Below are 72,089 nucleotides of genomic sequence, written 5' to 3' on the forward strand. Positions count from 1 at the left end.
GGACATCGTCCCTCGCCACCACAGACATTGTCTGACTTCATCGCCACCACAGACATTGTCTGACTCCATCGCCACCACAGACATTGTTGATTCATCTCTCCCTGTGGCCCTCAGAGGCAACTGTTGTTGTGATTTTGGGCCTTACAAAAATAAATTGATTTGATTTGATTTGATCAGAACAAATATCGTTAGGTTATTTGTTTTTCGAGGTGATTGTCTCTGCTCTATTTGTTTTCTGCTTGTGTTTGTGACTTCAATAAGGTGACAAACACAGCTTTAAATCCACGTGAAATCAAAACAGCTACAAATACTGAATAAGGAATTAAAGCAAAAATACAGTTATTGTACGGAGGCCCCTGGAGTCCTCTTCTCCAACTTGATCAAGATGCCCTTCTCTGGACGTAGGATGAGTTCTCCGACTGGGTGCAGGTCCTCGCGTTCCTGACACGCCTCCACGGTGAAGCGCCGCAAGACGGACGCCAATACGACCTTCTCCTCCATCATGGCAAAACGCTGGCCTGGAAGCAATCAAATAAAAAGTGTCTCATCAAGACGTAAGAAGGTCGAGCGTCAGAATTACCAATGCAGTTGCGTAGTCCGGCAGAGAAGGGGACGTAGGCGTAGGTAGGTCGACCGGCGGTGTTCTCGGGCAGGAAACGCTCAGGTCTGAACTCCTCAGGCTCAGGGAAGTACCTCGGGTCGCGATGTAGAGCGTATGTCACGATGATTGCAGTCGAGCCTTTGACCACCTTGAAGCCCCCTGTGAATACGATCATTGGATTTCAACGCTCCATTTATTGTGCAGTGAACAGTGTAGAAGGGACAATGTGCCCCCCGGTGGTGCTCACTGATGGTGGTGTCCTGGCAGATGTTCCGTGCAAAGAATGGGACTGAAGGGTAGAGCCGCAGCCCTTCTTTGATCACACACTCAAGGTAGCGCAGCTTCTTCAGGTCCTCTGTGTTGATGGGCCTCTCTGATGTCCCTGAACACACCACACAAATACCCATGAAGGCAATACTTTGTTGTACTGCAGTATCGTAAGGATTGTACTTTTAATATGTTTGTCCAAAGAAATCAAACTTAAAAAAAGGTAAAAGAATGAATGAAAGTCTCAGAAGTACAGTTATTTAAGTACTAAAGTGCATAGAGCCTCCTCAGCAGTGTTTCAGCTGCTCTGTGTTTTAACGGTGGCATTAGTATTCCGTGTAACCGTTCGATCTATTCACTAAATCCAATCCTGATACTCTAAATGCCTAAATCAAGGACAGATGCCAATACCAGCATCGGATTGGGACGTTCCTTATGGAAACCTGCTCTACATCCACAACACACTGAATTGATTTCTATTTGTTCTGGACCTTTCTGCCGTGGTCTGCCACATGTTTAAACAAAGCAGGGTCTTAAATTGTGCTGGTGGAGAAATAAGCCATGTGTATGAGTGGCCACGCTGCTCTTACCAAACACCTGGTCCAGCTCCTGGTGCACTCTGCGCTGCACCTCGGGGTGCGAGCCCACCAGGTGTAGAGCCCAGTTCATGGCAGCAGCCGTGGTGTCATGACCCTGAGGAAAGAGGTGAAGATTAGAGCTGTGTTCCAGAGCGGTAATGTTACATATTAGACGAATAATTGAGTTGTGATTGTTTATAGCACTCTGTAGCCACTCCCACCTCAAACATGAAGGTGTCCACCTCCTCCTGGATGTCCTGGTGGCTCATGCTGTTGCCCTCATCATCTGTGGTCTTGAGGAGCATGTCCAGGAAGGCCCTCCTCTTCTTTTTGTCTGACTCACTGTCTGAGTCAATGTGGCAAATGTTCTCAGCTCTCTCATGTATTACCTTGTGACCAGTGGTGGAAGTTACATGTTAGTTTGTAGAGTGTCTAAGTATTCAAATCACTATTTGTTATTCTGTTATGATGTTAGATTTAGTCAAGATTCAGTTTTAGTTTAGGTTGTTTTGTCTCACACTTTCCACACCTCTGACATTTATAATAAAGAAACACCACAATAATTTGCTAATATCACAAATATGATATGTATCAGTGGGTTTAAGGTTTTGGTTTACTTAGCATAATGGATCATTATGGGATAGTGATCTTCCAAATGATAAATATTATTTACACATGTATAAATTGACATTCATGACATATTCATGAATATTTTGTATATTTTGACATGGCTATATTTACTCAAATGCGATCATACCATTTTAATCTCTTATTTCTCTCTATTGATGTGAGCGTGTGCTTGTGACATCTCACTTTGTATGTAAATGAATGCAGAACCTTGAGCATCTTGTCATGCTCTTTCCCGTCTCCTATAGAATAGTACAAAAAGTCCGGCCAGAACCACGGCATCCTCTGTCTCCGGCTGATGATATCACTCATTCTGAGGAAGAAAGGAGTGATAACTTATACAAATATTAATACTATTATGTCTAACATTTATTCTGTCAAACTATGTACATACTTGTATACACACTTGACATACTCAGACTCAGAATTGCTCTGGGCATAGATTTTCTTTCCCATGGCCGTTTCTATGACATCAAACATGTTTTTGTGTTTAGATAAATTGCAGTACAAAAACAAAGCTAATACAGCACCATGCTTTGTACACAATGAACAGTATATGTGGCAGAAGTGTGTCGCTGACCACAGATGATGTCCAGGGCGCACAGGGTGACGTGGGCGAAGCAGTTAAACACTCCCTTGCCCGCCTTCTCCTGCAGCTTCTCCACCAGTATCTCAGCCTGCTCGTTCATCACCTCCAGGAAGTCGGTCAGGATGTGGAAGTGGAAGGTGGGGGTCAGCATCTTCCTCCGCTGCCGCCACTTTGTACCAGTGCTGTGGGGATGGAAGCAAATACTGTTGAACCGTCATCAAAATCTGTCAAGGGAGGTCTTCAATGACTGAGGCACTGACCAAATGCTATCCTATAGTGCCCTCCTCTGACAAGACTAGATATTACACATGATAATGCGTGAACAAATAATATGTTTATTATCCCAATGTGTATGTCAATAAATATTGTGTAGAAGTGTGGAACCTGTTGATATTTGTTAATCACACCTAAAGTAAGTGGTTACAAAGTACTTTTACTAGAGTAGTATTTTAGTAGTGAAGTGTTATTAAGAAGGAACATACATAAAGTAAACTCTTCCCTTCCTTGTTAGGCCCCAGCGCCACAAGCTGGCGAGAGGCTTATTAGTCCCGTAAGGCCGTGCGAAGCACGTCTGCGATTTCGTGTGCTAATTAGTAGTAGGAAAATGGAATATTATTGTTGTAAATGGGCGAAGCCCGTGCAAAAGTGCCCACTAAACAAGCGCTTTACATTGGGATGATGACCGCGGCCGTCGTCATCCCCCATATAAACGAATACGTTCACGAATACGTTCCCCATATCTTGCATGTTCCGTGCATATAAACATGTAATGCAAAAATTGAACATTATTACTGTATAGAGGGCCAAAAACAAAAAGTGGGCGGAGCCCACACAAAATTAACGAAAGAATCCGTCAGTGACCCACACCTTCTTCCACAACTGTAGCGCTTTCCAAAAATGTATAGTTTATGATATTTGAAAAATGGGAAACATTGTTTTCGCATCGGAATATTATTCTTTCTTTCTTTCTTTCTTCTTCTTCTAGGGGCCAACCCCCCTATTTTTCACTCAGTTAATATTGCCGAAAAGTCCAAAAAATTTGCACACCTCTAAAAATCGTGCCTCTCTACATTCTGGCAATCTCCCTTTTCTAAAATTAAAAAATGGCGCGTCAGCGCCCCCAAATGTACCAAAAATGCATTGGGAGATAGGAAATGACCCCAAAAAAATCGGATCGTAGAATCATGAAATTTGGCGCAGAGATAGATGGTGACAAGAGAAGTAAAAAATATTATTACGGCAACGCCGTCCGCCCAACCAAATGTCGGCCATATTGGTTCAAAAAGTTTTCCAAATGTCGTACTTTTACGAACTCCCTGGAGTTGGCCCAGGGAGTTGGAAGCTGAACTTTGGTGAAAATGGTGCTGAGGAGTGGGACATCAAAAGTTATTCAAATTACATTGATTCCTGTCACGGTCTCTGTGCGGTGAAGCCCCAAACTGCAGCTGGAATTTGAGAAATTTCCCAAATTTTTAAATTTGCTGCCGTTTGCGCAGATAAAGTCAGAATTGCGTCAAATTAGAATCAGTTGTTAAACTCTTTGCCCTAAACCTACTTGAAGTTAAATCAGCGACAGCGCCCCCTACAGAGTGAAACACAATTTTATGTGGAGGGTAAAATGTTTAGTTTTGTGAAATTTGACACAAAATAAAATTTTGGCATCCCGATCAAAAAAGTCAATGAGACTCATGTCATAATTGTTACGGCTTTGCTAGCAATGACAGAAACCTCCCATGTTATTCCAATGGGGAAATCGCCAGATCTCTGAAATTTGAACATGCTGACACTTTATACTTTTACGAACTCCTCCAAATTTGTATTGTAAGAGTCATATTTTGCCAAGAATTTAAAATGAAATTGCTTTTTGAATAGGGACCACAAAATTTAGTTCTCCAAAATTGTATCAAATTTTGCCCAAAATTCTATTTTGGCATGCCAGTAAAAAAGCCCAAAACACCCATGTCATAAATTTTGTTTCGGCGTAGCATAGCAATGATAAAAACCTCCCATGTTATCCAATGAGGAAATCGCCAGATCTCTGAAATGTGAATATTCTGACATTTTATACTTTTACGAACTTCTCCAAGGGCGTTAGCCCAATTAGCCTAACATTTCGTGAGACTCATCTTCAGGAGTGGGCCATCAAAGTTATCAACATTTTAATTCTAAGAGGCATGGACTTTGTGCGGCGGAGCTGCAAACTTTTCCCTTTATATGTAAAGCAAAGGGGAGAAGATGCGACAGCGTCACGGATTCAGCAGTGGGTGTAATAAAAGGAAAATTGGGGCGCGTTAGCGCCCCCTCCTCTTGCGGCGGCGGCGTGGCGAGGGCCGATCATTGCCGCTTGCGGCTATATCTAAAATTATGTTTGCAATTATTTATTCAAGTAAAAATAACATAAATCAAGTTAGTCTTCTTTTGAAGTAGCAGTCCTTTTTTTGAGTGTGGATATTTTGTTTAATCATATTATATTTTGTATATGTTGTGTTTCTGGCTTAATCCAGAGCTTGTACCTTGTGAGCAGACCAGTGCCAAGCCACGGGTGCAAGAATCTATACGAGTCGGCCTTGTCAATGTTGACGCTGTTGTTCAAAATGGACTGTGGGTCATGAGGGGGAAATGTGGTTACATAACATGACAGAGAAACAGAGAACTCGTGCAATAGACATTATGTAAAAGTCATAAAATGGAGTGGTTGCTGCTCTACGTTGTGCAGAGAATGAGAAACGGGGAGTGTAACCAAGGGTTGGAGTTCAACTGAGTTTGGAATGTCAATGAGTAAACAAGGTGAATAGAGTTCATGTGCTGGTGGTTACAATAAACACCCTGAATGGTAACATATATATATATATATATATATATATATATATATATATATATGCTATGTTCATTTATATGTAAAGCTATGTATATTTATTTATTTATTTATTCATACAATGACAATATGTAGTTGTATATAATTATTGCTATTTAACAACATGACTAAATGAACAACAATATATGGTGGTTTTGTGATGATGATGGTAATAATATCATATTTTTACTCTGTTTGAATGCACACACACACACACACACGCACACGCACACACACACACACACACACACGCACACACACACACTCGCACTCGCACCACACGCACACTCACGCACACACACACACACACACACACACACACACACACAGTGTTGGGAAAGTTCACTTTCTAAATGAACTAGTTCAGTTCATAGTTGAACTAAGTTCACAGCTCCAAAAATGAACTAGTTCAGTTTTTTTTTCAATATTATGCAATAATTGTTCTAAATTATTTCCACAGCCCAAATACAACCACAGGCAGCAATTATTGTATTAGTTTAATGCTAAAACTATGTGTCAGATTTCATCTTCATATCCAATTTTGAATCCTTACCCAGGATTTACATTCACATTGAAGGGACAGACTTCCCCCAGTTGTTGCTGTCCATTCAGCCCACACTAGCAGCAGTAGTAGTAGTAGTAGTACTAGCAGCAGTTACAGCTTTCAGTCCCACAGTATATTCTCAAAAACATGAGGGAAAACTTCCTGGGAAAGGTTTGCACAGAAATGTTAGATTGTTCCCATCCTCACGATCTTATCATAAAACTCACGTACCTGCTCGTAGGGCGACTCTTGCTGCTCTGTTGCTGTCGCGTCCGTGCTGCTTTTTGTTTTGATGCGCAGCACTTGAAATCTCTATCTGTTTGTTTCATATTCATGAGCAATTACTGTTGTACTCACACGCAATAGTGTCACATTCATGTGCATATAACTGATGTAAATAGAGTGTTTATTTTACCGTTATTATTATTAGTATTATTTTGGCTTACGCTAGCTGTTTTTATTTTATCTTTATTTATTTTCCCCTCCATTCCTTATTGAGAAATGAGAGGTTCTGTCTATAGGAGTTTTCTTTCTAAGAGTTCTTCTATTAAGAGTGTTTTTTAAACTTCCTATAAGTTATATGTCCTTTTCCTCTGTATCTACCTGCGTTGCAACAATGAAATTTCCCCATGTGTGGACAATAAAGGAATATCTTATCTTATCTTACTCACGGCAGCTAAGGCTGCATTTCTTTTTTTTACCGTTAAAAAAGGCAAACAAATCAAAGACATTGCAACATAAAGTAGACAGACTTACATTACTGCACATAACCATGATTTCACACTGGTACGATATCTAAATACTACTGTTAAAATGTATGAATATAGTGTTTTTCTCAAGTGGATACTGTTCAATCATTTCATGTGTTTTAGAATCATTTCCCCACTTGTGACGTTTATTCTGCACTCCTACCTCAACGTTTTCCTGATGGTACAAGATGACAAATGGGACAGGGCCGATCCAGAGTTTTAACAGTGGTAATTCATAGAACTCCTTTGTGAGCTCGGCAATCTGGTTAAAAAACTCTGCAAACAATATGTCATGATAATGAGCAGCAATGAGGAGAGAAGTAATAATGAGTATTTGTACTAATGATTCACATAAACATAAATGTCCTCTCCTGAGCTATTACATGTATTATATTACATGAAACTGCGGAGACCAGTCGTCTTACCCGGAGATCGTCACGTTATCCCGGCGGACATCCTAAGATTTTTATAAGAGATCTTCTACTGAGAGTGTTTTTCAAACTTCCCATAAGTTATTTGTACTTTTCTTCTGTATCTATCTCTGTATCTACCTGCGTTGCATCAATGGAATTTCCCCATGTGGGACAATAAAGGATTATCTTATTAAACATTGTCTTACCTCGTGGATTGGTTTTCAGCTGGTGTGCGTTTCCAATGATGGGAAATGCTGACCCAGGCTCCGGAATTGGCTTCATAGCAATATACTTGGACACATAGTCGCCGAGCAGTTTGTATGTGAGATGAGTTAGAGCCAGGATGAAAGTACTCACCAATATCATTGGAAGCATGTAACTGTCTACAAGAAATGCCATCTCTGTAGTGTAGACACTCAGGGAAAGATCTGAAGTGGCAGTTCTTGTAGACAGAGTTTTATACACTATACAGACTGTTCGTACTAGAAAGACACACACAGTGTTGGGGTCATCAGAAGACTTTGTTTTGATCAGGCCGAGACTAAGTCAACATTAATCTGGCATTAGGTCTTATTTTGCTCTGACTTGGCTGATGTAACTCAGATCAAATATGTTTCTGTGTATTTTCTACTTAATTAGAAAATTAGACTGTATTTCCCCAATTCTTGTTCCTCAGTGAAATAAATTGTTTTTTAAAGGCGAAAATTGGACATACATTAAAAAAAAAAGATCTATGATTGAAACCCCTCCTTGTGTGGAGCTGGGACACTGGGGTAAGAGAAGAATCTGAATCAGAGATTTATTGCCATTGTCAAAGAACATAATTCACAAACGTTGGCATTTGCTTTGTTGAAAAAAAAAATAACAATGATAAAACAACATATATAAAATCAAAAGGGCACGTATTACAGAAACAATTAAAGCTGCTATGGGATGGAAAAAAAAGAATGAAAAAGGCTTATAATGTACACAAATTTTACAGTAAAATGTACAAATGTAGTGCAGAAAGTGGAGAAGCTGTTCCTCAGTGTCAGTCCAGAGTTTACATACATGAGTAAAAACTGACGGCTGTTTAAAAGCCGTCTAAAATAGTTATTTTTGCACTTTGATGCCCACTATGATGTCCACTTTGTCTGCCAAAAACATGACTGCACGTGCCTTCTGATCTTTATCATTGATTCTGAGAGTGAGCATCTTCTCTGACATGACTAAACACTTCAGATCATGTTTTCATCCATCAACTATTGAATCACAGAAAATGATGAGAGAATGGTCGTTTTCAGGGTCCATTTGCACCCTATTTGTGTAGTTGACGAGGTTATTTGTTAACTTGGGTTCGGGAGCAGGACCACGTCTTCAACCTCTTACTTCTCCAGCAACCACACCTCCACTCTTTAACCACGCCTCTAATTACCCAGAAGCCCTATTTATAAGGCCTATTCACAGCATCTCTTGTTGACTGCTCTCTCAACCCCGCCCTCCCACCCCATGTCTCTATCATCTCCACCTTACCACATCACCATCTACAGAGGGGGGGGGGGTTCTGATTGGCTGGGCTGATTACCCGAGACAGAGCCCCCATCCTGAGTCTCTACCCAGCCAACTCTCGTGCTCCATCGACGCTCCATCGTCGCTCCATCATCTATCCATCATCACTATTATCAATTAAATTATTATTGTGGGGTGGTCCTTGCTAGTGAATATGTATTACATTTAAAGCAGATTGGTCCATCCGTCTCAACTGGCATTGTTTAGTTTTTTACAGGACAGTTGTTGCATTTCAAACCCCACATAAACTCCAGTCACGTCATTCTTTTCCAAACATAAATTGTGGCATAATCTGCAATTGTTCAATCTCATACATCTGCACAGTTTTATTGACATGAACAACCCCATCTTAATATTTTACAATTGGCATTCATCTGCTGAAAATATGAAAATGACTGAAGTGACAAAGACTGGTTTATTTACAGTTTGTATGAATTCAAGATATACACAATATTGGACAAAGAACAACGGTAAAATACAGCTATTTGGCAGAGGCCCGTGGAGCCCTTTTCTCTAGTTTGATCCAGATGCCCTTCTCCGGACGTAGGATGAGTTCTCCGACCGGCATCAGGTCCTCACGTTCCTGACACGCCTCCACAGTGAAGTTCCGCAATATGGAAGCCAACACCACCTTCTCCTCCACCATGGCAAAACGTTGACCTGAAAGAAGACCAAACAAACTGAAAACTGAAGTAGCTGCTTTGAAAGACACAGTCCCTCATATGCAACAAAAATCTAAGTTACAAGAGAAAGGCAATCAATCAATAAACAGAGTAAAAATACCTAAAAACATGGCTCTTTTAGGGACATATTAACATGAGGTTGGGCTGTTTCTGTGCGATATCATAAGCAGACTGCGTTTCATTGAGTCAGTCTTACCGATGCAGTTGCGTGGTCCAGCAGAGAAGGGTATATAGGCATACGTAGGTCTTCCCGCTGAGTTTTCTGGGAGGAAACGTTCTGGTCTGAACTCCTCAGGCTCTGGGAAGCAGCGCGGGTCTCGATGCAGCACATATAGAAAGACTATGATGTTGGAACCTTTGGGAATTGTATAGCCTTCTGCAAAAGAAAGACAGAAATTGGTTTAGAAGATTGTCAAGAAAAAAAAGGATCATTTTCAAATACATTAGCTGGTCTCTGTAGGGGAATGACACAATGGTCCTCAGACCTTTGTGTTTAACTCTGTTTGATCTGCAGTTTTGCCATCAGGCGCAAACCGAGAAAAACATCTGGTCAAGGATAAAACGTTTTATTGCCACTTTGTTATCGCACCATGGCGCCACAGCGGAGCCATAGAGAGATCTGGCTTGCGAAAGATAAAAAGATCCGAAGAAGGCAAAAAGGACCTACGATGGACAATGTGTTACAAATCTGCTACAATTGGTAAAGTACTGAAGGACTGTGAACTACTACAGTTTTCTAACTTTGTCTTATAATTAACTGCTAAAATTGTATTAACGTGTAATGAATTGTTAACACTAGGTTGTGCATGATTCGTATTTTACCTTTTGGAATGTGCATGCTCCACCAGGGAGTGATATCACCTTCTTTACTAATGTTATAGACCTGATTGCAAACCAGTCTGGAAGAATCTTAAACCGTTGCGGCGATTGGAATCTTTGTGTTCAACCTACTTTAGATGTATCAAATTCAAGGGGCACTGGAGGAGCAATATGGGACTGATTGACTTTTGGAGGGAGATGAACCCCAGCGAACACCAACCCATTTTTCCAATCCACATACAATCTACTCCACGATACGACTATTTTTTTTTTATCTTCAATAAAGACGGATCTAAAATCACTGAGTCAGATATAGGCACAATAGTCTTAAGTGACCATGGTCCTATCAAGGGGAATAATATCTAAATTATACCAATGCATGGCTAATTTGAACAGCCACTCTACTAAATGGGAAAGATAAGGTAATCTTACTTTAACAGATGAAGAGTGGAGGAACCCAAATTCACATGTTTGGAGGGAATTTTGCTGGAAAACTGTGTCACGTTTTCACATAAGAACATGTCAAAGTGCCCATTATTCACAAGGAAATGCAAACTGTTTGAGAAACTGTGGCAGCCAGGAGGCAAACCACTGTCACGTGTTCTAGGACAGGCTTGTTGCTCAAAAATATTGGACGGAAATTAACTGTCGATGTCTTTGGTTCATATAAAGGTTTTGGGGCGGATGTAGAAGAGATGAATGAGTTAGTCGGTATCTACAATTTTGGTTTTAGTACTTACTGATGGTGGTGTCCCGGCAAATGGTGCGGGCAAAGAATGGGACAGAAGGGTACAGCCGAAGTGCTTCTTTGATCACACAATCAAGGTATTTGAGCTTCTTCAGGTCCTCCATGTTTATGGGCCTCTCTGATGTCCCTGAACACACCACATCATCAAGTGTTGATCATTCTCCTAACTCAACAAACAACCTAATAAACATATTGCAAGTAATTCTACACACAAGTGTTTTTACCTTTTCAATGTTTAACGTTATGGTTGATAATACAATCAAGGACTTTCCTCTGCAAATCACACAGGTATCATTCACTACTTGTTATTGTAGTGAATATATAATATATATGATTTTGGCACTATATAAAAGCTAAGACTAAATATGTTTCCTTCATGCTGCTCTTACCAAACACCTGGTCCAGCTCCTGGTGCACTCTGCGCTGCACCTCGGGGTGCGAGCCCGCCAGGTGTAGAGCCCAGTTCATGGCAGCAGCCGTGGTGTCATGACCCTGAGGAAAGAAGAGAGTAACTAGTATTAAAATGGTGTGTAAGTATATGGAGAGATTTAACAGCACATAGATTACAATATTAATCTTTTTAAATAACCATTATCGCTAAAATAAATTGATTATATGCGTATTATGTGTCATTATATGCACCAAAGAAAGGACGATTATGATGAAGGAATAAATAACATGGTGAAATGGTTGTATTACATAATTTACAATGCAGACTTGTGTCGTGATGGTGGTGGTAATAATCATCATGTGCCAGACAGTTGGTGAGATTTGTCTTCCATGACTGTGGCTCACCTCAAACATGAAGGTGTCCACTTCCTCTTGGATGTCCTGCTGGCTCATGCTGTTGCCCTCCTCATCCACGGTCTTCAGGAGCATGTCCAGGAACGCTCGCCTCTTCTTACCGTCCGCCTCACCGTTCGATTTGGTATTGGAAATGTTCTCACCTCTGTAACGTATCACCTAGTAACAATACAAAGGCAATTTGTAGGTCTGTTTATTGGTACAAATGCTCTTGTTTCTTGCTGATAGTATCTAAAAACACTGAGGTACGTTGACTCACTTTGCATGTGAATGAATGGAGAATCTTGAGCATCTTGTCGTGTTCTTTGCCATCTCCAATACTATAGTACAGGAAGTCCGGCCAGAACCAGGGAGCTCTTTGTCTTCGGCTGACGATGTCACTCATTCTGAAAAGACAACCAAATTGATATATGTGTCGTGCAATTCGTCATTCGTCCAGGACTGTTCCATTCTAGAAAAAGATTCAGTTGTAGTCAAATGCAAATATCTGTCTGACATTATTTGTAGTAATGGTCACTGCCCCCGTGTGTTGTTCAATAGCATAAATTCTGTTGTGAATCCACACATATCAATCATTGATGCTTCTGTTTCCACATGTGAGGACTTTTTGTACTTTTTTGTTGACAAAGTGCTGTCTGTGAGACAACTGAGCAGTTCCACCGTGTGTCCAGTCTTACCCACTTCTGCTGCTACATACTGCAATGTTCAACCTATTTGAACCTGTCTCACTCTCCTCCCTCACAGAATTGGTTACAAAAATGAGAGCTACAAACTGTCCTTTGAACACTTGTCCACAAATTTGCTTAAGGAAGTGTTCTCACCAGTAGGTCCCTCCCTCATGGTTTTTATTAACTCTCAGCTCAGGATGTGTCCCTGATCCTCTTAAACATGCTGTATTAAGACCCCTTCTTAAGAAACCACAACTTGATACTAATGTCATGTCAAATTTTAGACCTGTCTTTTACTTCTAAAGTTCTTGAGAGGTTTTTTTTTTTAATGCAATTGCAACAGTTTTTAGAAAACAACTTTATTTTAGAAAAATTCCAGTCCGGGTTCAAATCACGACAGTGCATAATGATATTGCCCGGTCTGTGGATGCCAAGCGCACTATTGTCCTTGTATTGTTAGATTTAACGGCAGCTTTTGATACAGTCGACCATTCAATTTTGTTGTCTCGCCTTCTTGGCGCTGCGCTCACATGGTTTACGTCTTATTTGACCAACAGAAGTTTTCCTGTTATGATTGGGGACCTGTCCTCCCCCCTGACATGCCCCCTCCCCCGACATGCCCCCTCCCCCGACATTCCCCCTCCCCCGACATGCCCCCTCCCCCGACATGCCCCCTCCCCCGACATGCCCTTCCCCCCTGACATGCCCCCTCCCCCGACATGCCCCCTCCCCCGACATGCCCCCTCCCCCGACATGCCCCCTCCCCCGACATGCCCCCTCCCCCGACATGCCCCCTCCCCTGACATGCCCTTCCCCCCTGACATACCCCCCCCACAGATTTTACTCAGACTAGCTTTTAACACTCTGTAATGTAATGACACTTTATTTGTTTTTGTCATGGAATTAGACAAACCTGTCCTTGGGATGAGACATGCACCGATGCTATTCCTTAACACACAGAGAACACAATTCAACTTAGAATATGAAACGACACAGAAATGTCAGACATTTGTATGGCATGCATGGGAGAAAACGCGGGGACTGATCACGCAAGCTGTGGTACGCAGCCTGCGTGATCCTCCTGCGTCTCACCCCGTTTTTTCCCATGCTGGTTGGTTTTATTAGATATTCTGGAATAGGCGGGTCACATTTCTCATTGGTCAGCCTCACATCAAGGCACTTGGTATTTTTCCGTAGAGATAAAGCCTGCAAGGGGGGGTGCAACTCCCCCCTAGGGTAAACATCCTTTGGCCCATCTTTACGACCCCTTCACAAATAAGATTGTTTGTCACACACCCGTTCTTCTCTTAGACTAATGATGCAAATAAAATATCACTATTATGCAGATAAAATACATCACAGAAATATAATCATATATTCACATTTTATCACATTTCCCTCCTGTTTATCAAAGCATTAGTCTACTGTCTCATATGCCAAACACATTACTCTTTTCAGTTTTCAATATGTCTTTCATATTGGTGTTAAAATGACACTTTTACACTCAAAAAGGTCAACATTGAACACACTCCTTTTCTCTCGGCCCACAACATTTCTACAGCATTACTGTCCTAAATTTTGAGTCAGATTGGTCAATCTCTGTAATTTGACAAACAGACAATTTATTCTGTCTATAATTTTGTGCGGTGTGATGGGAAATATGGAAGTACAAGCGGAAAGCCCTTAAACCCGCTGCTCTCTGGTCAGTCAGTTTGACTCGTCAGGGACCTCTCTGGACACCCCAATAGAATCAAATACGTAGTATCAGGTGCGACTGGAACCAGATTGTCCACTATCCTCTCGACCTTGACCATGCGGTATGGTTCTGGGTGATGCTGATCTGTAATGACCATGGCTGGCCACAAACGGGATACATAGGCACAACGTCCTACACCCTTTGCCTCCAAGTGCCCTCTCAGCACTCTGTGCCCACACCACCATACGTCCTCGCTTGGTTTCTTAAGAGACCTTCTTCCACTGCTCGCTTCGGTCACACCTATGACACATATGAACTGGTACATTTCCCATCTCAATTCATAATCTCATTGACATTGCATGTAGTTATGTTGTAGCAGATAAAAAATAACACTCTGTTAGTGCAAACAACAGTGGCTGTGGTGTAATATACTATTGTGTTTCTTCAGCCTCTGTCATGTCAATTATACATTGTACATTTCACATTACACATCATGCATTATACATTTCATAACCTTTCATGTTGATCACTTATTGTCTTCCCTCTATTTTCCATGTCTGTGTATGTTGATCGATTGTCCCGATTGTCCCGATTGCATAATACAGGGTTAGGGTTACCCATATTACCGACATCACTTGTGATGATGATAACTGTTGATTCTTTTAGCAGAGTATGGTACTCTGCGCACCGTAGCCTCTGGCTCTCGTTCATCGTAGCAGAGTATAGCACTTTGCGTACTGCAGAATCTGTCTCCTCATCCATTGTAGCAAAGTATCGTACTCTACCGTAGACTCTGGACAAAACTCATACAAACGAAGTCCTGGGTCTGCGATGTTATGGCTCTGCCGCTGTGTTGTCCAGACATTTCTCTCACTTTCCCATGAGAGCACCCATGTTCTCGTCCCTCCAATAATTTTTTAGTAATTATTGATTTGAATATGTGTTTACTCGTATATCCCTCCTTTTTGATAAATGGCCTTGCCCATTTGTCAAACTACTACATAATTCTACATTTAAACTAAATTCAATAATCCAAATAGTTTACAACGTTCACTAATCCAGGATGTAATCAAGGAAGAGATGGAATTGCGTCTGTCACTCCAACTCCGCAATGTCACCTCTTGACCTTTCACAGTTCAGTGGTCACATCCCTGGCTGAGCCCCCCCCCCCCCCCCCCCCCCCCCTCCACGGCGCTGGGCCCCCCCCTGTGTGGGTCAATCAGTCTATGTGTGTAATCTTACACTTCCCAAACCTATCTGTTTTACCACCTTTTGTTTCAAACTCCAAATGTTTCAATCCACGTGTGCGCGCGTATGTATCTGTGTGTGTGTGTGTGTGGGTGCGTCAAATACATCAAACAATAATAATTATCTCAATAATTCCCCCGTTGATCTGGCCATAAGGGTCAGTTCACAACTTAGAGTAAAAACATCAAATTTCACATCTCCTCTGTTTGTGTGGCCTGAATAAAATCACCCATCTAATGTAATATGTTCTAATATTCTATATGTGCTTCAGGTGAGTTTCAAACTCAATCTCTCACACCTGCTCGTGTGGTGCTTTACAAACATTGTGTATTAGTTTGTTCTAACAAGTCTATATGTGTATTAAAGAATCAAAATGATTCTAAACCTTCCCCTGGTTATAGTTTTCACTATCTGCAGGTAATCTGCGGGTCTCGTAAAATTTATTCTACTCCCCCCAGGCCCTTCCTGTAGTCTAACCCCTCTTGGCTCCGACCTGAGTCCTATAATGTTTAAGTCCTGTTATCACTGATTTCACAACTTCTATAGCGTCTAAATTTAGATGATATTGTCTAATTTAAATTTATTCAATTCTTGATTGAATCTCCACAATCCTTCAGGTATTTACTTTAGAATGTCAAATTCTTTCCCTGTTAATGTTAACTTTTCCTATTACTCATCAGTCAACCCCCCCTGAGGTGTTGCCGTTGGTGTCCCTGTGATCCGTAAAGATAACAACATCTGCTCCATCCTGAGTCCTCCAGATTCTTTGCCAGTCAATAGCCCATTATCTCTGACTATCCTTTATGACTTGGTGTCGTTTGCCTTTAGTTAATGACCCATTCATGTCTTTCCTGGGAGGGCATTGGACGTCACTATTTAACTTATTCCCTCACTTACGTCTACATGCAATACGAGGTTTCCTCATGATAATACAAATAAATAAGTTACTGATATAACTTTTACTATCACTTTACTTACTGCCCGTTCTACTCCTATGTCAAAAAACATCAGTAGTCACCCATTTACCCACATTATCACTTCCAGGCCTGTGCCTGTATTTGATTCTAAATTTAAAAACACTTCTGTCTTTTCGTCCGTACTTTCATCTAGTCATGCATTAAGTCCAAAAAGATAATTTTTGTCAAGTCCAAAAACAAAACAAAACAAAACATAGCTTTGTTTGGTGCACACAAAAAAACACGATACCGTAAAAACACATCTTTTGTCTTCTATGTCGGGGACAGGAAGTGTCCTGTCTGTGATCACATTCCCCCAAAAATTGGCCATCTAATGAAAATCTGAATTAATCTTCATCTCTTAGCAAGTTTAATACAATCTTTATAATTGATTGTTGTCAATCAAAACAAAAACCCTAAAAATTTGTTTTACAGAGCTCTCAAATACTAAAATTTAAAACCAGCTGAGTTTAGCTTTACTTATTTCATCAGTTGAGAGCGTCCTCTGAACTGCTTTCCCTTCTCCTGTCTTGTTGACCCCCCTTATCTCCCCCTCTCTGCCACGTCATCTGAGCACCCTGGAAGTCTCCCTCCAAAATCCTCTTATGACTTTTCCTTTGTCTTTTTACAGTTTGGGGTGATAATTCTGGCATTATGTGGTCTCGGTCGTCTGAGAGAAATGCTACTTGCTTTACAGTCACGGTCAATGTCAAGCTTCTAGAGAAAATCCCTTATTAGATTCCTCCGGACATAAACGTGGTGTTTAAGATTCACCCGTGACTGCAAATTTTAGATCTCTCAGAATAACGCCTTGTGACCCTTGTATGATTAATTGTGATTCTCACACTCGTTAGTGAATCACTCATTAATCCTCATTCACACATTCACACTTCTCTCTTACTTACTTCGCTCGTGCACAGCGCTTACATTCACTCATCTTTATGTCAGTAACAACTCGGCATAAGGCATCATTACTTTCTTTCAGTGAGAAACTTAACTCGTGGTGAGCAATTTAAACTCCCTTATGTGAGAACCTTATCTACACAACGCCAACCAATATTTTTCCAGCAATAATCAAACTCCTTGCTTATGTGAGAAACTTATCTCCTCCATAAGCTTACAATATTTCCTCAGTAATATGAAACTGGGTATTTCCTCAGTAATACCTAAACTGGGCATAAGAGCCTAAAATATTTCCTCAGTAATATGAAACTGGGTATTTCCTGACCCTCTTCGTCGCCTGTGTTCTCCTGCTGCTTCGAAACGACGCGCTCTCCTCGCGGAGAATGAGGTGCGATGGGCGGCCACGGGAAAAGTGGACTTCCTTTAGCTGTGCACAGACTTCACCGATTCACCCGTCAATCTCCTCGAAGGCAGCTGGTCGTCCGGCTCGATAGGACCAGAAAATGCCATGGAATTAGACAAACCTGTCCTTGGGATGAGACATGCACCGATGCTATTCCTTAACACATTGAGAACACAATTCAACTTAGAATATGAAACGGCACAGAAATGTCAGACATTTGTATGGCATGCATGGGAGAAAACGCGGGGACTGATCACGCAAGCTGTTGTAAGCAGCCTGCGTGATCCTCCTGCGTCTCACCCCGTTTTTTCCCATGCTGGTTGGTTTTATTAGATATTCTGGAATAGGCGGGTCACATTTCTCATTGGTCAGCCTCACATCAAGGCACTTGGTATTTTTCCGTAGAGATAAAGCCTGCAAGGGGGGTGCAACTCCCCCCCTAGGGTAAACATCCTTTGGCCCATCTTTATGATACCTTCACAAATGCAGTTTGTCACACACCCGTTCTTCTCTTAGACTAATGATGCAGATAAAATATCACTATTATGCAGATAAAATATATCACAGAAATATAATCATATATTCACATTTTATCACAGTTTTTTTATTTAGTTTTATGTTCAGTATTGCCTTGATTTTATTGTGAAGCACTTTGGTCACTTTGAGTGTTGTAAAGGGCTCTATAAATAAATGTTGATTGATTGATTGATTGATCTGGATTCTGTTTTTATGAAAAACAATATGTTTCGACACTCATCCGAGAGTCATTCTCAATCTGCGAATCAAGACTGGGAACTCAGATATCTGTCCTACTCTGAGTAACAAATTGATATACGTTCAAACCACTAAACAACTTAAAATAGTAGAAAAGGGTTTGGGATTCTTACTTGTAAACGCACTTGACGTATTCCGATTCTGAGTTGCTCTGAGCATAGATTTTCTTTCCCATGGCAGTTTCTACAGATGGACATAATGAAAAGCGTTTGCAATAAGAGAATAAATGTTTGTCATTAAACATTCAAAAAGGAGATAACCAGGCGTTGCTTCTCTGCACGCGGCGCTGCATACAGTATGTGTACTGCGCAGCGTGTTTTTCATGCACACCACTGACCACAGATGATGTCTAGGGCGCACAGGGTGACGTGGGCGAAGCAGTCGAACTTCCCCTTCCCCGCCTTCTCCTGCAGCTTCTCCACCAGTATCTCAGCCTGCTCATTCATCACCTCCAGGAAGTCGGTCAGGATGGAGAAGTGGAAGGTGGGGGTCAGCATCTTCCTCCGCTGCCGCCACTTTGTACCAGTGCTGTGGGCGCGGGGAGAAGATCACAAACAGCCACAGTCAGTGAGAATTTAGACAGCGAAACCGCTAACGTTGCCCTACGCGTAATGACGGTGTACAAGATGTAATTAACAAGCTGTGAGCTAATTCCTCATTCGTCCAGGCGTGTTCCAACGTCAGTGTTTTCTACGATGGTGGAATTTAGTTGAATCTTACTTACAATTAAACTCTGTAATACACAAAGATCCAAAAGGTTGTCAGTTTATTCCAACCTTGATCAAAATATTACGATTTACCAGTACTTTTCTTAGTATTTGGATTAGCACTTTCTCCGTAAAAGCAATAAATGAAGATAAGTTTGTTATCTTAAGTTCAGGAGCAGGACCACGCCCCTTTCATGCCCCATCCTGCGGCTACACAATTTAAGTATCCAGGTAACACACATCAGCGCTCGTGACTTCGTGCCCCTCACTCTCAAATCAAATCAAATTCAAATCAAATCAATTTATTTTTGTAAGGCCCAAAATCACAACAACAGTTGCCTCTGAGGGCCACAGGGAGAAATGAATCAACAATGTCTGTGGTGGCGATGGAGTCAGACAATGTCTGTGGTGGCGAGGGACGATGTCCCAGGGTCCTCTGTCCTTAGACTCTCCTTCTCGGCCAGGAAAAACTACAAAAAAAAACCTCTTTGGGAAAAAAGCGTAGAAACCTGGAGGAGTTCCAGTGAAGGAGAGATCCGACTCTCATAGACGGACAGACGGACACGAGGGAGACTGGAACTGGACCCACTCCTCAGGCAGATGAGGGACCGACTGAGTCGAGCTGGACCCACTCTTCAGGCAGATGAGGGACCGACTGAGTCGAGCTGGACCCACTCTTCAGGCAGATGAGGGACCGTCTGAGTCGAGCTGGACCCACTCTTCAGGCAGATGAGGGACCGTCGGAGGCGAGCTGGACCCACTCTTCAGGCAGATGAGGGACCGTCGGAGGCGAGCTGGACCCACTCCTCAGGCAGATGAGGGACCGTCCACACAGGGCAGGGACCACTTCACCAGGGGAGGGGCATCTGGGTCCACAGGTTCTCAGGAGTGAGAGAAAGAAAAAGAAGGCGGTGAACAGTTTGCAAGTGGAATCAAAAAATAAATATTGTTTGATAGCATAAGTAGTCAGAAGAAGAAGAGGATAGTGCTCAAGCTGTCATACTTCCCCCAGCATAGTTACTCCTAGGGCAGCGTAGCTAAAGCTGTGGGTTTATGTTTCTGTTCCTAACTAGTCTGACCATAAGCGATTTCGAAGAGGAACGTTTTAAGCCTGGACTTAAATGAAGAGACTGTGTCAGCATATTTAACATGGGTCGGGAGCTGATTCTATAACACAGGAGCTTGGTAGCTAAACGCTCTACCTCCTACAGTACTTTTAGAGACTCTTGGCACCACCAGAAGGCCGGCATTCTGAGAGCGAAGAGCTCTGTTTGGATGATATGGTTCTATAGCATCTTTGAGGTAGGATGGGCCCATGTCATTTATGGCTTTGTAGGTCAAGAGTAGAATTTTAATTTAATTTGATTCTAGACTCGACGGGGAGCCAGTGAAGAGACTTCAGCACCGGCGTAATGTGCTCTCTTCTTTTTGTTCCTGTTAGTAATCTTGCTGCTGCATTTTGAACCAGTTGAAAGCTTTTTATGGAGCTTTTAGGACACGCTGCAAGCAGGGAGTTACAGTAGTCTAATCTTGTCGTTACAAATGCATGGATAAGTTTTGCGGCATCACTTTTAGGCAGGATTCTTCTGATTTTGGCTATGTTGCGCAAATGGAAATAGGCTGTTTTACAAGCTTGATTTATATGAGCTTTAAATGAGAGCTCCTGGTCAAATAAGACTCCAAGGTTTCTTACAGTAGAACTGGAGGCTACACTAACATTGTCCAGTGTGACTATCTGCTCAGATAGAGCATCTCGTAGATGCTTAGGGCCAAGCACAATGACCTCGGTTTTTTCAGGGTTAAGAAGCAGGTAGTTAAGTGTCATCCAGGTTTTTATCTCCTTCACACAAGTACTAAGTCTGTCTACTTGATCGCTCTGATCAGGTTTCATTGATAAATACAGCTGAGTGTCGTCTGCATAGCAGTGGAAGTTAATGCCATGCTTTCTGATAATGTTGCCTAATGGCAGCATATAAAGAGTAAACAGAATTGGACCGAGTACCGAACCTTGTGGCACACCGTAAATTACTTTAGAGCATGGTGAGGAGCTCTGGTTTACATTAACAAATTGGAACCTATCAGATAGATAGGATTTAAACCAGCTGAGGGCTGTTCCTCCAACGCCTACATCACATTCTAACCTCTGCAGTAGAATGTTGTGGTCAATGGTGTCAAACGCTGCGCTGAAACATAGAAACTTAAAGAAATGTAACTCCGACTTCTGAGGACAACTGGAAAGCAGCATCACCCAACTCTCACCCTCGTCTAATTATTATTCTAATGTATGTCCTAGATGGGGGTATTAAGGCCCAGGAACCTTCAGCCCTCATCACCAGAAGCCCCAAAACTGCATCCACTTCTGTACATTTGTGTTGTTCGTGTTTCTTGTACGCCAATAAACACTTGTAGCTGGAGTCGAGGTCCTTACTAGTGAACTAAAGATATACTTGGAAGAAAGTGCAATTTCACTCTTGTTAGTTTTGTAGATCTAACTCCACAATGAGCGCATACCTTGTGAGCAGACCAGTGCCAAGCCAGGGGTGCAGGAAGGTGTACGCATGAGATTTGTCCATGTGGATGGAGTTGTTCAGAATGCTCTGTGTAATGAAGAGATTACGTCATGGGAAATGACAATAGGCAATTCATTCATTGTGATCTGATTTCTACTCACTGTTACAGTTCAAATTAAAATAACAGTATTGTATATAGAATGTTTATAGTCATGCTGTGGTTACAGTTGTTTCTAGCATTTTTCTTACTTGCTTCTATTGATTTAGCGTAGAAACAAATATATGTATATATATTCGCTTTACCTCAACAGTGTTGGGATGGTACAGGATGACAAATGGGACAGTTCCGAGCCAAATCTTATACATTGGGAGTGTGTAGAATTTGTTACTGAGCGCCACAATCTGGTCAAAGAATTCTGTGTCCAAACAAAAGTCAGCATTTACAAGTAAATATATTTACTACCTGTACATTCTACATAGTAATGGTAATTTCTTCTCACAAAAATCTTACCTCTTGATTGGGTTTTCAGCTGGAGTGCGTTTCCAATGATGGGGAATGTCGTTCCCATCTCGGGAATGGGCTTCATAGCGATGTACATGGACACATAGTTGCCTAGCATTTTGTATGTGATATATGTTAGAGCCAGGATGAGAGCACTCACCAATATGATAGAAAGTGAGTAACTGCCTATGAGCACTGCCATTTTGGATCTCTCTCTGTATGTACAGGCTCTTTGGACAGAAGACAGTGCTTCAAGAGCCTGGACCTTTTATGTGCACAAACACCAGTGGGAGGGGGGCTTTTAGGCTCCACCGGTACGCCCCATGGATGTATCATATTATCTGGGTACGCCCCTGGCCTCTGGCTCCAAATTGAGTAGTGGCCACTCCGCAGAATGCAGCCTTTTGCTTTGACCGTTTCAAGAGTTCGGCCTCTAAAATGACCAAACATGCTAAATTGTTTTAGTCTAAAAATAAAATAGAAGGAATTTCACTCTTTGACTGTTTCTAAAATACTTTAAAAATATTTTTTTTACCTCCCGGAGAACGGTGTACGCGCACCAAGCGCGCACGTGACCCTCATGAACGAGCCTCAGGAGAACACGTGACGGAAACTAAACACAAGCAGAAGAAAGTGACGAGACGAGACCAACGATACACGTAAGTTGTGTTTGTATTCCTCACGTTTCACACATCGTTCCATGTGAAGTGTAAAACAACGATTACACAGTTAACACAAGTTAACACGAGCTAACACGAGCTAACACGAGCTAACACGAGCTAACGTTTAGCTACACAAAGATGCAACAACACGTCGTGATGGCTCATGACTTCTGCAAATAAATAACTCATTATTTCTCCTACTAAATGTTCTAAGAGACAAAAGGTTAAGCACAGACAAGGGGAAACTAGAGAAAGAAGGGAAATAAAGTGATGATGTTTATGATGTGCTATCAAAAACTACCAATAATTCAAATATATCTTAATATAATAATATCTTACAAATATAAATGTAAAGGTGTTTAAAAGTGACAGTCGTGACTCACAGGGACTGAGACGACATTTGAGGTTTTATTACCCATTTAATAATGACGTGTGCTGTGTTTAAACAGCAAAGAACGCGCTTGTTTTCTATAGGAATGTCATGGATTTACTTCCATGGAATATGTAGAGATTTAGCAAACATGTCAGTTATGTTCTAACTTCTAAGGTTTAAACTTATGCAAAAGTAAACGACTTTTGGTTCTAGCTTTAAAAATTAATGTGAAAAGAGGAACTTTTGTGTTACAGAGCGAAATGTAAATCTGTCAATAACATATTCCAGGTTTTCTCTGTTAAATGTGCAGAATATATCAATGTTCTAATGAGTATCTTTCTCATCTTCAGAGTGCTGACCAGTGAGTTTAGTCTGTCTGTGCTGTCCAGAGCTCTACAGGTCACTGCAGGTCACTGCAGGTCACTACAGGTCACTACAGGTCACTGCAGACCTGATCACTGCAGACACAGAGTCATCTCAAGTAAACTCCTGACGACTCCAAAGCAAAAGGTATTTTAATAATAACTTGTGCCTCGACTAAAACAGTGTAGAATCAGTACTTTGAATTTATGAAATGTCTGTTTTGTTATGACCTAAAAAACTAAATGATAATTGTTCTTCAAAAGAGACACTGATGTGTCACATGTGTCTGTGAAGCAGCTTCAGGACAAACATGTGAAGTGTATGTTATGTGACTTGTATAAATCTAATACATATGAAGTGTATGTTCTATGACTTGTATAATCTAAACATATGAAGTGTGTGTTATATGACTTGTATAATCTAAACATATGAAGTGTATGTTCTATGACTTGTATAATCTAAACATATGAAGTGTATGTTCTATGACTTGTATAATCTAAACATATGAAGTGTATGTTCTATGACTTGTATAATCTAAACATATGAAGTGTATGTTCTATGACTTGTATAATCTAAACATATGAAGTGTATGTTCTATGACTTGTATAATCTAAAGCTGTGACATGTTCTGTTTGTCTCTCAGTCAAACGATGGAGCTGAACGGAGGAGTTTACTGAAGTCCAGAAGACTGCGTAGCCATGGAAACAAAGTCTTGTTAAATACTGAGATATTCAGTATTTAACGCCATAATGTCACATTCATGTGCATACAACTGATGTAAAAAGAGTGTTTATTTTACCATTATTATTAGTATTATTTTGTCTTGCGCTGTTTTTATTTTATCTTTATCTTTATTTTCCCCCTCCATTCCTTATTAAGGTATGAGAGGAGTTTTTGTTTAAGAGTTCTTCTATTAAGATCGATCTATTAAGAGTGTTTTTTGAACTTCCTATTCGTTTTCTGTTCTTTTCCTCTGTATCTACAGTGTTGCAACAACGAAATTTCCCCATGTGTGGACAATAAAGGAATATCTTATCTTATTCAGTTTGTTCTATTTGACTTATACAGGTTGTTTTATCATTGTTAATATTTTTATGTTGCACTGAATCACCAAAGCAAGTTCCACTGTTTGTGAATTCTGTTCATTGACAATGGCAATACATTTTCTGATTCTATTAATGATGATAATAATAATGAACAGTACACAGACTCAAACTCCTTAATAAGGGACTCCCACATTGTAGCTTTAAAACTCATTGGAGCTTTAAAACTAAACTAAAACTGTGGCTAAAATCAATTTATCATTTGTAGCTATAAACAGATTTACATTTATTGAACAAGTTCATTCATGTTCATTATTCTTATTAAATACATTAATAAACAAATGTGTTTTGTATTTATTAAAGATTGACATGATACATAAACGACTCAAAAGGAAAAAGTGAATATAATGAAATACTGCTTAACTCAATTGTGTAACAGAATCGATGATTAAATTTTGTATTTCTTCTCATTTGATAAAAAAAAAATGCATATTGGCCAAATTTTATTATGTAAATAAATAACTGAAAAGTTAATAACAAAATAAATATCCAAACCAAAAACTACAGAAAATGATGAGGACGTTATTAAACCTCTAAATGTAATTTATTGTCATTAAACCAGACTTTTTATCTTAACACTTCTTTATAATTCTCTTAAATATCAGAGCTTTACAACATGATACATGTATATTTATAGATGGATATAACAATCCATCATTATACGTTACGTAAACAGACTCATTCCAAAAGTGTTCACGCTGCTGTGACGTGCGCGCTCCCGACGCCAAAGCCTCACGGCGATGACGTCACAAAAGTGGGAGGAGATATACCAGTTTTCAGGAAGTAATGCGGAACTAAAAAACTTTTTTGGAACCATGCGCCAATGAGCAGCTCCATAGGCTTCAGTGGCGGCCATCTTGGCCTCCATCCATGGGCTCCACCTCCAAACCTTCCTCTGCATCATTATGATGACGTGATAAGTGAAGTGAATGATTGAAGGGAAAGAGTAGAGCCCTTTGTCCGATTGGGTCTGTCCTGCTCGGGTCAGCTCAGTGCTCTGCTGATGAGGGTGAACTCTGCTGAACTGTAGGTTTACTGCTCCAGAATACTAATAACACATTGAATATTAAGGGGACATAGGCCTATTAATTGGGTCAGAAATGACCCAAATAGACCAGTGTAACTTTTAGCTCTCGGTCAAAATCCTAAACTATTTCAAAAAGGTACTGAATTATGACAAATCCCACATGGCAGTTGATTACAAAGTTTTGTTTTAGCTGTGTAGTGCAAAAATGCAATGTCTTAAAAGTATTTAAAAAATAATAATTATAAAGGTTTGTCTTAAATCAGATTAAAGATTAGTCTGGGCTCATTCTGAGCGTTTCTGCTCTCAAAATGTGTCCATGACAGTCACATGGATGTAAAGCAGTCTTTATATTGCTAAATGGCTTCTTCTGTTTCTTTTTATGCTTCATTCCCTGCAAATGGCGTGCTAGCACCTAAACAGTGTAATCTGCATACTTACTTCAATGTGAATTTGTATTACATGAAATACCAATGCAAAGGAAGACATTGCATTGATAAAGCATGTTTAAAGGCCAATAACAATAAAAGAAGTAATAAAGAATGACTCACATCACCTTTGCTAGAAGCTTAATTCCATTCAAATCATTTTTTTTTGTAATGCCCTAATAAATCACAACAGCAGTTTCCTTGAAGGGCCACACTGACAAACAATGTTCACAGGAAATGTCCCGGCATCCTCCGTCCTTCTACAAAAGTCCTTCATCCACATCTTGTTTATCCAGGCAGAAGACCGATCCGTTCATCTAAAGTAGAGAGAGAGTAGAGAGCTCAGTGTTGTTGACCACATCCTCTGCAGACTCTCGTTAGCTCCAGAAGCAAACTGCATGAGATACAGAAGGAGCAGTGATGGTCTTCAGCCCGGACGGAAAGAGGTTCTGAAATGAACTCAGGACCACATCAAATGTATCCCACAAGATCGAATGTATCCCACAAGATCAAATGTATCCCACAAGATGAAATGTATCCCACAAGATCACAGTTATTTCTGTATCAAATGTAACAACAATAAATTATAACAAAGGCTTACATGGATTACCTTGTACCGTGATGGTAAACTGCACTCACACACTCACACACTCACACACACACACACACACACACACACACACACACACACACACTCACACTCACACACACACACACACACACACTCACACTCACACACACACACTCTCACACACACACACACTCTCACACACACACACACACACACTCACACACACACACACACACACACTCACACTCACACACACACACTCTCACACACACACACACACACTCACACACACACACACACTCTCACACACACACACACTCTCACACACACACTCTCACACACACACACACTCTCACACACACACACACACACTCTCACACACACACACACACACACACACTCACACACACACACACACCATTTTCTTACCAGAAATATAAAATATGGTTCAAGTATCGAGGACATCTGTCCTGTCAATGGTTGGTAATGATTAATTTCCTTTGAATACACTTTGAGATGATTTTAAAAAAACATTTCAGACCTGTTTTATTATGACAGGACATCATTTCGCTGCTTCCTGTGAAAACTGGATCGAATTCAAACTCCGCTCACCTGTGTACTTCGCCCTCCTCATGTTGGCACACGCTTTCCCTGTGGCCCAGATCAGAGCAGAAAGTAGACATGTTGGGCTCAGTGCCAGAAGCTGCACTCTCCTGCCCTCATGTGTGAAGATAAGGAGCTGCCCGCGTGCTCGCAACCACATTAACCCAGACGCTACCGTTCAGACCCAAGTCAAAAGAACACTGCATATGAGGGGGAAAGAAATACACTTTTGCTACGTTCACATACTTCTTACTCTGGCTTCATTGCAATACGTGACCAAGCTTCACCCGAGGCATGTAGCTTTGGCAAACAGACATCACACTTGTCTATAAATGCTATATTACTATTTAATGTGGAGCTATTATCTGGAAAGCATCCTACACACATTAGTCAACATAACTTTGCCATGTCTAGTGTACTTTATACATGTCACATTCATTCATGTTCATTTCTCTTTGTTGCTTTGTGATTTTATTTTTGATTGTTTGTACACATGAAGAGCAGTAAACAATAGAAAAAGAACACAAGTAGCACAGAACAGCTAAAGGAAACTAAGTCATGACACAGTAAAGTAAAAAAAGGTCTAGTCCAATGTCTGAATCTCATGTCATGTCAATGTCAATGTCTATTACAATGTCAGTCCTCCGTTGTGTCATCCATTTTCTGTGAGGGCCTTTTTCCCTTCCGAGGGAAAAATAATATAGCCCAAAAAATATATATTGATTTTACGTCATTTTTATATGGGGTAAATTAGGGGGTGCGCTGCCCCCTAGTGGCCAGCCACCAATCTACTGATAAATGAACAGGTCTATTTCCAAATGAAAGTTGTGTGTTCAGTTCTGAGACAGAGCCCAGAACTGTGTGAACTGAACAACAAATGTTTGAGCGCCTAAACTCCTGTTCAGATAAATGTTTGAATCAGTTAATCAAACTAAACCGAGTATAGAAAACATGTTAAAATGATTGGAAGAAACTGTAGAGATGAGTCATGAGGTGTGTGCACGAGAACAAGACAATCCAGTTCACAATCTTGGCCTCATAGTTTTTCATTTATCTTATGTATTATTTATACTGTCATTGCAGAACTGCCTTTTTGAACTACAGCTTCTCAAGAGGTGTAACGCACCAGCAGAGGAAAAAAATGATAATAAAGGCTCATTATTATTGTCAGGGGTTCTAAAATCATTCATAACTTAATTATTGATAGTCATTGCATCCAGTGGTTTGTTTTGCTCAGAGCAGTGAGCAGGTTCTGGTGGAAAGCGGGGACCCTCTCTCTCTGCGGGGGCCAGTGCACCACGCAGCAGGGTCTGAGCATGCCCCTGCGCAGGAACAGGGCCTGGGACAGTTTATAGTCATGAATGTCCTCCACTAAGACCAAAACCACAGAATCCCGGCTGTCCTCGATCACTTGGTGCAGGGCGTGGTGGGCTGTGAACCTGCAGGGCCAAACAAAACAAAAAAATAAGATAGTTTATGAATGGATGGATATGAAATAAGTCAGCTGTTTGAGTACCTATTGTGTTATTGGTATATTAAACCAGCTCCCCCCTGATGGTTGTATTAATATGATAAATAGTGTACATATTATTTTGGTTAGAAGTTTCTAAGTGTCTGGTCGAAGGAATCAAAACTTCAACTTTTGGTACCTTTTGTTACACAAAGTAAATTAAGTTGTATTATTATTATGTGGTCTTATGCTAGGTTGTATATACTACGAGACTATAACTACTCATTTTTTCCATACTAGTACACAATAAGTACCGTATCTGGACATAGATTTTATTTTTGTGACCAACAGGATGTTCTAATACATTCATTTGTACCTGTTATGTTAGTTAAATTAAAGTTGTATTTACCGTCTACACCAGGGATCGATCAGAAGATTGTTTGTCACCACATACAAGATCTTTCTTGATCTTCTGATGTTCTTCACGATGGACTCAAGTTTCAACATTCCTGGTATAGAATCTCTGTCTTCCAAACAGAACTTGAAGGATCCCTCTAGCGGAAGCATCCTTCTCTCCACCCAGCTTTCATCTTTTTCCGCATAGATAACGTACGCATCAAATTCAAAGGATCGCCCCTCTTCAGCTTTGGCATCGCTCAGTCCCAACGTACGACTGATTAGAATATTGCAATAGAACTGAACCCTCCATCCTTGGAATCGCACCACAAGAGCCATAATCATAAGCAAGAGGACCGTGGTGCTGCTCAGGATGTACAGGGTCTGCGACGGGGTCAGGTCTTTGCAGGAAAGAGTGTCGAACTTCAAGACAGACTTGTTGAAGAACGTCAGCGGGGTATTGCAAATGTACTCCTGCACAACATCCGGCACGGTTGCATTGGTGATATTGAGCCACGTGACGAACCAAAAGATACTTTCACACGTGCAATCGAATGGGTTTTTGTCCATGACCAGTAACTTCAGGTTGGCCGTCGGGGTCCGGAACACCTGAGGCCTCACCGCAGTTATCATGTTCTTTTGCAATTTAAACACTCGCAACGAACGCAAATCATCGAAAATGGACTCTTTCAGGCTGTTGAGGAGATTACTGGAGAGACTCAGTTGGGTTAGATTGAACAGTCCTCTCAGGCCGTTTTCAGGGATCTCGTCAAACCCATTACTGTCCAATTGAAGTGTCAGAAGATTGGGCGCCCCTTTGAGGAACATAACCGGTCCACCAACATTGGCACTCTTCCACAAGCGGGCTAAGTTGTTATGTTGGAGGTAGAGATCTTTCAAGTTGACTAGCCCCTCTAACAACGTCCCCCGAACGTTCGCCATGTTATTGTTGCTTAGATCAAGGACGGTTAGTTTGGACAGAGGTTTGAACGGAGAAGGTTCCATGTCCAGGGTCGTGCCGATAAGACTTTTGGCCAGCGAAAGGATCTCAAGGTTTGGGACGAAGAGAAAAGACGTCGAGGTCAAAGTGATCTGGTTGCTAAACAAGTAGAGCTCCTCAAGTGATCCAAGTCCTACAAATTCGTCGCCGGTGATAGTTTGCTTGATAAAATTCAGTTCTAGATGTAACTGTGTGAGATTGGTGAGGCATGAGAATGCTCCTGGATTTATTTGTTTGAGAGCAGTTCCTCTAAGGTTTAACTTCTTTAGAGGTGATGCCAGAAGTGAGGCAAACGTCAGATTAGTGATGGTTTTAGCTGAAAAACTCTTTGTCCAACTTAAATCCAGATCTTTTAGACTGTTGAGGCCAGTGAAAGTATGCTCTGTGGTTTCTCCAATGGCAGACCCCTGCAATATCAGAGTCTCCACAGCACATAGATGTTGGAAGGCAAAGTTCTTGATATGCGACTTTGAAACCGATTTGGAGTCAACAAGCGCTCGGGTCATATTCAGCATCGTCAAACTTTCAAGTCCTTCAAATGTGTCCTTTTTTAGTAGCTTGAAGTGGTTTTCTGCCATACTTAGAGACTTAAGTTTGTGTAACCCTAGAAACGAACCTGAATCTATTTTAACCAGCTCATTGCCAGACAAATCTAGACTGCTTAGGTTGGTATTTGCCAGTCCTGTGAATGTGTTGTTGCTAAGGGAGACAAGCTTCATCTTTCTCAGAGAAAGTGCTTCAATCTCAGACCCTGAAAGATCCATGCAGATTTTTGAAAGAACTGGAGTTCCAATTTTGCTACCATCTAATATTAGTGTACGCAGACTTGCAATGTTTTTGAAGCTACCAGCTTCCACCTGAAACAAACAAATAAGAGCAATATAGAGAAAGAAAAAGTTATTAGAAATCTAGTTTCAACTTCCATCTTAGAGAGAATTTCAGTTCCCCTTTCATGCGAAGACTTACTCTTGTCAGAGGCACAGATGATAGGTTGAGCACTAATCGTGACGATTGCTTGAGGAAGTTGAAATCACTAGATTTCAGAATGTCAATGTCATTGTAGCCGAGGCCCAGATATTCCAGACTTAGAAGCTGCGGCTTCATACTGAGCTCAGCAGACTTCAAGTTGTTATTGGAAACATCCAGATATGTTAATTTCTGTTCAAAAAAATGCAGAAATATAATGATATCAGTGCCACAGTTTGAACAATCTGCTCTATTTTGAAAGACATATAAAATGCTATACTTGATCAGGCAATAATGGAATACAAGAAGTGTAAAATATGTCTTAAAGCTGTCCAATTGCCTCATGTGCCTTTAATTATAGGCACCACGTAACTTTGACAACATGACACTAAACTCTTAACGTCCATCTCGTATACATGACATTTTAGGTGTTTTGACTGCCCAGAATAGATCAAGAAATAGATAAATAAATACATACAAAGATAAATAAATATATAAACCAACAAACAAACAATCAAGGTCACATTCTTACTGAGAAATCGCCTTAAAGAAAAGAAGACTCCCATCCAGAACAGTTACACAGAGCAACTCTAAATTTGAATACATTTGAACTGGCAACACTCCTGAGACCATAAACTTAAAATGTAGATATTGAAATGCTCAAAATCAAAAATGTATAGAACTGCACACACGGCATGACTTAACGATGGTCAAGGGCGACAATTTTAAATCATGAATAACTTTGTCCTTGACTGGTCGGTTTGATTTTAATGAGCCATTTTTTAGAATCGTTTGTGAAATGTTACGTGGGCATTGGTGATATTTCGGGCAAGAGCTATTAATACTAATGTCTTTGTGTCGTTTTGCCTGAATGAGTGAATTAAAGTAAAAATGTTCAGTTGCATTCTAAGGTATGACTTTGCTCGTCGTTGTCTGGTACCTGTAGTCCGGCAAACGGCTCGTACTTCAACTTCAGCTTGTTGCTCGCCACGTTGAGCCGCTCCAGCTTCGTGCAGCCGCTGAGCTCTTGCGTCTTCGGCTCAAACAGCTGGTTCTTCTCTACGTTGAGCGTCCGCAGGAGAGGCGCCGCTTCGCACATCTTCTCGTCCAGCTTGCTGACGCTGTTGAAGCCGGCGTCCAAGCGCTCCAGCCCCGGGTAAGGCTGGAGCCAGCGGTGGTCGATGCTCACCAGCCGGTTGTGGGAGACGTCCAGGCTGGAGATGTTGCGGGGCAAATCCTGCGGGATCTCGCCGAGGCTCATGTGGCTGCAGTCGGCGTGGCGTTCCCGCACCACGCACGACTTCTTTTTGGACGAGGCACATTCCGTCAGGCCGAGGGTGAAGTACAACACGACGAGCCACTGCAGATGCGGGAAACGTGACGTCGCTGTAGCTTTGTGGACCTTGGTGCGGGGAATTAAAGACACATGATTAAATATCTCTGCAAGGCTCATGTGGAAGGCATTAAAGTTGCGGATGTGTCACTCATAATGTATCAGCAGTCATCTATTGCAACGCTAATTGTCGGTTAGGATGCTTTTTTGCGCGTTGTTGATAGACATTCTTTAAGCTGTTATCTATTCTAAACAACCTGTTTCCTTAATTTGAATGTGATTGTTTTTTTCCCAACGCAATTTGTACTAAGCAATAACTATTTTTGCTATCTTGGATCTGTGCAATCATTCAGTTACAGTATTGCGCTTACATAAAGCGTCAAAAGGAAAGAAAAACAAGGCCATGAATACGTCATATACAGTAATATTTCTTGATTAAAGAGGTTTATATCTTGTGAAAAGAGAAAGCTTTTCTGTCCAAGTTAGCACTGTGCAAAGGAGATACATCTGCCCCCTTTAACTTAGCATCAGACTCATTATTCTTATTTGCCTTCGGACTTGGAAACAACAAAGGAAGTCAAAAGTAATCATTTCATTCACGCATTATGAATACAGTCCATACTACCATAAACTTAAACATATATTGTGGTCATACCTTTTGCCAGGGCATGTCGCTCTTCTCTTTCACTTATTGTACAAAAACGAATCTTAAAACTGTCAAACTGGATCCTCTGGTTTTAGTAACACATGGAAATGAAAAAAACAAAACATACACGTGTCCGCTTTCACATCCCTTTCACGTCCAGTTCAGTTAACCCCTTCACACGACACTCTTGAACGTAGTATGAGCGTTACACACAGTACAGGGGGCGGCAGTAGCTCAGTGGTAGAGTGCTCAGTGGTAGAGTGCTCAGTGGCAGAGTGCTCAGTGGTAGAGTGCTCAGTGGTAGAGTGCTCAGTGGCAGAGTGCTCAGTGGTAGAGTGCTCAGTGGTAGAGTGCTCAGTGGCAGAGTGCTCAGTGGTAGAGTGCTCAGTGGCAGAGTGCTCAGTGGCAGAGTGCTCAGTGGTAGAGTGCTCAGTGGCAGAGTGCTCAGTGGCAGAGTGCTCAGTGGCAGAGTGCTCAGTGGTAGAGTAGAGAGCGAACCCACAATGCAAAGTTAGTAACAACCACATACACCACTGGGGGGCGCTAATGTCAAGAGAAACTGTTCAGTTTATCTGCGCTTAGCTAATAAAGGCTATTTCACAGAATCAAATCCATTACATTATTTCAGCTCTGTCACAGTGGGTATAGTGCAGCTGTTTTTCAAGGTGGGCACGTTCACACTTGTCTGTGGGCGTCGCCCCACTCCAGACTGACTCAGCACTCAAGTGAAATACAAACACCGGCTTTCAGCCCAGACACTTGCATCTTAGTTTCAGCAAGTCCTTTGAAATCAATGTCAAATTTACCTTTTTCCACTTAGTAGTGGTTTCAGTATAACTGGGAAGCCTCACCTGAGAAAGTTCGCTCTTCATTGCAAGTCATGAAAAATAAAAACAGAACTCATGGTGACCAAATGAGGACGAGCTTTGCAATGCCACCGGTCAGACGGGTTGAGCAAGCATATGATACTTCTAATCACAACATTATGTCACGTGGCACAGCCCTTATCAGGCCAGTTTAACAGGAACTGACACTCACATATGCAGAAAGACAGCGCGTGATTTGGCCAAAAGAGGGCAGCAGAGTGTTTGAGAAGGGCATCTCTGAACTATGGAGATGGAGACTTAATGACCTCAAACCAAAGTGGTCCACAGACCCATGCCCACTAGAGCCATCCTTCTGGGACAGGACGTAGCACAGACCCATGCCCACTGGAGCCATCCTTCTGGGACAGGGCGTAACACAGACCCATGCCCACTGGAGCCATCCTTCTGGGACAGGGCGTAACACGGACCCATGCCCACTGGATCCATCCTTCTGGGACAGGGCGTAACACGGACCCATGCCCACTGGCGTCATCCTTCTGGGACAGGACGTAACACAGACCCATGCCCACTGGAGCCATCCTTCTGGGACAGAACGTAACACAGACCCATGCCCACTGGAGCCATCCTTCTGGGACAGGACGTAGCACAGACCCATGCCCACTGGAGCCATCCTTCTGGGACAGGACGTAGCACAGACCCATGCCCACTGGAGCCATCCTTCTGGGACAGGGCGTAACACAGACCCATGCCCACTGGAGCCATCCTTCTGGGACAGGACGTAACACAGACCCATGCCCACTGGAGCCATCCTTCTGGGACAGGACGTAACACAGACCCATGCCCACTGGCGCCATCCTTCTGGGACAGGACGTAACACAGACCCATGCCCACTGGCGCCATCCTTCTGGGACAGGACGTAACACAGACCCATGCCCACTGGAGCCATCCTTCTGGGACAGGACGTAACACAGACCCATGCCCACTGGCATCATCCTTCTGGGACAGGGCGTAACACAGACCCATGCCCACTGGAGCCATCCTTCTGGGACAGGGCGTAACACAGACCCATGCCCACTGGAGCCATCCTTCTGGGACAGGACGTAACACAGACCCATGCCCACTGGAGCCATCCTTCTGGGACAGGACGTAACACAGACCCATGCCCACTGGCGCCATCCTTCTGGGACAGGACGTAACACAGACCCATGCCCACTGGAGCCATCCTTCTGGGACAGGACGTAACACAGACCCATGCCCACTGGAGCCATCCTTCTGGGACAGGACGTAACACAGACCCATGCCCACTGGAGCCATCCTTCTGGGACAGGACGTAACACAGACCCATGCCCACTGGCGCCATCCTTCTGGGACAGGACGTAACACAGACCCATGCCCACTGGCATCATCCTTCTGGGACAGGGCGTAACACAGACCCATGCCCACTGGAGCCATCCTTCTGGGACAGGACGTAACACAGACCAATGCCCATTGGAGCCATCCTTCTGGGACAGGACGTAACACAGACCCATGCCCACTGGCGCCATCCTTCTGGGACAGGACGTAAAAGGAATGGCCCTCGCCGTGGATGGTGGAGATTTATCGCAGCTTTTAGATCACGGCGGTGCGATCATTTATTGGAGAATGCTAAATGGTGCCACATACCAGGCCGAGGTGGTGGTGTGGCAGTGATCTCCCACTCAAGCCTACTTATGAGCCCTAAAACTAACAATGCATTTCACTCATTTGAAAGCCTTATGCTGTCAATCACATGTCCAAATATGAAAAACCAAAAAGGAGTTTTGTTCATAGTTATCTACCGACCTCCTGGTCCCTATTCAGAGTTTTTAACAGAGTTTTCTGACTTTATATCAAACTTAGTGTTAGCCTGGGATAAAATAGTTATAGTTGGAGACTTTAATATCCACGTGAACATGAGTGATGACGCTCTCAGTAATGCCTTCAGCGCCTTGTTAGACAGCATTGGTTTCACTCAGAATGTAAATAAACCGACTCACACTCACAAGAACACTCTGGATCTTGTCCTAACGTATGGAACAGAGATTAGTGACCTCATTGTCCTCCCTCAAAACCCTATATTGTCAGATCATTTCCTAATTACCTTTCAGTTTATTCTTAAAGATCATCCAGTCCCACAAAATAAAGTTATAATGAAAAGGACAATATCTGAAAAATCTATCTCAAAATTCAAAGAAATAATAGAGCCAATATTCAGTGACATGTCATGTGATCCTGCTGAGAACAGCTTTAGTCCCAGTTTAAGTGATCAATGTGTCGACTTGACCATGAATTCTCTGAAGTCTGCTCTTGACGTTGTCGCGCCGTTAAAACAGAAGGTCATTAGGCCAAAGCGCGCCTCCCCATGGTACAACCAAGAACTGCGTTCACATAAACAAAAAGTTAGAAAGTTAGAGGGATTATTTCGTCGCTCTCACACCGAAGAATCCCTAAAAGCATGGAAAAGTTGCCTGCTGTCCTATAAGCAGGCTCTGCGTAAGGCCCAAACCAGATATTATTCAAATCTAATAGAAGTCAACAAAAGTAACACTAAATTCCTTTTCAGCACTGTAGCTAGGCTAACAAACTGTCACAGTGCAGTAGAGCCCTCAATCCCAGCTACACTTAGCTCTGATGATTTCCTCCTATTTTTTAATAATAAAATAAAAACAATCAGAGATAAATTAGATGAAATTACCCCCGCTATTAGCCCTGAACTAGCCCAAGCTGTAAATCTAACGTCCCATATAAATCCACCTGTAAACCTAGAAAGGTTCACAGCTGTTGATCAAGCAGAGATAACTTCAGCCATTATGTCCTCTAAAAGCTCAACTTGTGTCCTAGACCCCATTCCAAGCAGACTCCTCAAAGACATTCTTCCCCTAATTATAGACCCTATTCTTAATATAATAAATACTTCACTCGAAAGTGGCTATGTTCCACAGTCCTTCAAACATGCAGTCATTAAACCTCTTCTGAAAAAGCCTAATCTAGATCCCGACCTATTAGTAAACTACAGACCTATTTCAAATCTTCCCTTCGTCTCTAAAATCCTTGAAAAAGTTGTAGTAAAACAGCTTTGTCGCCACCTGCAGGACAATAACTTATTTGAAGTTTTCCAGTCAGGGTTCAGAGCCCACCACAGCACTGAAACTGCACTAGTTAAAGTCACAAATGATTTGTTATTAGCCGCTGACGATGGACTGGTCTCAATCCTGGTTCTGTTGGACCTCAGCGCAGCGTTTGACACCATCGACCACAACATTCTACTGCAGAGGTTAGAATGTGATGTAGGTGTTGGAGGAACAGCCCTCAGCTGGTTTAAATCCTATCTATCTGATAGGTTCCAATTTGTTAATGTAAACCAGAGCTCCTCACCAAGCTCTAAAGTAATTTACGGTGTGCCACAGGGTTCGGTACTCGGTCCAATTCTGTTTACTCTTTATATGCTACCATTAGGCAACATTATCAGAAAGCATGGCATTAACTTCCACTGCTATGCAGATGACACTCAGCTGTATTTATCAATGAAACCTGATCAGAGCGATCAAGTAGACAGACTTAGTACTTGTGTGAAGGAGATAAAAACCTGGATGACACTAAACTACCTGCTTCTTAACCCTGAAAAAACCGAGGTCATTGTGCTTGGCCCTAAGCATCTACGAGACGCTCTATCTGAGCAGATAGTCACACTGGACAATGTCAGTGTAGCCTCCAGTTCTACTGTAAGAAACCTTGGAGTCTTATTTGACCAGGAGCTCTCATTTAAAGCTCATATAAATCAAGCTTGTAAAACAGCCTATTTCCATTTGCGCAACATCGCCAAAATCAGAAGAATCCTGCCTAAAAGTGATGCCGAAAAACTTATCCATGCATTTGTAACGACTAGATTAGACTACTGTAACTCCCTGCTTGCAGCGTGTCCTAAAAGCTCCATAAAAAGCTTTCAACTGGTTCAAAATGCAGCAGCAAGATTACAAACAGGAACAAAAAGAAGAGAGCACATTACGCCAGTGCTGAAGTCTCTTCACTGGCTCCCCGTCGAGTCTAGAATCAAATTCAAAATTCTACTCTTGACCTACAAAGCCATAAATGACATGGCCCCATCCTACCTCAAAGATGCTATAGAACCATATCATCCAAACAGAGCTCTTCGCTCTCAGAATGCTGGCCTTCTGGTGGTGCCAAGAGTCTCTAAAAGTACTGTAGGAGGTAGAGCGTTTAGCTACCAAGCTCCTGTGTTATGGAATCAGCTCCCGACCCATGTTAAATATGCTGACACAGTCTCTTCATTTAAGTCCAGGCTTAAAACGTTCCTCTTCGAAATCGCTTATGGTCAGAGTAGTTAGGAACAGAAACATAAACCCACAGCTTCAGCTACGCTGCCCTAGGAGTAACTGTGCTGGGGGAAGTATGACAGCTTGAGCACTATCCTCTTCTTCTTCTGACTACTTATGCTATCAAACAATATTTATTTTTTGATTCCACTTGCAAACTGTTCACCGCCTTCTTTTCTTTCTCTCACTCCTGAGGACCTGTGGACCCAGATGCCCCTCTCCTGGTGAAGTGGTCCCTGCCCTGTGTGGACGGTCCCTCATCTGCCTGAAGAGTGGCTCCAGTTCGCCTCAGTCGGTCCCTCATCTGCCTGAAGAGTGGGTCCAGCTCGCCTCCGACGGTCCCTCTTCTGCCTGAAGAGTGGGTCCAGCTCGACTCAGACGGTCCCTCATCTGCCTGAAGAGTGGGTCCAGCTCGACTCAGACGGTCCCTCTTCTGCCTGAAGAGTGGGTCCAGCTCCAGTCTCCTTGTGTCCGTCTGTCCGTCTGTGAGAGTCGGATCTCTCCTTCACTGGAACTCCTCCAGGTTTCTACGCTTTTTTCCCAAAGAGGTTTTTTTTGTAGTTTTTCCTGGCCGAGAAGGAGAGTCTAAGGACAGAGGACCCTGGGACATCGTCCCTCGCCACCACAGACATTGTCTGACTTCATCGCCACCACAGACATTGTCTGACTTCATCGCCACCACAGACATTGTTGATTCATCTCTCCCTGTGGCCCTCAGAGGCAACTGTTGTTGTGATTTTGGGCCTTACAAAAATAAATTGATTTGATTTGATTTGACATACCGCCGTTACATGGGTGCGTTAAAAGAGCAGGAGAAGTGCATGAAATATTGCCATCCTCAATAAGCACTCCGGCGTTGGCATTTCAGCAGAAATCTAGAAGCGCACGCGAACTGCTGAGTTTGAGGTCAAGCCACATTTACTTTAAAAGCGTCAGAAATTAAAGCACAGAAATTAATGCACTGAAGTTAAGGCAAATATTAAACACACTGAGGCTGCCGTTTGTGGAAACAGAACTCCACTTACAGTAATTGTTGAGTTATGGTGGAGCACAATTAAAGGGAGTTTTTGGGGGTTAAAAGGCAGAACATCCACATATCTGGGGTTGAAGATGATAATTTATGATGTGATTTCACTCTGTTTTCGGACAATAAGTAAAAGTTGTGGCCCAAATAATAGTTCCAATCCTGCGTCTCATAATGACATCGCGGTTATTCACTGCAGACTCCTTGCAGTTATATATATATTAAAAAAGCAAGCTCGGTGTCATAAATGTGGTGTAAAAATGTCACAAAGTCATTTTTCTGATAAACAGATCAATCAGTTGCTCGTGAAGAACACAATGAAGAGTTTCTAAGTTTTAAGCACTAAGTCAATGGAGCTTCTTCTATTATTTATGGAATCTTTTAACAATAATGTAGTTTATAACGAATACAATGTTAGACATTGATCTAAATATGTTATAGTTTAATACGAAATACCCAAAAGAAAGCCTAAATGCAGTTATCCTGCATTGATGTATTGTGAGGTGCTGTGAGGTGCTGTGAGGTTCTGTGAGGTGTTGTGAGGTGCTGTGAGGTGTTGTGAGTTGCTGTGACGTGCTGTGAGGTGCTCTGAGGTGCCTTGAGGTGCTGTGAAGTGCTGCGAGGTGTTGTGAGGTGCTCTGAGGTGTTATGAGGTGCGGGCGAGCTGTTGTGAGGTGCTGCGAGGTGTTGTGAGTGAAGTGCTGCGAGGTGCTCTGAGGTGCTTTGAGGTGCTGTAAGGTGCTGTGAGGTGCTTTGAGGTGCTGTAAGGTGCTGTGAGGTGCTGTGAGGTGCTCTGAGGTGCTTTGAGGTGCTGTAAGGTGCTGTGAGGTGTTGTGAGGTGCTATGAGGTGCTCTGAGGTGCTTTGAGGTGCTCTGAGGTGCTCTGAGGTGCTTTGAGGTGCTGTAAGGTTCTGTGAGGTGTTGTGAGGTGCTCTGAGGTGCTATGAGGTGCTCTGGGGTGCTTTGAGGTGCTCTGGGGTGCTGTGAGGTGTTGTGAGGTGCTATGAGGTGCTCTGGGGTGCTTTGAGGTGCTCTGGGGTGCTGTGAGGTGCTCTGGGGTGCTGTGAGGTGTTGTGAGGTGCTATGAGGTGCTCTGGGGTGCTTTGAGGTGCTCTGGGGTGCTGTGAGGTGTTGTGAGGTGCTATGAGGTGCTCTGAGGTGCTTTGAGGTGCTCTGGGGTGCTGTGAGGTGCTCTGGGGTGCTGTGAGGTGCTGTGCATGAAAGCAGCAGCCATGTTCACTCTGTCCTCTGCACAAACCCACCACTGCGGTATATCACCCCCCTCAGCCCCGCCTCCTGACTGCTGCTGACCAATCATGTTTAGAGGTCAGTCAGCTTCACACTGGTGTCAGCCCCTCACACACAATGACATCCCTGACACAGGATAGAGGAGAGGGGCGTGGCACATCCATATACTGGCCAAATCATCATTCACTTTGGATTAGATTACAATTTTTTTAGTTTAGATTTAAAAATATATATATTTGAAGTGCAATATCACTGGTTCCAATGATGATCCTGGTTTAGCACTTCACTTTGTCTCCTGCCATTCGCTGTTTACATTACATACATGACATACATATATACATTACATTATGTTCTGTATTTGCTGTTATACATTACATACATTACATACATTACACATATTCTGTATTTGCTGTTATACATTACATACATTACACATATTCTGTATTTCCTGTTATACATTACATACATTACATACATTACACACATTACACATATTCTGTATTTGCTGTTATACATTACATACATTACACACATTACACATATTCTGTATTTGCTGTTATACATTACATACATTACACACATCAAGGCAAGGCAAGGCAAGGCAAGTTTATTTGTAGAGCACATTTCATACACAAGGCAATTCAAAGTGCTTCACACAGCAGGAAAAATGCATTCAAATCACAAAGAAATTACAGAAACAGAAATACAATAAAATTAACTAAATTAAAAATTATCAATCCAACTGATTTTCTGAACTAATAAAATCACAAACAAAAGAGAAGAGTGAAAAGAAAAAATTGTTTCAGTCATATGCGCAGCTAAACAAAACTGTTTTTAGCTTAGATTTGAACATTGTCAGAGTAGAAGCCTGTCTCACATCTTCAGGAAGACTGTTCCAGGTTTTAGCTGCATAAAACTGAAACGCAGATTCCCCATGTTTTGTCCTGACTCTGGGCACCAGCAGGAGGCCGGTCCCTGAGGTCCTCAGAGTCCGAGATGGTTCATATGGCACTAACATGTCTGAGATGTACTTTGGTGCTAGGCCATGGAGAGACTTGTACACAAGCAGAGCTGCTTTAAAGTCTATTCTCTGAGCCACAGGGAGCCAGTGCAGAGACCTGAGAACAGGACTAATGTGATGGTACTTCCTGGTTCTAGTCAGGACCCGAGCAGCAGCGTTCTGGATGTACTGCAGCTGTTTTACAGCTCGTTTGGAGAGGCCAGTGAGCAGGCCGTTACAGTAGTCTAATCTACTGGAGACAAACGCATGGATAAGTCTCTCTAAATCTGGTTTTGACACTATATTTTTGATTTTGGCAATGTTTTTTAGATGGTAAAAAGCTGCTGATGTTATTGATTTGACGTGGCTATTAAAGTTCAAGTCTGAGTCCATTATTACCCCCAGATTTCTAACTTGGTTTGTAGGTTTTAGAGCGAGACTGGAGGTGACCGCTAACACTTTCTCTTTGTTTCTGTGGGCCAAAAACGATTATTTCAGTCTTGTCTGAGTTCAGCTGGAGAAAGTTGTTTTGCCTCCACAAACTGATCTGTTGGATGCAGTGACAGAGTGAATCTACTGGTCCATAGTCACCTGCCGATAGTGAAACATAGATCTGAGTGTCGTCTGCATAATTGTGATAGGACACATTTTCACTGCGTATCAACTGACCTAACGGCAGCATGTAGAGGTTGAACAGAAGGGGACCCAGGACTGACCCTTGGGGCACTCCACAGGTCAGGGTCATGTGGTCTGAGACACAGCTACCAATTTCAACAAAGTACTTCCTGTCTTCCAGATAGGACCTTAACCAGTTTAGGGCAGTGCCAGTGATGCCCACCCAGTCCTCTAGTCTCTGTAAGAGGATCCCATGATCGACAGTGTCAAAAGCAGCACTCAGATCTAACAGAATTAAGACTGAGGCTTTGCCCGTGTCAGTGTTCAGGCGGATGTCATTTGTCACCTTGACAAGAGCAGTCTCAGTGCTGTGATGAGGTCTAAAACCTGACTGAAAAACCTCAAATGAGTTGTTTATTAAGAGGACATCTGTGAGCTGTTGGTAAACAACCTTTTCAAGGACTTTGCCCCAAAATGGCAGATTAGAGATGGGCCGGTAATGACTCAGTACTGCGGCATCAAGACTGCTCTTCTTTAGGAGAGGCTTTATGACCGCAGTTTTCAAAGACATTGGGAATGTTCCAGATTGAAGCGACATGTTAACTATGTGAGTGAATGGTGCTAACAAACTGTTCAGCACAGACTTTAGAAATCTGGTGGGTAACACATCAAGGCAGCATGTAGATGAACTCAGACTGGTGATGATCTCATGGACAGTTTTGTCAGTTACTGGTGCAAAGTGAGTTAGCTCTAAGTGTCTTGGTGGTTTTAGGGTAATTTTTTGCATTGTGGGATTTATAGCATTTTTAATGCCCTGAACTTTGTCATTAAAGAATAATGCAAACTCATTACACTTGGATGTGGAAATGAGTTCTAACGGCAGCTGAGCTGGAGGGTTTGTTAATCTGTTTACTGTGGCAAACAGGACACGCGAGTTGTTACTGCAGCTTCCAATTATTTCAGAAAAATATCTTTCCCTAGTTCTACATAAGATTAGGTTGTACATGTTCAGCTTTTCTTTGTAAATCTCTTTTTGAACCTGGAGCTTTGACTTGCGCCATTTCCGTTCGGCCCTGCAGCACTCCCTTTTCTGTGCCCTGACCGAATCATCATTTCTCCACGGCGCCTTCTGCTTATTTTTAACCATTTTAGCCTTTATAGGGGCGATGGTGTCCAGAACATTCAAAACACTAGATGTAACAGAGTTCAACAAATCATTTACATTAGAACATGAGACATTTTCAAAGTTTATCATTTCCATAAACAGTGCACCTGTGCCATCACTTATGTGTCTCCTCTGAACAACCAGGACCAACCGGAGGTTTGGGAGAAACAGACAGGTCAAAGAAGACACAGAAATGATCAGACAGAGCAACATCGATCACATTAACATTTGAAATATTTACCCCCTTTGTAATTATGAGATCTAGAGTGTGTCCTTTGCTGTGGGTGGGGCCTCTCACATGCTGAGTAAGACTGAAGGTTTCAAGGACAGCATCAAGCTCTTTAGCGTTTCTGTCACAAATATTATCAACATGCGCATTGAAATCATCTGTAATGACCAAACCATCAAAGTCTGTGCATATGACTGAAAGCATCTCAGTAAAATCATCAATAAAACTTTGGCAGTGCTAGGGAGGCTTGTATAAAACAATGAAGAGAATGGATGGAGACCGTTTTAGCTCCATTTTAAAGGATACATACTCAAATGATGAAAACACCCCAAAAGACAACCTGCGGGTAATTATTTCATCTCTAAAGAAAGCACAGACTCCACCCCCTTTTTTGTTTTCTCGTGTTTCAGATTCAAACTTAAAGTTGGGTGGAGCAGATTCTATCAGAACTACATTTCCTGTGTTTTTGTCAAGCCATGTTTCAGTTAAAAACATAAAATCAAGATTATAAGAAGAAATAAAATTATTAATTAAGAGAGATTTGTTACATAAGGATCTGACATTTAGCACAGGAAGTTTCAGACTAGTTTCAGTGGGACTGGGCTTTATCTTTTCACAGGGAATATGAATCACATTTCTCAGATTGGGCCTGGCTCGCATTTTGTTTTTCCATCTGTGTGATGATGTGACTACAGAAATAGCACTAGGGGGGGCTCTTTTTACATAGGGCCCCGGGTTGGTTTGATTTTTAATGTGACAATAAGTCCCGGCAACGCTGAGACCCAGTGCATCCTAGCTATGGGAGATACCAGGTGAAAGGCGAGGTTGGATGGGTGGTGGGGCTTTTGTAGCCAAGGAGAGTTTGGGACCAGGTGAGAGGCGAGGGGGGATGGGTGGTGGGGCTTTTGTTGGTGTAGTCGGCTTGTGCAGGGAAGAGTTGATACGTATTGACATAGCCCTTGCTATATTGGGCGTGAGTGGAGCCATCTTAATGCCTGATTTGATCAGACTTTCAAAATGGCTGGGAAGGCCCATGGGTGAGAGTGGAGATGAGAAGGAGAATGATGAATCTTTAGTGGGAGTAGATGTTGCAGGGGGAACCCAGGGCTGGTGTGAAGGCAGGGGCGATGACAGGGATGTTGTTGGGCTTGTCACAGATGGGTCCAAGGCCTTTGAAGATTGTTCCTTTGCTGGAGGCGGTGGAGGTGAATGTGGAGCAGCTGGAGCTGAATCCTTTGCTGGTGGTGGTGGAGCAGCTGCTGATGAATCCTTTGGTGGAGGCTGAGGTTGTGGTGCTTTTGATGTTGAAACATTGGCTCGGTCTCTGGCTGATGGAGCAGGAATTCTTCTCTCATTCCTCTCTTCTCTAACTATCTGCTCAGGACCCTGTCCAGGCCCAGTCCAATGCCTCAGAGCGTGGAGAAGGTTCTCTGTCAGCACCCTCACTCCACCTCTGCATAGGTGGGGGCCATTTCTCTTAAACAGGTCCTCTCGTTTCCAGAATAGATAGAAGTTTTCAATGTAGTGTAGTCCTCTCGGGGAACACTCTTTGGACAGCCATGTGTTCAGCTGAAGAAGCCGGCTAAACTTGTTTATCCTCCTGTCGATGTTTGGAAGAGGTCCACTTATGAATGTTTTGATTTCCATTTTATCAAGCACGTCGAATAACTTCAAGAAGTCTTTTTTCAAAACTTCAGTCTGTTCCCGCCGCATGTCCACTGCACCCACGTGCACAATCAGCTGTTTAGCTCCTCCATGCTTAGCCATAATATTTGGAAGGAGTGACGTTATCTCAGAAACAGTGGCGCTTGGAAAAGAATGTGTGTTTATCTTTTCATGCGTCTCGTGACTTATCGCGCCGTCCCCAACTAAAACAATCTGCGTGACCTTGGCTCCTGGCACAGATCCTCCTCGCTGTATTTTGGCCACGTCATCTTTCCTTTTTTCATTTAATTCCATCTCTGAAAGTGGTAAAAATCTGTTTGTGAGCTGTATTTTAGGTGACTTCACGTTATCTTTGTACCGTTTAGGCTTTGCTCCAAGTTTGTTCCAAGAAACAGCCTGGTCTTTCTGGTTTTTAGACAGTTTTGGAAACGACACTGCGGTTTAGGTTGAAAGTAGCAGTTTTTCTTGTAAAAAGTATGCTCTTCTAACCATCAGTTGACACAGGAATGGTATCGTGAAGAACTTTTTCAGATTCCAAAACAAATATCCGTGTTTTCAGCTCATTAATTTCTTGTTGATATTTCCGACAGCGTTCACAGTCTTTCTCCCTTCTTCTCCCGGACATGTCGCTGGCGTCAGATATGTCGTTAAAACTGGAAAAATTTTCTTAAAATCCTTGGTTTACTTGAAAAAGTCTAAAGCAAAAATGTTTGGAAGACAAAAACTGATTAAAAAGCAAAATAAATAAGGAAAGCAGCGATAGCAAGCGGAGCGAGCAAAAAAAGCGTGTGCACTCTTCGGAAGCAACTACAGTATCTCATCACACATATTCTGTATTTGCTGTTATACATTACATACATTACACACATTACACATATTCTGTATTTGCTGTTATACATTACATACATTACATACATTACATACATTACACACATTACACATATTCTGTATTTGCTGTTATACATTACATACATTATACACATTACACATATTCTGTATTTGCTGTTATACATTACATACATTACACACATTACACATATTCTGTATTTGCTGTTATACATTACATATATTACATACATTATACACATTACACATATTCTGTATTTGCTGTTGTACATTACATACATTACACACATTACACATATTCTGTATTTGCTGTTATACATTACATACATTACACATATTACACATATTCTGTATTTGCTGTTATACATTACATACATTACGTACATTACACATATTACACATATTCTGTATTTGCTGTTGTACATTACATACATTACACACATTACACATATTCTGTATTTGCTGTTATACATTACATACATTACACATATTACACATTCTGTATTTGCTGTTATACATTACATACATTACGTACATTACACATATTACACATATTCTGTATTTGCTGTTGTACATTACATACATTACACACATTACACATATTCTGTATTTGCTGTTATACATTACATACATTACGTACATTACACATATTACACATATTCTGTATTTGCTGTTGTACATTACATACATTACACACATTACACATATTCTGTATTTGCTGTTGTACATTACATACATTACACACATTACACATATTCTGTATTTGCTGTTATACATTACATACATTACATACATTACACACATTACACATATTCTGTATTTGCTGTTGTACATTACATACATTACACACATTACACATATTCTGTATTTGCTGTTATACATTACATACATTACATACATTACATACATTACACTACACATATTCTGTATTTGCTGTTGTACATTACATACATTACACACATTACACATATTCTGTATTTGCTGTTATACATTACATACATTACATACATTACACATATTCTGTATTTGCTGTTATACATTACATACATTACACATATTCTGTATTTGTTGTTGTACATTACATACATTACACATATTCTGTATTTGTTGTTGTGCATTATATACATTACATACATTACACACATTCCACACATTATACACATTACACATATTCTGTATTTGCTGTTGTACATTACATACATTACACACATTACACATATTCTGTATTTGCTGTTATACATTACATACATTACACATATTACACATATTCTGTATTTGCTGTTATACATTACATACATTACATACAGTACATACATTACACATATTCTGTATTTGCTGTTGTACATTACATACATTACATACATTACACATATTCTGTATTTGCTGTTATACATTACATACATTACACACATTACACATATTCTGTATTTGCTGTTATACATTACATACATTACATACATTACACATATTCTGTATTTGTTGTTGTACATTACATACATTACACATATTCTGTATTTGTTGTTGTGCATTATATACATTACATACATTACACACATTCCACACATTCCACACATTACATATATTCTGTATTTGCTGTTATACATTCCATAAATTCCACACATTCCATACATTCCATATATTCTGTATTTGCTGTTATACATTACACACGTTCCATACATTACACACATCACACATATTCTGTATCTGGAGCGTCATCAGTGAACCCTGCTGCTGCTCTGAGTATGATCAGCGTTTCCACTGTAGTCGTCTGTGAGCGGTGAAGCGCTGACTCAGACTGTGGCTCATCAGACTGACAGCACGTCGATACCACTGTGGACCCAGCTGGAGCATCCACTCTCCACGGCAACCAAGACAGAGGTGTGAGGAGGCGCATCCACGGCACCTTTTATAACCACCTATCGACTTCTTTAAGGGGGACGGAAAACATGTCCACCGAAGCTAAGAGATAAGAGAACGCGATGGTAAATTGATTGCTTCAGTTTTAAAATCAGTCAAACGAGTCAAATCAGTAAAATTAGTAAAAATCAGTAAAAAATCTGTCGAATTTGTAAAAATCTGTAAAATCTGTAAATTTTTTAAATCTGTAAAAATCTGTAAAAATCAGTAAAATTAGTCAAATTAGTAAAAATCTGTAAAAATCAGTAAAATCAGTCGAATTAGTAAACATCTGTAAAATCTGTAAAATTTGTAAAAATCTGTAAAAATCTGTAAAATCAGTCCAATTACTCAAATCAGTAATAATCAGTAAAAATCAGTAAACTCAGTTAAAAAATATGTAAAATAAAAGACACTGAAGAACCCTCAAGTAAAATGTAGTTTATCAGTCCTTCTTGCAAAACCCAGCCGTTCTATTGTGCTACAAATATGGTATATATAAAAAAAAACTATATGAATATTGCATTTAAATATACCCAAAACTGTAATAATAAGTAAGTAAAATAACTCTGCTTTTATTGGCTGTCATGTTTGTGTTGTCAAGAGTTAAGCACAAAATGATCAGTATTAATGGTTCTGACAATGAAAGCGCCTCTCCACAGACCTTGCTTCTACTTCTACTTGTTGTATTGTGCCTTTGGTGCCATCGAGCTGAGGTTATGGTGGATAAAAGATCACACTCCTCCAGAAGGCTGTGATTGGACACTGCTCAGTCCACCTGACACCACACGACACAGGGCGGTCCTCCATGGCCTGCAGGGGGCGTCCTGGAGCAAACGAGCCTGTCACAAGCTGAAGTTCAGTTTATTCATGAAGTTTATTCGTCACATAAACATCCGTATGAACCTTCCAGCGCAGCGCCATCTACAGTGGCTATGAGATCAGTTTTTCCTTCATTAAACACCAGGTGGCAGTAGAACCTTCAGTTAGCCGGCAGAAGAATATGATTTGTTGAAACACAAAAAAGACTTACAGATACTGAGGGTGAGATTGTTCTGCCAAAAAACACTTTATGTCATTAAAGTTTAGTTTAGTCCTGTTTCCGACATGGTTTTAAAGTCATCAAGAGTCGCTTTAGACCTTCATTAGACCTTTGACCTGATTTTAAACTTGTGTGGACACATATTTTCTGTTTAAAGGAGTGTTTTTCAGTCCATAACATAATACTTCACGCTCCATCATAATAGACGCCGGAGCAGGTCGCGTGGTCAGAGTCGTTCACTGAGTCATGGCTCTTTTGAAGTGGCCGAGCCTCAGTTTTAACCAAAGAAGGAAGCGGGAGAATCCGGGGTCACATTCCCTTCTTTACACAACGTTTTATATGTTCAGTGCCACGTTTAAAGACACGATCTGGTGCTGCACTTCAGATCTGGAATGTTTCCTGTGAGATCTTCAGGAGATAATACTGTATTATACCGTGCAAAAACCTTTAAAACTACAGAATAGTAAAGGTGTTTTCATACAACTGGAAATAATGGATAAGAACTCATGTGTGGAATAGTGTAACGCAGAGAAAAAGATCATATTCTGTGACTATGTTCAGTTACGGTGTATTATCAATGCAGTTGTTTATTATGACGTTTTCATTAATTCAAGCTAAAAAGGTTACACTTTCTAATGGTTTAAATACAAACGTGTAAGATCCAAAGATTAAACCAGGACAGAAATAAAGCCAAATATCAAGAGATTGTTTCGTGACTAAAAAAGGAACTTGTAAAGGAAAAAAAAGGAAAACACATATTCATTTTTAGCTCGATAAGAAAAACAATCAGCTCCGTAAGGAAAAAAAAAAAACACATAATATTTGAATACTGTGTCAGCCCTAGTATGGGAGTAATTCATCAATAAAACAATATATTATCCAGTAAGAGGTAAAGAAGTGAAATGGTTAAAGTGGTGAGGTTTTTCCCCCATTGTGCATGTGTTTGTTATAATGTTAGTCCAGTCTTTAAAGTGACGTATGGCAGGTTGTTACAATGTTCTAATTTTGGCTTTATTTGGTGTGTTTATACCTGTTGTACACATAAATTATAGTTTTACACCGATCGAGTAAGTATTTGTGGAGAAAATCTTGAAAAATCTGTAGAAAATGACAGGAAGTGACATCACAGCAGGGATACTCATTCCAGTCAATTTACACACTGAATTTACACAAAGAAACAACTTTTTGACCCTCTAAACGTGAATTAAATGAAATAAAGTTGCTCTTGTATATTTTTACTTGTCAAATAAAAAAGAATTGTGACATTAGACCCTTGTTTCCCAGTGTGATGTCATCAATTATAAACAGGAAGTGAAATTATAAACTTTTTTATATTTTTTTTGCAAAATTCAAAATATATTTATCTTAACTGCATTTTAGTTCAATGAATCGTCCAGCCTGTAGGGGGCGCTGTAATGTGTTTGGATTCATCCATTTTTGTGTGAAAATTATGTCTGGACTCAACTTAAAAATAGACAAATTTTAAAAAGCAATGAACAAAATGGGACAATTATTCAGAACTTAATATGTTCTTCTTCTTCTCCTCCTTCTCCTTCTTCTTCTCCCCTTTCTTCTTCTTTTTCTCCTCTTTCTTCTTCTCCTTCTTCTTCTCCTCCTTCTCCTCCTTCTTCTTCTCCTTCTCCTCCTTCTTCTTCTTCTTCTTCTTCTTCTTCTTCTTCTTCTTCTCCTTCTTCTCTTTCTCCTTCTTCTTCTCCTTCTCCTTCTTCTCCCTTTTCTTCTTCTCTTTCTCCTCTTTCTTCTTCTTCTTCTTCTTCTTCTTCTTCTTCTTCTTCTTCTTCTTCTTCTTCTTCTTCTTCTTCTTCTTCCCTTCTCCTTCTTCTCCCTTTTCTTCTTCTCTTTCTCCTCTTTCTTCTTCTTCTTCTTCTCCTTCTTCTTCTTCTTCTTCTTCTTCTTCTTCTCTTTCTCCTCTTTCTTCTTCTTCTTCTTCTTCTTCTTCTTCTTCTTCTTCTTCTTCTTCTTCTTCTTCTTCTTCTTCTTCTTCTTCTTCTCCTTCTTCTCCCTTTTCTTCTTCTCTTTCTCCTCTTTCTTCTTCTTCTTCTTCTTCTTCTTCTTCTCCTCCTTCTCCTCCTTCTTCTTCTTCTTCTCCTCCTTCTTCTTCTTCTTCTTCTTCTTCTTCTTCTTCTTCTTCTTCTTCTCCTTCTTCTCTTTCTCATTCTTCTTCTCCTCCTTCTCCTTCTTCTCCCTTTTCTTCTTCTCTTTCTCCTCTTTCTTCTCCTTCTTCTTCTCCTTCTTCTCCTCCTTCTTCTTCTTCTTCTTCTTCTCATTCTTCTCCTCCTTCTTCTTCTCCTTCTTCTCCTCCTTCTCCTCCTTCTTCTTCTTCTTCTTCTTCTTCTTCTTCTTCTTCTTCTTCTTCTTCTTCTTCTTCTTCTTCTTCTTCCCTTCTCCTTCTTCTCCCTTTTCTTCTTCTCTTTCTCCTCTTTCTTCTTCTTCTTCTTCTTCTTCTTCTTCTTCTTCTTCTTCTTCTTCTTCTTCTTCTTCTTCTTCTTCTTCTTCTTCTTCTTCTTCTTCTTCTCCTTCTTCTCCCTTTTCTTCTTCTCTTTCTCCTCTTTCTTCTTCTCCTTCTTCTTCTCCTTCTTCTCCTCCTCCTCCTTCTCCTTCTTCTTCTTCTTCTTCTTCTTCTTCTTCTCCTTCTTCTCCTCCTTCTCCTCCTCCTTCTTCTTCTTCTTCTTCTTCTTCTCCTCCTTCTTCTTCTTCTTCTTCTTCTTCTTCTTCTTCTTCTTCTTCTCCTTCTTCTCTTTCTCATTCTTCTTCTCCTCCTTCTCCTTCTTCTCCCTTTTCTTCTTCTCTTTCTCCTCTTTCTTCTCCTTCTTCTTCTCCTTCTTCTCCTCCTTCTTCTTCTTCTTCTTCTTCTCATTCTTCTCCTCCTTCTTCTTCTCCTTCTTCTCCTCCTTCTCCTCCTTCTTCTTCTTCTTCTTCTTCTTCTTCTCTTTCTCCTTCTCCTTCTTCTTCTCCTTCTCCCTTTTCTTCTTCTCTTTCTCCTCTTTCTTCTTCTCTTTCTCCTCTTTCTTCTTCTTCTTCTTCTTCTTCTTCTTCTTCTTCTTCTTCTTCTCCTCCTTCTCCTTCTCCTTCACTCCTTTACTTGCCTTATGTTCTTCCTGCTCCAGCTCGTTCTTTGTGAGTTTTTTATTTTTAAATTGACGTTTTTTTCGTGCTTTTTTCCGTTGTCGTTTTGTTTTTGTTGATCTATTTTCTCATAAAATAAATAAATAAAAGAGGACAAAAAGCTTGTGGTGGTGGAGCTGGCGATGGGGCAGCAGCCGAGAGCGAGATGCAGCTGACGGAGCGATGAAGGAGAACCTACAACCCCCAAAGATCTGAAGACCTCCTGCACGTCTCCAGACGCATCGACCCGGTGGAGGACACATATAGAGGACACATGTCTCTGCAAACGTCCACGTCCTCGTCACTTTGGTCAGATGTTTCGGCTGAAGAACCCGGCTGGTCACTTGAGCTAACGTAGCCTCGGCGGGCGACACAGAGACAGCCGCCGTTTAACGGGGCCGGGAGCGGTTATGAACGGAGAACACGGGGGAGCTCCTGATTCATGGGGAAAGCTGTAAATCCTCTTGGTGGATTTTCAGTTCCTCGTCGCTTCGGTAATTAAGTAATGGCCGCGGCGAGTACGTGGGTTTGTTACGAGCGCAAGCGGAGACGCCGCCAAACCGGGATCTGCAGCTGAAATAAACATCCAAAATAAGCATCTAGAGTTAGTTTTGTCAGTGTTAAACGACTTCAATGTGGAGATGAGGCGTCTCCGTTGTATAATCAGACAATTGCAACATTCAGTCATTCTTCTTTTTTTGTCCCGAAAGCTTTAATGGACAAGAGAGTCCAGCGTGAAATAGTGGAAGAGCACTCGCAGTACATTGTCGGAGTCGGGATTCAAACTCAGACTAAACACTTATTTATTTAAGTGCCTCTGACAAGTTTTTACGATTTTCAAATTTTTACTTTATTTGGTGTATTTGTACCTGTTGAACGTATAAGTTATAGTTTTACACCAATCGAGTAAGTATTTGTGGAGAAAACGTAGAAAAATCTGTAGAAAAATGACAGGAAGTGACATCACACCAGGGACACTCATTCCAGTCAAAGTTTATGCAGAATTTACCCAAAGAAAAAACTTTTTTGACTCTCTAAACATTAATTCAACAAAATAAAGTTGTATATTTGTATTTGTGAGATTTTAAAAATAGTAACAGTACTTTTAGAACCAGCAGTGGGCCTTCTGGGAAAACAAATAGAGGGAGCAACCATGAAAAAAAATAACATTTTTACTAGACCACGCCTTCCTTTCAGCAAAACGGCTAATTTTAATAAACTGAAAAGTGAAGAAACCAAATTGTTTTAATATAGTAACTGGCAGAAGGACTTTCTGGAACTTGTCTCTATGGAACAAGCAGCTTCAGTTCTGCAAGATCTGGGCAGTGACCGCAGTGACCACAGTGACCACAGTGACTGCAGTGACCGCAGTGACCGCAGTGACCGCAGTGACCACTCAGACTCTCTGAGTCACATCATGGCACTATTGAAAGAAAATTAAACTGATGGGAATATATCCTGATATAACACTGACAATGACGAGCCACTCTGTCCACTCTTGTTTATTGTATTTTTATTTTGTTATTTATTTATGTCATATGTGTGTGTGCATGTGGGGTGTTTCTTTCATTCATGTATTGTTTTTGTTTTTCTTGTTATTGTTGTTATTGTTGCTGTTCCTGTTTATTGTCTTTGTTGTACAGTAAATGTAAAATAAAATGTTTTTAAAAAATAAAAAAAATAGTAACATTAGATGGTAGATGGTAATTTTCTAGTGTGATGTCATCAATTACAAACAGGAAGTGAGATGATAAACTTCAAAAATGTGCCATTGTGGGATAACATATTTACATCTTTAGCAAAATTCAAAAAACATTTATCTTAACTGCATTTTAGTCCAACCTGTAGGGGGCGCTTTAAACTGAAAGACCTTAAATCAAACAGGCCCATTCAATCTACCCAAATGTACTGAATTTTTTTTTGCAATATTTCACAGTAGTGGAAGTAATTAGTTTAACTCTTGTTGTCTTTTTAAATCCCGCCCAAAAGAAGCTGGTAACAGGAAGTTAGAAGATATGTAAATCAAATGAATAATCTTCTACCGTTTTTCCCGTCAGGTGTGTTGTTTCCTGTTTACCTCACACGTGTTTGGAATGTGGGCGGAGATACTGTGCTCTGTCGTGGATGTGGTTTACCCTTTATGATTCCATTGCTTTTGCCTAAAGCGCCCCTTACAGGTCGGACGACTCGTTTAACTAAAATGCAGTTAATTTTTATGTATTTGCAAATTTTGCTAAAAAAAAGGAAAAGGATATTATCCCAGAATAGCTCATTTTTTAGGTTTATAATTTAATTTCTGATTGATTCCATTTCCTGTTTGTAATTGATAGAAATGATTGATTGATTGATTGTGGACCACTGTGGATCACTGTGGAATACAGCGGATCACTGTGGATCACTGTGGATCACTGTGGAATACACTGGATCACTGTGGACCACTGTGGACCATTGTGGATCACTGTGGATCACTGTGGAATACAGTGGATCACTGTGGATCACTGTGGACCACTGTGGATCACTGTGGAATACTGTGGATCACTGTGGACCACTGTGGATCACTGTGGAATACAGCGGATCACTGTGGATCACTGTGGAATACAGCGGATCACTGTGGATCACTGTGGAATACAGTGGATCACTATGGATCACTGTGGAATACAGTGGATCAGATATTGTGCTGGAGGAAACACGTGGGAACATGAGAATGACATAACAGTGGTATTCCTCGTGCCGTGTTATGGAAGCGTCGGGGCAAATACACTGGCACGTGAAGGAGAAGCGATTATCGTGAGGCTGTGCCCACGTGAGGCTTGTGCCCGCATGAGGCTGTACCCAGGCGGAATATAACGTGTGGCGGTGGGATATAACGTGTGGCGGCGGGATATAACGTGTGGCGGCGGGATATAACGTGTGGCGGCGGGATATAACGTGTGGCGGCGGGATACAACGTGTGGCGGCGGGATATAACGTGTGGCGGCGGGATATAACGTGTGGCGGCGGGATATAACGTGTGGCGGCGGGATATAACGTGTGGCGGCGGGATATAACGTGTGGCGGCGGGATACAACGTGTGGCGGCGGGATATAACGTGTGGCGGCGGGATATAACGTGTGGCGGCGGGATATAACGTGTGGCGGCGGGATATAACGTGTGGCGGCGGGATATAACGTGTGGCGCGGGATATAACGTGCGGCGGGATATAACGTGTGGCGGCGGGATATAACGTGCGGCGGGATATAACGTGTGGCGGCGGGATATAACGTGTGGCGGGATATAACGTGTGGCGGCGGGATATAGCGTGTGGCGGCGGGATATAAAAGTGCGGCGGGATATAACGTGCGGCGGGATATAACGTGTGGCGGCGGGATATGCGGCGGGATATAACGTGCGGCGGGATATAACGTGTGGCGGCGGGATATAACGTGCGGCGGGATATACGGCGGGATATAACATGCGGCGGGATATAACGTGTGGCGGCGGGATATGCGGCGGGATATAACGTGCGGCGGCGGGATATAACGTGCGGCGGGATATAACGTGCGGCGGCCGGATATAACATGTGGCGGCGGGATATAACGTGTGGCGGCGGGATATAACGTGCGGCGGGATGTGCGGCGGGATATAACGTGCGGCGGGATATAACGTGTGGCGGCGGGATATGCGGCGGGATATAACGTGCGGCGGCGGGATATAACGTGCGGCGGGATATAACGTGTGGCGGCGGGATATAACGTATGGCGGCGGGATATAACGTGTGGCGGCGGGATATAACGTGTGGCGGCGGGATATAACGTGTGGCGGCGGGATATAACGTGTGGCGGCGGGATATAACGTGCGGCGGGATATAACGTGTGGCGGCGGGATATAACGTGCGGCGGGATATAACGTGCGGCGGCGGGATATAACGTGCGGCGGGATATAACGTGCGGCGGGATATAACTTGCGGCGGCAGGATATAACGTGCCGCGGGATATAACGTGTGGCGGGATATAACGTGTGGCGGCGGGATATAACGTGCGGCGGCGGGATATAACGTGCGGCGGGATATAACGTGTGGCGGCGGGATATAACGTGTGGCGGCGGGATATAACGTGTGGCGGCGGGATATAACGTGTGGCGGCGGGATATAACGTGTGGCGGCGGGATATAACGTGTGGCGGCGGGATATAACGTATGGCGGCGGGATATAACGTGTGGCGGCGGGATATAACGTGTGGCGGCGGGATATAACGTGTGGCGGCGGGATATAACGTGTGGCGGCGGGATATAACGTGCGGCGGGATATAACGTGTGGCGGCGGGATATAACGTGCGGCGGGATATAACGTGCGGCGGCGGGATATAACGTGCGGCGGGATATAACGTGCGGCGGGATATAACTTGCGGCGGCAGGATATAACGTGCCGCGGGATATAACGTGTGGCGGGATATAACGTGTGGCGGCGGGATATAACGTGCGGCGGCGGGATATAACGTGCGGCGGGATATAACGTGTGGCGGCGGGATATAACGTGTGGCGGCGGGATATAACGTGTGGCGGCGGGATATAACGTGTGGCGGCGGGATATAACGTGTGGCGGCGGGATATAACGTGTGGCGGCGGGATATAACGTGCGGCGGGATATAACGTGTGGCGGCGGGATATAACGTGCGGCGGGATATAACGTGCGGCGGCGGGATATAACGTGCGACGGGATATAACGTGCGGCGGGATATAACTTGCGGCGGCAGGATATAACGTGCCGCGGGATATAACGTGTGGCGGGATATAACGTGTGGCGGCGGGATATAACGTGCGGCGGCCGGATATAACGTGCGGCGGGATATATTGTGCGGCGGGATATGACGTGCGGCGGGATATAACGTGTGGCGGCGGGATATAACGTGTGGCGGGATATAACGTGCGGCGGGATATAACGTGCAGCGGGATATAACGTGCGGCGGGATATAACGTGCGGCGGGATATAACGTGTGGCGGCGGGATTTAACATGTGGCGGGATATAACGTGTGGCGGCGGGATATAACGTGCGGCGGGATATAACGTGCGGCGGGATATAACGTGCGGCGGGATATAACGTGCGGCGGGATATAACGTGTGGCCGCGGGATATAACGTGCGGTGGGATATAACGTGTGACGGCGGGATATAACGTGCGGCGGCGGGATATAACGTGCGGCGGGATATAACGTGTGGCGGCGGGATATAACGTGTGGCGGCGGGATATAACGTGTGGCGGCGGAATATAACGTGCGGCGGCGGAATATAACGTGCGGCGGGATATAACGTGTGGCGGCGGGATATAACGTGCGGCGGGATATAACGTGCGGCGGCGGGATATAACGTGCGGCAGCGGGATATAACGTGCGGCGGCGGGATATAACGTGCGGCGGGATATAACGTGTGGCGGCGGGATATAACGTGTGGCGGCGGGATATAACGTGTGGCGGCGGAATATAACGTGCGGCGGCGGAATATAACGTGCGGCGGGATATAACGTGTGGCGGCGGGATATAACGTGTGGCGGCGGGATATAACGTGTGGCGGCAGGATATAACGTGTGGCGGCGGGATATAACGTGTGGCGGCGGGATATAACGTGCGGCGGGCGGGATATAACGTGCGGCGGGATATAACGTGTGGCGGCGGGATATAACGTGCGGTGGGATATAACGTGTGACGGCGGGATATAACGTGCGGCGGGATATAACGTGCGGCGGCGGGATATAACGTGCGGCAGCGGGATATAACGTGCGGCGGCGGGATATAACGTGCGGCGGGATATAACGTGTGGCGGCGGGATATAACGTGTGGCGGCGGGATATAACGTGTGGCGGCGGGATATAACGTGCGGCGGCCGGATATAACGTGCGGCGGGATATAATGTGCGGGGGGATATAACGGGCGGCGGGATATATCGTGCGGCGGGATATGACGTGCGGCGGGATATAACGTGTGGCGGCGGGATATAACGTGTGGCGGGATATAACGTGCGGCGGGATATAACGTGCAGCGGGATATAACGTGTGGCGGGATATAACGTGCGGCGGGATATAACGTGTGGCGGCGGGATTTAACGTGTGGCGGGATATAACGTGTGGCGGCGGGATATAACGTGCGGCGGGATATAACGTGCGGCGGGATATAACGTGCGGCGGGATATAACGTGCGGCGGGATATAACGTGTAGCGGCGGAATATAACGTGCGGCGGCGGAATATAACGTGTGGCGGCGGGATATAACGTGCGGCGGGCGGGATATAACGTGCGGCGGGATATAACGTGTGGCGGCGGGATATAACGTGCGGTGGGATATAACGTGCGGCGGCGGGATATAACGTGCGGCGGGATATAACGTGTGGCGGCGGGATATAACGTGTGGCGGCGGGATATAACGTGCGGCAGCGGGATATAACGTGCGGCGGCGGGATATAACGTGCGGCGGGATATAACGTGTGGCGGCGGGATATAACGTGTGGCGGCGGGATATAACGTGCGGCGGCGGGATATAACGTGCGGCGGGATATAACGTGTGGCGGCGGGATATAACGTGTGGCGGCGGGATATAACGTGCGGCGGGATGTGCGGCGGGATATAACGTGCGGCGGGATATAACGTGTGGCGGCGGGATATGCGGCGGGATATAACGTGCGGCGGCGGGATATAACGTGCGGCGGGATATAACGTGTGGCGGCGGGATATAACGTGTGGCGGCGGGATATAACGTGTGGCGGCGGGATATAACGTGCGGCGGGATATAACGTGTGGCGGGATATAACGTGTGGCAGCGGGATATAACGTGCGGCGGCGGGATATAACGTGCGGCGGCGGGATATAACTTGCGGCGGCGGGATATAACGTGCGGCGGGATATAACGTGCGGCGGGATATAACGTGCGGCGGGATATAACGTGTGGCGGCGGGATATAACGTGTGGCGGGATATAACGTGTGGCGGCGGGATATAACGTGTGGCGGCGGGATATAACGTGCGGCAGGATATAACGTGCGGCGGGATGTAACGTGCGGCGGGATATAACGTGTGGCGGCGGAATATAACGTGCGTCGGCGGAATATAACGTGCGGCGGGATATAACGTGCGGCGGCGGGATATAACGTGCGGCGGGCGGGATATAACGTGCGGCGGGATATAACGTATGGCGGCGGGATATAACGTGTGGCGGCGGGATATAACGTGTGGCGGCGGGATATAACGTGCTGCGGGATATAACGTGTGGCGGCGGGATATAACGTGTGGCGGCGGGATATAACGTGTGGCGGCGGGATATAACGTGCGGCGGGATATAATGTGTGGCGGCGGGATATAACGTGTGGCGGCGGGATATAACGTGTGGCGGCGGGATATAACGTGTGGCGGCGGAATATAACGTGCGGCGGCGGAATATAACGTGCGGCGGGATATAACGTGTGGCGGCGGGATATAACGTGTGGCGGCGGGATATAACGTGTGGCGGCGGGATATAACGTGTGGCGGCGGAATATAACGTGCGGCGGCGGAATATAACGTGCGGCGGGATATAACGTGTGGCGGCGGGATATAACGTGTGGCGGCGGGATATAACGTGTGGCGGCGGGATATAACGTGTGGCGGCGGGATATAACGTGTGGCGACGGGATATAACGTGCTGCGGGCGGGATATAACGTGCGGCGGGATATAACGTGTGGCAGCGGGATATAACGTGCGGTGGGATATAACGTGTGACGGCGGGATATAACGTGCGGCGGGATATAACGTGCGGCGGCGGGATATAACGTGCGGCAGCGGGATATAACGTGCGGCCGCGGGATATAACGTGCGGCGGGATATAACGTGTGGCGGCGGGATATAACGTGTGGCGGGATATAACGTGTGGCGGGATATAACGTGTGGCGGCGGGATATAACGTGTGGCGGCGGGATATAACGTCGGCAGGATATAACGTGCGGCGGGATGTAACGTGCGGCGGGATATAACGTGTGGCGGCGGAATATAACGTGCGGCGGGATATAACGTGCAGCGGGATATAACGTGCGGCGGGATATAACGTGTGGCGGCGGGATATAACGTGTGGCGGGATATAACGTGTGGCGGGATATAACGTGTGGCGGCGGGATATAACGTGTGGCGGCGGGATATAACGTGCGGCAGGATATAACGTGCGGCGGGATGTAACGTGCGGCGGGATATAACGTGCGGCGGGATATAACGTGCGGCGGGATATATCGTGCGGCGGGATATGACGTGCGGCGGGATATAACGTGTGGCGGCGGGATATAACGTGTGGCGGGATATAACGTGCGGCGGGATATAACGTGCGGCGGGATATAACGTGTGGCGGCGGGATATAACGTGTGGCGGCGGGATATAACGTGCGGCAGGATATAACGTGCGGCGGGATGTAAGGTGCGGCGGGATATAACGTGTGGCGGCGGAATATAACGTGCGTCGGCGGAATATAACGTGCGGCGGGATATAACGTGCGGCGGCGGGATATAACGTGCGGCGGGCGGGATATAACGTGGGGCGGGATATAACGTATGGCGGCGGGATATAACGTGTGGCGGCGGGATATAACGTGTGGCGGCGGGATATAACGTGCTGCGGGATATAACGTGTGGCGGCGGGATATAACGTGTGGCGGCGGGATATAACGTGTGGCGGCGGGATATAACGTGTGGCGGCGGGATATAACGTGTGGCGGCGGGATATAACGTGTGGCGGCGGGATATAACGTGTGGCGGGATATAACGTGTGGCGGGATATAACGTGTGGCGGCGGGATATAACGTGTGGCGGCGGGATATAACGTCGGCAGGATATAACGTGCGGCGGGATGTAACGTGCGGCGGGATATAACGTGTGGCGGCGGAATATAACGTGCGGCGGGATATAACGTGCAGCGGGATATAACGTGCGGCGGGATATAACGTGTGGCGGCGGGATATAACGTGTGGCGGGATATAACGTGTGGCGGGATATAACGTGTGGCGGCGGGATATAACGTGTGGCGGCGGGATATAACGTGCGGCAGGATATAACGTGCGGCGGGATGTAACGTGCGGCGGGATATAACGTGCGGCGGGATATAACGTGCGGCGGGATATATCGTGCGGCGGGATATGACGTGCGGCGGGATATAACGTGTGGCGGCGGGATATAACGTGTGGCGGGATATAACGTGCGGCGGGATATAACGTGTGGCGGCGGGATATAACGTGTGGCGGCGGGATATAACGTGTGGCGGCGGGATATAACGTGCGGCAGGATATAACGTGCGGCGGGATGTAAGGTGCGGCGGGATATAACGTGTGGCGGCGGAATATAACGTGCGTCGGCGGAATATAACGTGCGGCGGGATATAACGTGCGGCGGCGGGATATAACGTGCGGCGGGCGGGATATAACGTGGGGCGGGATATAACGTATGGCGGCGGGATATAACGTGTGGCGGCGGGATATAACGTGTGGCGGCGGGATATAACGTGCTGCGGGATATAACGTGTGGCGGCTGGATATAACGTGTGGCGGCGGGATATAACGTGTGGCGGCGGGATATAACGTGTGGCGGCGGGATATAACGTGTGGCGGCGGGATATAACGTGCGGCGGGATATAACGTGTGGCGGCGGAATATAACGTGCGGCGGGATATATTGTGCGGCGGCGGGATATAACGTGCGGCGGGATATAACGTGCGGCGGGATATAACTTGCGGCGGCGGGATATAACGTGCGGCGGGATATAACGTGTGGCGGGATATACCGTGTGGCGGCGGGATATAACGTGCGGCGGCGGGATATAACGTGCGGGGGGATATAACGGGCGGCAGGATATATCGTGCGGCGGGATATGACGTGCGGCGGGATATAACGTGTGGCGGCGGGATATAACGTGAGGCGGGATATAACGTGCGGCGGGATATAACGTGCGGCGGGATATAACGTGCGGCGGGATATAACGTGTGGCGGCGGGATATTACGTGTGGCGGGATATAAAGTGTGGCGGGATATAACGTGTGGCGGCGGGATATAACGTGTGGCGGCGGGATATAACGTGCGGCGGGATATAACGTGTGGCGGCGGAATATAACGTGCGGCGGCGGAATATAACGTGCGGCGGGATATAACGTGTGGCGGCGGGATATAACGTGTGGCGGCGGGATATGACGTGTGGCGGCGGGATATAACGTGTGGCGGCGGGATATAACGTGCGGCGGGCGGGATATAACGTGCGGCGGGATATAACGTGTGGCGGCGGGATATAACGTGCGGCGGCGGGATATAACGTGCGGCGGGATATAACGTGTGGCGGGATATAACGTGCGGCGGGATATAACGTGCGGCGGGATATAACGTGCGGCGGGATATAACGTGTGGCGGCGGGATATAACGTGTGGCGGGATATAACGTGTGGCGGGATGTAACGTGTGGCGGCGGGATATAACGTGTGGCGGCGGGATATAACGTGCGGCAGGATATAACGTGCGGCGGGATGTAACGTGCGGCGGGATATAACGTGTGGCGGCGGAATATAACGTGCGTCGGCGGAATATAACGTGCGGCGGGATATAACGTGCGGCGGCGGGATATAACGTGCGGCGGGCGGGATATAACGTGCGGCGGGATATAACGTATGGCGGCGGGATATAACGTGTGGCGGCGGGATATAACGTGTGGCGGCGGGATATAACGTGCTGCGGGATATAACGTGTGGCGGCGGGATATAACGTGTGGCGGCGGGATATAACGTGTGGCGGCGGGATATAACGTGCGGCGGGATATAACGTGTGGCGGCGGGATATAACGTGTGGCGGCGGGATATAACGTGCGGCGGGATATAACGTGTGGCGGCGGAATATAACGTGCGGCGGGATATATTGTGCGGCGGCGGGATATAACGTGCGGCGGGATATAACGTGCGGCGGGATATAACTTGCGGCGGCGGGATATAACGTGCGGCGGGCGGGATATAACGTGCGGCGGGATATAACGTATGGCGGCGGGATATAACGTGTGGCGGCGGGATATAACGTGTGGCGGCGGGATATAACGTGCTGCGGGATATAACGTGTGGCGGCGGGATATAACGTGTGGCGGCGGGATATAACGTGTGGCGGCGGGATATAACGTGCGGCGGGATATAACGTGTGGCGGCGGGATATAACGTGTGGCGGCGGGATATAACGTGCGGCGGGATATAACGTGTGGCGGCGGAATATAACGTGCGGCGGGATATATTGTGCGGCGGCGGGATATAACGTGCGGCGGGATATAACGTGCGGCGGGATATAACTTGCGGCGGCGGGATATAACGTGCGGCGGCGGGATATAACGTGCGGGGGGATATAACGTGCGGCAGGATATATCGTGCGGCGGGATATGACGTGCGGCGGGATATAACGTGTGGCGGCGGGATATAACGTGTGGCGGCGGGATATAACGTGCGGCGGGATATAACGTGCGGCGGGATATAACGTGCGGCGGGATATAACGTGTGGCGGCGGGATATAACGTGTGGCGGGATATAAAGTGTGGCGGGATATAACGTGTGGCGGCGGGATATAACGTGTGGCGGCGGGATATAACGTGCGGCGGGATATAACGTGTGGCGGGATATAACGTGTGGCGGCGGAATATAACGTGCGGCGGGATATATTGTGCGGCGGCGGGATATAACGTGCGGCGGGATATAACGTGCGGCGGGATATAACTTGCGGCGGCGGGATATAACGTGCGGCGGGATATAACGTGTGGCGGGATATAACGTGTGGCGGCGGGATATAACGTGCGGCGGCGGGATATAACGTGCGGGGGGATATAACGGGCGGCAGGATATATCGTGCGGCGGGATATGACGTGCGGCGGGATATAACGTGTGGCGGCGGGATATAACGTGAGGCGGGATATAACGTGCGGCAGGATATAACGTGTGGCGGGATATAACGTGTGGCGGCGGGATATAACGTGTGGCGGGATATAACGTGTGGCGGCGGGATATAATGTGTGGCGGCGGGATATAACGTGTGGCGGGATATAACACGTGGCGGCGGGATATAACGTGCGGCAGGATATAACGTGTGGCGGGATATAACGTGCGGCGGCGGGATATAACGTGCAGCGGGATATAACACGTGGCGGCGGGATATAACGTGTGGCGGCGGGATATAACGTGGGGCGGGCGGGATATAACGTGCGGCGGGATATAACGTGCGGCGGGCGGGATATAACGTGCGGCGGGCGGGATATAACGTGCGGCGGGATATAACGTGCGGTGGGATATAACGTGCGGCGGGATATAACGTGCGGCGGGCGGGATATAACGTGCGGCGGGCGGGATATAACGTGCGGCGGGATATAACGTGTGGCGCCGGGATATAACGTGTGGCGGCGGGATATAACGTGTGGCGGCGGGATATAACGTGCGGCGGGATATAACACGTGGCGGCGGGATATAACGTGCGGCAGGATATAACGTGTGGCGGGATATAACGTGTGGCGGCGGGATATAACGTGTGGCGGCGGGATATAACGTGTGGCGGCGGGATATAACGTGTGGCGGCGGGATATAACGTGTGGCAGGATATAACGTGCGGCGGCGGGATATAACGTGCGGCAGGATATAACGTGTGGCGGGATATAACGTGTGGCGGCGGGATATAACGTGTGGCGGCGGGATATAACGTGTGGCGGCGGGATATAACGTGTGGCGGCGGGATATAACGTGTGGCAGGATATAACGTGTGGCGGCGGGATATAACGTGTGGCGGCGGGATATAACGTGTGGCGGGATATAACGTGCGGCGGGATATAACGTGCGGCGGCGGGATATAACGTGCAGCGGGATATAACACGTGGCCGCGGGATATAACGTTTGGCGGCGGGATATAACGTGTGGCGGCGGGATATAACGTGTGGCGGCGGGATATAACGTGTGGCGGCGGGATATAACGTGTGGCGGCGGGATATAACGTGTGGCGGTGGGATATAACGTGTGGCGGGATATAACGTGCGGCGGGATATAACGTGTGGCGGCGGGATATAACGTATGGCGGGATATAACGTGTGGCGGGATATAACGTGTGGCGGCGGGATATAACGTGTGGCGGAGGGATATAACGTGTGGCAGCGGGATATAACGTGTGGTGGCGGGATATAACGTGTGGCGGCGGGATATAACGTGTGGCGGCGGGATATAACGTGCGGCGGGATACAACGTGTGGCGGCGGGATATAACGTGTGGCGGAGGGATATAACGTGTGGCGGCGGGATATAACGTGTGGCGGCGGGATATAACGTGTGGCGGCGGGATATAACGTGTGGCGGCGGGATATAACGTGCGGCGGGATATAACGTGTGGCGGCGGGCTATAACGTGTGGCGGGATATAACGTGCGGCGGGATATAACGTGTGGCGGCGGGATATAACGTGTGAACGCGGGATATAACGTGCGGCGGGCGGGATATAACGTGCGGCGGGATATAACGTGTGGCGGCGGGATATAACGTGTGGCGGCGGGATATAACGTGTGGCGGCGGGATATAACGTGTGGCGGCGGGATATAACGTGTGGCGGCGGGATATAACGTGCGGCGGGATATAACACGTGGCGGCGGGATATAACGTGTGGCGGGATATAACGTGCGGCGGGATATAACGTGCGGCGGGATATAACGTGTGGCGGCGGGATATAACGTGTGGCGGGATATAACGTGCGGCGGGATATAACGTGTGGCGGCGGGATATAACGTGCGGCGGAATATAACACGTGGCGGCGGGATATAACGTGCGGCAGGATATAACGTGTGGCGGGATATAATGTGTGGCGGCGGGATATAACGTGCGGCGGGATATAACGTGCGGCGGGATATAACGTGTGGCGGCGGGATATAACGTGCGGCGGAATATAACACGTGGCGGCGGGATATAACGTGCGGCAGGATATAACGTGTGGCGGGATATAATGTGTGGCGGCGGGATATAACGTGTGGCGGGATATAACGTGTGGCGGCGGGATATAATGTGTGGCGGCGGGATATAACGTGTGGCGGGATATAACACGTGGCGGCGGGATATAACGTGCGGCAGGATATAACGTGTGGCGGGATATAACGTGTGGCGGCGGGATATAACGTGTGGCGGCGGGATATAACGTGTGGCGGGATATAACGTGTGGCGGGATATAACGTGCGGCGGCGGGATATAACGTGCAGCGGGATATAACACGTGGCGGCGGGATATAACGTGTGGCGGCGGGATATAACGTGGGGCGGGCGGGATATAACGTGCGGCGGGATATAACGTGCGGCGGGCGGGATATAACGTGCGGCAGGATATAACGTGCGGTGGGATATAACGTGCGGCGGGATATAACGTGCGGCGGGCGGGATATAACGTGCGGTGGGATATAACGTGCGGCGGGATATAACGTGTGGCGGCGGGATATAACGTGTGGCGGCGGGATATAACGTGTGGCGGCGGGATATAACGTGCGGCGGGATATAACACGTGGCGGCGGGATATAACGTGCAGCGGGATATAACACGTGGCCGCGGGATATAACGTTTGGCGGCGGGATATAACGTGTGGCGGCGGGATATAACGTGTGGCGGCGGGATATAACGTGTGGCGGCGGGATATAACGTGTGGCGGCGGGATATAACGTGTGGCGGTGGGATATAACGTGTGGCGGGATATAACGTGCGGCGGGATATAACGTGTGGCGGCGGGATATAACGTATGGCGGGATATAACGTGTGGCGGGATATAACGTGTGGCGGCGGGATATAACGTGTGGCGGAGGGATATAACGTGTGGCAGCGGGATATAACGTGTGGTGGCGGGATATAACGTGTGGCGGCGGGATATAACGTGTGGCGGCGGGATATAACGTGCGGCGGGATACAACGTGTGGCGGCGGGATATAACGTGTGGCGGAGGGATATAACGTGTGGCGGCGGGATATAACGTGTGGCGGCGGGATATAACGTGTGGCGGCGGGATATAACGTGTGGCGGCGGGATATAACGTGCGGCGGGATATAACGTGTGGCGGCGGGCTATAACGTGTGGCGGGATATAACGTGCGGCGGGATATAACGTGTGGCGGCGGGATATAACGTGTGAACGCGGGATATAACGTGCGGCGGGCGGGATATAACGTGCGGCGGGATATAACGTGTGGCGGCGGGATATAACGTGTGGCGGCGGGATATAACGTGTGGCGGCGGGATATAACGTGTGGCGGCGGGATATAACGTGTGGCGGCGGGATATAACGTGCGGCGGGATATAACACGTGGCGGCGGGATATAACGTGTGGCGGGATATAACGTGCGGCGGGATATAACGTGCGGCGGGATATAACGTGTGGCGGCGGGATATAACGTGTGGCGGGATATAACGTGCGGCGGGATATAACGTGTGGCGGCGGGATATAACGTGCGGCGGAATATAACACGTGGCGGCGGGATATAACGTGCGGCAGGATATAACGTGTGGCGGGATATAATGTGTGGCGGCGGGATATAACGTGCGGCGGGATATAACGTGCGGCGGGATATAACGTGTGGCGGCGGGATATAACGTGCGGCGGAATATAACACGTGGCGGCGGGATATAACGTGCGGCAGGATATAACGTGTGGCGGGATATAATGTGTGGCGGCGGGATATAACGTGTGGCGGGATATAACGTGTGGCGGCGGGATATAATGTGTGGCGGCGGGATATAACGTGTGGCGGGATATAACACGTGGCGGCGGGATATAACGTGCGGCAGGATATAACGTGTGGCGGGATATAACGTGTGGCGGCGGGATATAACGTGTGGCGGCGGGATATAACGTGTGGCGGGATATAACGTGTGGCGGGATATAACGTGCGGCGGCGGGATATAACGTGCAGCGGGATATAACACGTGGCGGCGGGATATAACGTGTGGCGGCGGGATATAACGTGGGGCGGGCGGGATATAACGTGCGGCGGGATATAACGTGCGGCGGGCGGGATATAACGTGCGGCAGGATATAACGTGCGGTGGGATATAACGTGCGGCGGGATATAACGTGCGGCGGGCGGGATATAACGTGCGGTGGGATATAACGTGCGGCGGGATATAACGTGTGGCGGCGGGATATAACGTGTGGCGGCGGGATATAACGTGTGGCGGCGGGATATAACGTGCGGCGGGATATAACACGTGGCGGCGGGATATAACGTGCGGCAGGATATAACGTGTGGCGGGATATAACGTGTGGCGGCGGGATATAACGTGTGGCGGAGGGATATGACGTGTGGCGGCGGGATATAACGTGTGGTGGCGGGATATAACGTGTGGCGGCGGGATATAACGTGTGGCGGCGGGATATAACGTGCGGCGGGATATAACGTGTGGCGGCGGGATATAACGTGTGGCGGAGGGATATAACGTGTGGTGACGGGATATAACGTGTGGTGGCGGGATATAACGTGTGGCGGCGGGATATAACGTGCGGCGGGATATAACGTGTGGCGGCGGGATATAACGTGCGGCGGGATATAACGTGCGGCGGGATATAACGTGTGGCGGCGGGATATAACGTGCGGCGGGATATAACGTGTGGCGGCGGGATATAACGTGTGGCGGAGGGATATAACGTGTGGTGACGGGATATAACGTGTGGTGGCGGGATATAACGTGTGGCGGCGGGATATAACGTGTGGCGGCGGGATATAACGTGCGGCGGGATATAACGTGTGTGGAATCTTTTGCCATTTCCCAGAACTCAGAATGTCGGGAAATTGGTTGTAAATGACAGGGTTTGATTTGTGTTTGGTTGGCGTGGGAAATGCTAATGAGGTGGATACACTTTGGTTCTATTTTCTGAAGATAATAAGCCACAATAGCAGATGTGCAGTGATTCTCCATGGGCTGTGTAAAAGGTCATGTTTAATTATTGTTTAAAGCATAAGATAATGGATCAGCTCCCAAAAGAATATTGGTCAAAAATGAAAAAAGCAAAGACACAAAACTCCTGCCACAGACACAATGAATAAATACCTTTAGAACATACTTTAAGCAGCAGGAAGTGTCATAAACAAGTGGACTGACCGAAAATGTATAAATGTGATAGAAAATGACTAGATGTGACTTTTATTTTAGACTTTGTTTGCCTTAACTTTCTTTTTTAAAGGACGCTCCACCTTCCAAAATTCTCATTTGCAATTTTACTTGATTTGTTTCTCTCTGGTCAGACAAAACATTATACTACTACTAATAATAATATTTATAATATCATTATATCATATTTTGTAGCTTTATAAAACACATTTCATGCCACGATTATTCTACTTCTTACTTATTCTAAGTATAGTGCTGAGCTTAATGTTTTTCCAGCCCTAACTCTCAGTATATACACACAGTATGTGTAGTAACTCGTTTCATCTGCTCACTCTGCAAATGTGTTTACGACAAGAAAACAAAGAGAGAGAAAAACAAGCACTTGTGCAAACACATAGTGAAGAGGCCAAACATTGCATAGCATTAAAGCTGTTAAATATGTTTTTTCTCCTCCCTCTGCATTCGTCTCGGGCAACAAGTCCATGCTACAACATTCATCACAAAGATTAAACTATATTTCCTACCCAGCCACAAATATACACTTCTCTAATACTTCATAAAGATGTGAGTCAGGTCATTTCTTTTCAAATGGATTTGCTAGTCAAGGACACGCATGAAATATCCATATCCAAATAAATATGGCTGTTACGAGGAAAAGAGAAAGGAAAATAAAGATCACAGAAGCCTGAAAAACAGATTTATGCAGAATCAGAGAGAGATGACATGAGTTAACTTGGTTTACACTCTGCATATAAGAGAGAGAATCAGGCTGGATCTCAGGAAATGAACACTATACAACACGACAAAGGTAAAAACATACATCTATACATTTCGCTTTTTACACAAATGTGCCAAATGTTCTGCTGTGCTGCCAGTGCCCTGCAGCCTTCTGACCGTGACAAGATGACCAAAGACACAGTCAGCCTTCATCACATCACCACTGTACTACTTGGACCTTTTCTTCTCCACACTATGCAGTACACAGTACTCACAATAGTATTAGAGGTTTTCCACAAACTGAAATCAATTTTATTGGCAATAATTTACCTTAAATTTCACAATCGTGTGCTACTTCATGTTGCTCTTTTTCAAAAAATGCCAATGCAGTATATTTCAGTTTGTGGTAGTGATATGAGAAAATATGTAAAAGTTCCAGGGATACAAACACTCAGTTCTAGGAGCAACACGCTACAAAAGCAACGAGTCACAGTAATATATTGCATTTTTCAGTAATATACTGTAATATTACTGAGATGAAAATGGGCAATATATTACTCGTTACAATCTCAGAAACACTCTTTAGTACGGTGCATTTCCCCGTAGCATTTTGAGGGCTTTTCCAGGGATTTTTTTTCAGGGATTTTTTCAGAGATTTTTCAAGGCTTTGACCGAGTTTTTTTTTTTTTTTTTCAGGGCTTTTCCAAGGCTTTTTCCAGGGCTTTTCGAGTGTTTTTCCCGGGCTTTTTTAGGGCTTTTCCAGGGCTTATCCATGTATTTTCCAGTGCTCTCACTCTCACACATCCAATCCAATCCATTTTGTTTATATAGCACGATTTACACAACCAGAGGGTTCCAAAGTGCTTCACAGCAAGGTAAAAGACTACAGAGGCATAAAATGGATAAAATGGATAAAAGTGATAAAATAAGATATAAAAACAAAATCAAATAGAAAATCAAATCAAACAAACACACTAAAATCAATGGAATAAAAATAAATAAAATGAAATAAATAAAAGGTGCTGCCTCCCAACACATTTAAACCATATAATCAACACACTACATGGAGTTAAGAGCCAGAGAAAACAGATGGGTTTTTAGAAGTGATTTAAAAAGAGGCAGTGAGGAGGCTTTTCTTATGAGGCGTGGCACTTTGTTCCATAGTTTTGGAGCTGCCACTGCAAAGGCTCGTTCACCTCTGACCTTTAGCCTAGCCCGTGGCACTGCCAGGAGTAGCTGGTCAGCTGACCTGAAGGAACGGCTGTGAGTGTATCCCAGCCACAGTCCCGTTCAGATCATATAGAAAAGTCCACCTGAAAGCCTCACTGCTGCGTGTCGGCCCAATGCCTTTCCCTCTTTTCACAAACACACACATGATTCCAGTGGAAACGCCTTTAAGTTCATTTTTACAACAGGTATGAATATAGTGAACAAAAAAACGTAACTCAATAAAATGTCCGGTCGTGAAATGAACAGCATCTGGCTACAACATGTTCCCATTCACCCGTGACTGGTCAGCGTCCACCTTGACGACCCCTCGATGCAAAGCCCAATACTAACGCTTCTATATACTTTTTGAAATCCTTCGATATTTTCACCCGGTCACCATCACGCAAGCGACGGTGGCATTCAACCTGACCACACAATATCTCAGCGTGCCCGTGCGCCATTCGCCCGCTCAGCGCTCTGGTCCTACTGTAACACTGTACAGACCCCGCGCTATCAGCCGCTCCAAATGCGGACCCCTTTGGACTCGACTGCTACCCGCTCAGATAAAAGAGCTATTTCCTATTAAAATTGCTCCGCTGCTAATGATAAAGTCCTCCACTCTTGTCGGTTATCTTTAGACAGTCTAGTGTGTTTTTCGATGGGCCAGACTCGGGCGTATCGGGATCGTGTTGGGAATAGGACACTGCAGTTGGCGTCCCAAAAAAGGAAAGGCCGTGGTGAAGATTGTGGTGCATTTGCCTGTGGTTAAAGGGCCGGCATGTGTGGCTCTGGTGTCCAAGGCCATCTGGATTTCAGTCACGTCAACACTAGAGGCTAATATGGATGGATGTGGCGCGGTAGTTGTCGCCTCTGCTTCCTGCATGTATGTGGCAGCTTTGAAACGGGTTTACTCAAAGCCATTAGCGCTCGTGCCTCTC

At 44.6% G+C, this 72,089-nt stretch overlaps 3 protein-coding genes and 1 long non-coding RNA gene across 4 annotated transcripts; 1 reads left to right on the plus strand and 3 right to left on the minus strand.

Moving 5' to 3' along the window:
- Positions 1 to 221: 221 nt before the first annotated feature.
- Positions 222 to 7,621, minus strand: LOC140377438 (cytochrome P450 4V2-like). Its single transcript, XM_072462837.1, has 11 exons — positions 7,429 to 7,621; positions 6,973 to 7,085; positions 5,176 to 5,261; positions 2,654 to 2,844; positions 2,468 to 2,537; positions 2,260 to 2,386; positions 1,668 to 1,835; positions 1,459 to 1,561; positions 849 to 983; positions 581 to 760; positions 222 to 518 (listed from the first exon to the last, which is right to left on the minus strand). The coding sequence occupies exons 1-11, from the start codon at positions 7,619 to 7,621 to the stop codon at positions 340 to 342; spliced, it is 1,545 nt and encodes a 514-aa protein (XP_072318938.1). The 3' UTR covers positions 222 to 339.
- Positions 7,622 to 9,166: 1,545 nt separating this feature from the next.
- On the minus strand, positions 9,167 to 22,435 carry LOC140377439 (cytochrome P450 4V2-like). The gene is made up of 11 exons (XM_072462838.1): positions 22,201 to 22,435; positions 21,993 to 22,105; positions 21,691 to 21,776; positions 18,810 to 19,000; positions 18,586 to 18,655; positions 12,084 to 12,210; positions 11,816 to 11,983; positions 11,410 to 11,512; positions 11,013 to 11,147; positions 9,650 to 9,829; positions 9,167 to 9,430 (listed from the first exon to the last, which is right to left on the minus strand). Exons 1-11 carry the CDS (start codon positions 22,391 to 22,393, stop codon positions 9,252 to 9,254), a joined length of 1,545 nt encoding a protein of 514 aa, XP_072318939.1. The 5' UTR covers positions 22,394 to 22,435; the 3' UTR covers positions 9,167 to 9,251.
- Positions 22,436 to 22,786: 351 nt separating this feature from the next.
- On the plus strand, positions 22,787 to 24,507 carry LOC140377155 (uncharacterized). The gene is made up of 3 exons (XR_011930095.1): positions 22,787 to 22,850; positions 23,577 to 23,736; positions 24,233 to 24,507. It is a non-coding gene; the product is annotated as an uncharacterized lncRNA (long non-coding RNA).
- Positions 24,508 to 28,500: 3,993 nt separating this feature from the next.
- tlr3 (toll-like receptor 3) lies at positions 28,501 to 35,480 on the minus strand. The gene is made up of 13 exons (XM_072463648.1): positions 35,416 to 35,480; positions 35,278 to 35,343; positions 35,140 to 35,208; positions 35,002 to 35,070; positions 34,864 to 34,932; positions 34,726 to 34,794; positions 34,588 to 34,656; positions 34,312 to 34,518; positions 34,148 to 34,217; positions 32,071 to 32,532; positions 31,131 to 31,322; positions 29,178 to 31,021; positions 28,501 to 28,757 (listed from the first exon to the last, which is right to left on the minus strand). Exons 1-13 carry the CDS (start codon positions 35,478 to 35,480, stop codon positions 28,526 to 28,528), a joined length of 3,483 nt encoding a protein of 1,160 aa, XP_072319749.1. The 3' UTR covers positions 28,501 to 28,525.
- Positions 35,481 to 72,089: the final 36,609 nt, after the last annotated feature.

The sequence above is a fragment of the Eucyclogobius newberryi genome, unplaced genomic scaffold (assembly GCF_026437365.1).
Source record: "Eucyclogobius newberryi isolate DKJ021-1_F unplaced genomic scaffold, fEucNew1.0.hap1 SCAF_4, whole genome shotgun sequence".
Classification (NCBI taxonomy): Eukaryota; Metazoa; Chordata; class Actinopteri; order Gobiiformes; family Gobiidae; genus Eucyclogobius; species Eucyclogobius newberryi.

Bases quoted from the DNA above. Each gene is read 5' to 3' on its own strand.
- LOC140377438 (XM_072462837.1), bottom strand. From the start codon at position 7,621: ATGGCATTTCTTGTAGACAGTTACATGCTTCCAATGATATTGGTGAGT. The intron at 1,562-1,667 runs GTGGGAGTGGCT...CTCTTTCCTCAG, and splicing joins TGGACACCTTCATGTTTGAG to GGTCATGACACCACGGCTGC. The intron at 519-580 runs GTAATTCTGACG...GATTGCTTCCAG, and splicing joins CGGACTACGCAACTGCATTG to GCCAGCGTTTTGCCATGATG.
- tlr3 (XM_072463648.1), bottom strand. From the start codon at position 35,480: ATGGCGCCAGTGGGCATGGGTCTGTGTTACGTCCTGTCCCAGAAGGAT. The intron at 31,323-32,070 runs GTACCAGACAAC...TTTTTTGAACAG, and splicing joins AGCCGTTTGCCGGACTACAG to AAATTAACATATCTGGATGT. The intron at 31,022-31,130 runs GTAAGTCTTCGC...TGTTTGTTTCAG, and splicing joins CATCTGTGCCTCTGACAAGA to GTGGAAGCTGGTAGCTTCAA.
- LOC140377439 (XM_072462838.1), bottom strand. From the start codon at position 22,393: ATGGCAGTGCTCATAGGCAGTTACTCACTTTCTATCATATTGGTGAGT. The intron at 21,777-21,992 runs GTAAAGCGAATA...TTCATTACACAG, and splicing joins ACCATCCCAACACTGTTGAG to AGCATTCTGAACAACTCCAT. The intron at 11,148-11,409 runs GTAAGAGCAGCA...TGGTGTGTTCAG, and splicing joins GGAGCTGGACCAGGTGTTTG to GGACATCAGAGAGGCCCATA.